The 52,524-nt window shown below is 34.7% G+C and overlaps 2 protein-coding genes across 3 annotated transcripts; one reads left to right on the top strand and one right to left on the bottom strand.

The window, feature by feature from the left end:
• Positions 1 to 9,987: 9,987 nt before the first annotated feature.
• fxn (frataxin) lies at positions 9,988 to 14,764 on the bottom strand. Its single transcript, XM_026245048.1, has 6 exons — positions 14,587 to 14,764; positions 14,094 to 14,174; positions 13,906 to 13,982; positions 13,221 to 13,341; positions 11,304 to 11,401; positions 9,988 to 11,054 (listed from the first exon to the last, which is right to left on the bottom strand). Exons 1-6 carry the CDS (start codon positions 14,689 to 14,691, stop codon positions 10,916 to 10,918), a joined length of 621 nt encoding a protein of 206 aa, XP_026100833.1. The 5' UTR covers positions 14,692 to 14,764; the 3' UTR covers positions 9,988 to 10,915.
• A 450-nt stretch (positions 14,765 to 15,214) lies between these two features.
• On the top strand, positions 15,215 to 50,013 carry LOC113071756 (phosphatidylinositol 4-phosphate 5-kinase type-1 beta-like). Of its 2 annotated transcripts, none has more exons than XM_026245047.1 (15): positions 15,215 to 15,391; positions 26,906 to 27,064; positions 27,278 to 27,346; positions 28,332 to 28,462; positions 30,740 to 30,857; positions 34,268 to 34,420; positions 35,024 to 35,320; positions 41,829 to 42,022; positions 42,795 to 42,878; positions 43,019 to 43,067; positions 43,178 to 43,262; positions 44,266 to 44,421; positions 45,790 to 45,925; positions 48,343 to 48,451; positions 49,018 to 50,013. In XM_026245047.1, exons 3-15 carry the CDS (start codon positions 27,278 to 27,280, stop codon positions 49,018 to 49,020), a joined length of 1,584 nt encoding a protein of 527 aa, XP_026100832.1. In that variant the 5' UTR covers positions 15,215 to 15,391; positions 26,906 to 27,064; the 3' UTR covers positions 49,021 to 50,013. The 2 variants fall into 2 exon arrangements, with proteins under 2 accessions (XP_026100832.1, XP_026100831.1); XM_026245046.1 differs by having other exon boundaries at positions 15,215 to 15,429.
• The last annotated feature ends 2,511 nt before the right edge of the window (positions 50,014 to 52,524 follow it).

Here is a 52,524-nt window from a genome sequence, read left to right as displayed (position 1 = left end):
AGTGGAAAAAAAGTGTGGGACGAGTAATCACTTGTCAGGGTTGTAGGCACTGTGCCAACGTGAGCTTTGGAAATGAAATTACTCGGCGGCGGTCTGTGCGGGCGGATTATGTTCACGTTGGTTACGAGCACAAAGTGGGATTTCGCTGTTTAAGAGCTTGAGGTGAGATGGGGAGAGAATGCCATGAATTAAATCTATGAATAGGTCTGCTTTGGAAGCACAGATGTATCGCAATGAGCCGGTGGCAATGAAAGGATTTGACAGCATTTTCTCACGGCACATACAAACCCATAAAAGCTTATGATGTTACGGCAGTAATAGGCTATATGATTTAATAATCATAAGATGTTATCCTTTATGCACGGATTAGTAGCATTAGGTGCTACTGTAGATGCTGACCAAGCAAACAACATCATTGTATTTGTTCAATATTATGAGTGATACTTGCTAAGGGAAAGCATTATATACTCATATAAAGTATAATACCTATATGTATGTAGGCCTGTAACTTGTAGGCCTGGATTAGTATTATTTTCAGGAAGACTGAATTATATTTAGTTGCTTGTTCTTGTTCTGGACAGTTGGTGCAAAGGATGAATGAAAGCCTAACTAAGGGCTCGTCCAAGCAATAGGAATTCTGTAATTCTGTCATCATTTACTCACACTGATGTCCTTCAAACCTGTATGACTTTCTGTATTTTGGGAATCATTAAAGATGAAACCTGTATGTTTTAGATTTTTCAAAGTTTTTTTTTTTTTTAAGATTTACAGTGTTCTATCACAGATACTTGGTTTCTTTTGAATTGGGACAGTAAGCACACTTAGCAACACCCTAGCAACCACCCAGATTAACCCCTAGCAATGACAGTGTAAAAAAAGTTATTTTTGGACCTCACTGACTTTCATTGTATATTTACAAATGCACACTGAACAATACTACATGATGATGAGAAAATTATTACAGAAGTTATGTTTTTAGGTGAACAATCCTTTAACTTGAAGTTTGATGTACATATGAGCAAAAGTGTTAGCAAACAACAATAATTATCAGAAACACACAATGAAAACATCCATAAAACCCAACAATTCTCCTGAAAAGACAGGTTGAATGACTTCAATAGCCCAAAAAATAATTCAGATCGATAATTAACGTGCATGATATGGATATGGACAAGGTCAATCTCATTCACAGCACAGACAACACCAAGGAGACAAAGGCAGAGACGAAAGAGGTAGTGTGTGTTTTTGTGTGTGTGTGTGTTGGTGTGGGGATCATCCTCATTTGATTACAAGTCATGATCCTCTTGCTGGGAGTCAGCTGGTCTGGAGTCAGCAGTATTCTCGCACATGTGCAACTCTGCTTCTGCTAAATCAATCAATGCCGACTTGGAAATATTAAGCACTTGCATTTACATGCAATACAATGCTCAAGCAATATGCCCTTAAGCAGATACCCTGCTGTGTAACATTGAAGACCTTCATGCATCAGACTCATTTCTCCACATGCACTAACTTTGATTAAAGTGAACTGAAATATAAAGCATGAACTCACATTGAGATTGAGAATTTGCAGGCAATTTGAGTGTTTCATCTTGGTAATAAAATCTGCCCTTTTAACATCCAGGCATTGACTTTTGCATGGCATCTTACACAAAAAAGGTGTATTCATAGACCTTAGTCAGAGTAGACACCATACTGGATGAAAATGAGGCTGTGAGAGATTGAATTACAGTCAATGTCATGCATTGTTTAAAGGTAGATAATTCTATAACTCAACTTTCAAAATTGTCTAAAAGTATTTCTATTATCAGCTGGTCATGTGATCTTAACATGGCCGCTAACAGGAGGATTTTTAATTCATGTTATGGGAGTTATTTTTAAATATATATTTGTGAAAAGTACTATGCATTTCTTCAGGTGTAATATTTATATATTATATATAAATACACACACATACATGTATATATTTAAGAAATTATCACATGTATGTGTGTGTCTGTGTGTGAATGATTTAGATTAGATTAGATTCAGCTTTATTGTCACTGTGCAAGTACAGAGCCAATGAAATGCAATTAGCATCTAACCAGAAGAGCAAATAACAAAGTATATAAATATAGAATGTGTGTCAAGCTTATATAACGCAAGTTATGAGGTAAAAGGGCAGAGATAAGCTCAATGCAAATGACTGTTCAACATAGCTTGCAAAGGAAGTATAAACAGAAGGTGCATTATACAGTGAGGTACGTAAAACAGCATATGTTCATAATGGCAAGTGGAAATGTGCAAAGGAATGTCCAAAATAACAGAGGGAATAATAAGAACATTGTGATTGAGGAGTGCAAACAGGTTATTGTACAGTGCAGTTTACAATGTATATTATAAATAAATATAGTACATATATTTTTTAAATATATACATGTATGTGTATTTATATATGCATATAAATAAACACAGTACAGACATACACAAACTATTATTTTGGATATGATTAATCAATTTGACAGCACTAATATATATATATATATATATATATATATATATATATATATATATATATATATATATATATATATATATAGTACTATTGACAATTATATTACATTTGATAAAAGGATTTTCAAATCATGTCCTGTATGCTATGGATAAAACATTGTATGGGTTTGGAATGACATTTTGACAAATGACAAATTTTGGGAAAACTATTAATACAGCTCAATCAAAAAGCAACGAAAGTAATACAGAAATAGAGCACAGTACATGATGACAGAGCTACTGTGCGTTTCATGACAGAAGTCACAGGAGTGAACTGTATTTGTTTGGGCTCAGTGCCAGTAACAGAGGTGACCCTGTCACAACACTTTGCCTCTTAAATTAGTGTGAGCACCCTGAGGACGTGCTGATTACTCCTTTCATTACAACCGCTAAGAGCTAAATAGCAAATGGGTGACAATTATCTGCTTGTGCTGGTGTCAGGCTGTGAACTAATAATCACTGCTAAAATCAACTGGTACAGCATAATGGCCAAAAATATGCTAAATATGCAAGTATTTGTCTGTAAAATGCTGATTGTGATTTATTCAAGCGAATCATGTTCTTGAATCAACATCTCAGCTAATGGCATTACTATCAGCCAGTGTTAGGTTCAGAATGTCTTTTTTAGCTGGTTAGCATGGGCTAATTAATTGCTATTGGTAAATGCAACCAAAAACAAAACTTTTCTCCACTGACAGCAATTCAGAAATGACATTATTGCCAAAAAAAAAAAAAAAAATGTTTTCAAAATTGATAAATAGCAAGAAATGTTTCTTGAGCATCAAATCATGATTTCTGAAGGATCATGTGACACTGAAGACTTGAGTAAAGGACCATTCACACCAAGAACGATAACTATAAAGGTAACGATAAAGATATAGTTCTAACAATCATTCAAAAATATTAAATAATAGCAGAGTCCACACCACAACTATAACTATAAAGGCACAGAGAAACGATATCATTGGAATCACTTTCAGAACGATTTTTTTTCCAGCTGATGAGTGATACAAACATTGACAGCTGGAGAATTTAAAGCGGCAGACGAGTGCGCAGACGATGTTGTTCAATGGTGTGGATGCTAATATCGTTATAGTTATTGGTGTGAATGGGGCTTAATGGGGCTGAAAATTCAATGTTGCATCACAGAAGTAAATTATATTTTAAAATATATTAAAATAGAAATAGGTTATTTTCAGGTATTCTTTAACAGCGCTCAAAATGCTAGCATTTTAAAACAATTCAGAACTGACTAATACTGACATCTTAGTTTTGACAACACTACTTTTTAATGTACAATTGATCAAACAAATGCAGCCTTGATAAGATTTAAAAGACTTCTATCAATATATCTTTAAATTCTTACTGATTTCAAATGTTTAAATGGGAATGTAAATCACAAATATTCCATATAATGATATTTTAACAAATGTTTGCTAGTGACTGACTTTTGAAAGTTCTTGCATCATTGCTGCTCTTGCATTATAAAAACTTGCATGAAGCCCAACAAACAATAAGTGAGTAGATGCTTCACAACAGCCAGTAATGCAAAAGATGTTATTTCAGGGCCGATAAAAGCTGTCGATCCAAGTATTGGCTACATGATCTACAGGAGCAAGACACAAGAGTGCACAAGAGCACTAAACGTGAGGCACAACCTTCAGATATGTGAACAAGACTAACACATCAGCTGGCTCCTCAGTGAGCAGTGGTGGACAGTAACGGAGTAGCTTTACTTCGTTACTGTACTTAAGTACATTTTTCAAGTATCTGTACTTTACTGAAGTAGTTTTATTTTGAGTAACTTTTACTTTTACTTCACTACATTCCAAAGCATAAGATCGTTCTTTTAACTTCACTACATTTCATAAAACATATCGTTACTCCCTATAATATATCACGTGCTCCGACACGCAGAAGCGGTGTCTGATTCATCATGAAGGAACTGAGTCTTTTCAAAATAAACCTTTAAATCGGATCGCGAATCGCACCAAACGATTCGTTTACGAATTAGAATGATCCGATTGCAGCTGTTCTGGAGTCGACCACTCACTGATTCAAATGAACCGTTTAGTGTGAGTCTACAGAAGTAAGAACTGTGAGATATTGTGAGCGCGTGCGTCTGATGTTGCTAAAAGTAAGTTATTAATGTCGGAATTTAGGATTAATTATTGTAACTGAAAATCATATTTTTTATTATTTATTTTATATATTTTATTTTCATAATTTAGAATTATTACTGAAATACAACCTTTTTTTTGTTTCAAACAGTTCATTGAACAATAATAAATGAAGTACCTGAAGCTGACAATGAAGTAAATGCATAATAATTAGCAAAGATGATTAATTTAGCGCTGTAAACGCGCGTGTGAGGGGCGGAGACGCGCCGCGGAGCGTCAGACGCGCTTGAGGACCAAACACAGCAGAGCGGTAGGAAACTTCACTCCTCTCTCTTTTACTATAGCGATTTATTTTTAGATACGTGTTCTGAGTCTTTCATAGAGCTGTAGAGTTAGAGTTATTAGAGAAATAGAATTATTTTTTACATTCTTTGGTCGAAGTTTTCAGATCGGCAATTCGGAGCCTGTTCGCGACTCTGTTGATTCAGATCGGGACTTCACAGCCTGTTCGCGACTCGGTTGATTCAGATCGGGACTTCACAGCCTGTTTCGCGACTCGGTTGATTCAGATCGGGACTTCTGGACTTCGGAGCATTTTCGCGACTCCGTTGATTCAGATCGGCACTTCGGAGCCTGTTCGCGACTCGGTTGATTCAGATCGGGACTTCACAGCCTGTTCGCGACTCGGTTGATTCAGATCGGGACTTCTGGACTTCGGAGCATTTTCGAGACTCCGTTGATTCAGATCGGCACTTCGGAGCATGTTCGCGACTCGGTTGATTCAGATCGGCACCTCGGAGCCTGTTCGCGACTCGGTTGATTCAGATCAGGACTTCGGAGCCTGTTCGCGACTTGGTTGATTCAGATCGGCACTTCGGAGCCTGTTCCCGACTCGGTTGATTCAGATCGGCACTTCGGAGCATGTTCGCGACTCGGTTGATACCGATCGGCACTTCGGAGCCTGTTCGCGACTCGGTTGATTCAGATCAGGACTTCGGAGCCTGTTCGCGACTCGGTTGATTCAGATCGGCACTTCGGAGCATGTTCGCGACTCGGTTGATACCGATCGGCACTTCGGAGCATGTTCGCGACTCCGTTGATTCAGATCGGCACTTCGGAGCCTGTTCGCGACTCGGTTGATTCAGATCAGGACTTCGGAGCCTGTTCGCGACTCGGTTGATTCAGATCGGCACTTCGGAGCCTGTTGGCGACTCGGTTGATTCAGATTGGGATTTCGGAGCATGTTTGAGATTTTTTTTAAATTCAGATCTCGAAGCAGGAAGTGTTTGTCAAACAGTTAATTGGTGATAAATGAATATTTGAACTTGAGGCTTTTTTTTTTTTAGACGAGTAACATTAGACATGAATGTTTATTCAGAACGGTACTGAAAATAAGTAAATATTGTAGCTGATGCTAAATGTCTAGCAGGCTTGCTGGTGCTAACTTGAGGTAATTTTTATAAATAATGTCCAAATATTTTTATTCAACCACCTATATTTATATATAGATAGATAGATAGATAGATATAGATATATAGATATATAGATTACATCTGGGGAGAAAAGAAAGGATGTGATGTTCAGATCATGGTAACTACAGTAATTATCAAAGAGGGGAAGAGATGCACCCCGTTTGGCCAGGGGTGTTTTTACACCGCAGACAAGGTTTGAGAAGGAAAAAAATCATTAAGAAAATATAATTATATTTTCCTTAAGATGTTCTTCCTAACTTCAGGCCTTATTATCTTGTCATATATAACTGTGGTGTTCTGTAAAACCACAAACTTTAAAATACTTTTTTCTTACTGGTGAAGATCAGATTATCATCTCTGTTTTCTCTCAGGTACATCACAGTGTAAGCTTCACAGTGAACATTACTCTAATAAGCGTAGTCCATATCAACAACAAAAATATATCTTGACTCCATATAGTGGTTATTTTGGAAAAAATCCCAGGTATTTTGAGCAGTAGGATTATAAAAAAAAAAAAAATTTGCTAATATAAAATTAAATTAGCCAATATAAAATTGCAAACATCTATCTTTCAGTACTTTTTTACTTAAGTACATACAAAATTGAGTACTTTTGTACTTTCACTTGAGTAAAATTGAAAAAGGAGTACTTTTACTGGAGTAATATTTTATTATTCGTATCTGTACTTTTACTCAAGTACTTGATTTGTGTACTTCGTCCACCACTGTCAGTGAGGGGGAGGAGTGTCAAGGACAAAATCTCCTGGAGGAAAATAAATAAATAAATAAATCTATCGCTCCAACCATTTTTGGTCAATTAAAGCAGTGCTTTGGCTTTACTCCACGTCTCCACCACGGCTTACTGTACACTGCTGCTGTGAGCATTAGAGCGTGGAAAGTGCATAAGGGTCATTTTGATGATGAATTATGGAATTCTTGGATTTAGGGGAACAGATTACCTCTTATAAGTGTTGTACTGGCCGAATGGACACCATCTCACTAGGAAGGGCACCGATCATATAAAATCAGCGTATACAATATGCTACACATGCACTTTCAGCAGAACACATATGTAAGCACAGTCATGACTTCAAAGGTGCAATAGGAGATCTTGGAAAATCCTAACATTAGCCTGATAGCACTGAAAGGGAATATGCAATCACTGTCCAAAGCTACCTCTTCCGGTTCCCAACAGTCAGCAGAAGTGAAAACAAAAAGGGTTTATTACGTTTGAAATCTGGATATTTATCTTACAAAAATGCATGGATTCGCTTCGGGGAGCTTTTTTCACCCCCCGGAGTCATGTGAGGGAAATTTTATTACAGATGCGTGCACTTCATTTCACATCTTCTGAACAGTTGACAACAAACACCCGCTTACCCCCATTGAAAGGCTTGGAACAGCAAGGACAATTTTTAATATAACTTCGAATGGATTATTTTTAAAGAGGAAATACACCTAGGATGCTTCGAGGGTGAGTAGAAAATGGAATTGTCATTCTCAGGTGAACTAACCATTTAGTGAATCACTAGCCAATTATTTGTAATAACTTCTTCTCAAATCAGTGTTAATAAATTCCAATTGTGACAACTTACACCATATAGTGAGACAACATGCCCCACTACCATTGGGCTTTATTCAGGAAACATGAGTCGAATGAATCCGTGTTAATTGTTTATAAAACTATTCTTACATAGTGTCAAGTGTCACTTTCAATTAAGTTCAACTATTTTTGCAATTGTTGCAATTTTATAATCCTTTATTTTCTAAATCAGTGATCTTCAAATCTGGCTCGCGAGATCCACTTTCCTGCAGAGATTAGCTTTACTTTTTAAAAATGGTTCATGCCATCAGACCATTGAAATGAATGAATTCAAAAAGTTAATTTAAAAAGGTGAAAAACAGGAAATGATGACGAGTTAAAGCACTTACAGTACCTGCACACTTCCTCCATATACATATTTTAAACATATCAATTATGTGGTGATATGCACTAAGTATGTAAATAACCATTGAACTTGGTTTATCCCAAGGTTTTTTTCCCTCCATTTCTGTCACCAGTGGAGTTTTGGCTCCTTGCCTGTCACCTTTGGCTTGCTTATGCTTTATTTCTGGCAATATCATTGGCTTATTTGCATAGACACTATTGGAAGAGAGTTGAACTGGATGATGACATCACTGAATCATCAATGAACTGAATTTAACTAAAAAATTGACATTTGTTATTGTCCTCTTGCATTATTGACTAATTATTTTCCCGTTTGACAGTGTCAAGCTGCTTTGACAATCTCTATTGTTTAAAGCGCCATATAAATAAAAGTGACTTGACTTGGCTCTTTCTTATAATTCTGACCATACCTTAACTGAAATTCTCAAATGCAAACTATAGAACAGTTTCCATTTGGATATTGTAGAAATCACTTTGATAACTAGCATAATCATGGGTTGCAACAACAAAGAAATGAAATTTACAGATTTTGAGCTGGAGCTCAAACAACGTGTGCTGATTAACATTCAACAAATTCTAATTACGCAGTTTCTTTTGATGAGGAATAAATTCCAAACAGCCCACATGATGATCTCTATACAGTACAGTTGAGTCATCTGAAGTGCTTCAGGCCTTTAGTTCATTCATTGCATTGTTGTATCTGAGTGAAATAACAAGAAAAGACAAGACTCACCTGATTTGAAGAACAGTTCCTTTTTCTTCTGTACAACATTGAATCCTCAATACAAAAAACTCATTATTGCATTATTGCACAAGTGTTTTGGGCCTCTTATGTTGTCTGACATAACAGGTCATTTGGGTACATTTTTCCAAGTCGCTTTGTATTTTTAGCTCAATGTTTTCATGATATTCCTGAATGGTTACATTAGACTACATTCTTCTGAGAAATGCTCTGCCGAGGGTGATGTTTGATGTCCAGGAACGGCGCCGAGATGACAGCAAAACATGCGTGAGCTCAGGGAATCTTTCACACTTCCTTTGCTTGTTTGGAGCAAAACCACTCAATTGACATCAGAGTTCAGTGATAAATCCATGTTCCCATGGAAACTTCATTCTATTTTTGGGCCTGCAAGTCCAGCTCTATAATAGATATTTGCATATTCATGTCTGGTAGACAAGATGCTTAAGGGACACTTTAGCTCAAAGACAGAGAGTGTTAAGGCTTTTACAAAAATGTAAAAGCAGCTAGTGCAGTTACTATAAAAAAAACTTCTCAAAGTAAAATCTCAGAGTAATTGGTCTTGAATCTTTATATCAAAGTGTAACACTGAAATCACTCAAACACCTTCCAAAATAAAACTTACAACTAAAAATCTGCTTAGAGATACTAGTCTAAAACATTTTCTTAAAAAGAAAAAAAAACTATATATAATAACAATAGTATAACATAACTAAAATAAAGTATTATTATTGTACATGTATTTATGATAATACATTATTATTATTAATACATAATGTAATATAAAATTATAAATTATTAAACTTTAAACTTAAGTAAAAATGTAAATTAAACAAATCATAAATCAAAATATGAAATCTATTTAACTATAATATTAATGATAATGTAAATGTTTTAATAAATATGAACAAATATGATTTACTATACTAGATAAAAAATATTAACTATATTAGGATTAAATATTATTATTTGTAGTAATACTAATAACCATTAAGATGGATTATTTAGATTTATTATTTATGAATTAAGTTTGCATTTTTTATTAAGAACTATATTATGCTTTATGTGTATAGGTTATATTATTTTATTATTTTATGATTATTATTACTACTAACTGATACAATTAACCATGAACCACAATGTATATACAATCAAAATAAAACAACATTCTAATTTATTTAATATTTTATTCACATAGGCATCAACGGTTAAATACATCAGACATCAGAACTGTGGTGCATTCCATTAATGCAACCCCAATTAAGACAACAAACATATCAGAGCAATCCATCTCATATTTCAACATTTGCATGGACGGCGTGTCAAGTTAACGTTGTGATATATGGGCTATTATGTTAAGAGGCGTCTAAGGAGTAATAAATTAACTATGTTCTATCACCAGTTAATGACACAGCGGATAGATGCTACATTACTGGTAAAGCTCTGAGGAATATGATCAGATGTGATGCCGTTATTCACAGAAAACTCTTGAATAAAGGCTCTGGCTGGGGGCTTTTAAAGCAAAAACTTCTCCATCTGTCGGTCATAATCCCCTTCTTTTCCCGCATCTAGCCAGCAGCCTCTAGTTCAAGCAGGGCCAGACGTGCAGATAAATCCAGCCTCCAAAAAACTATCTGTGTCCATTTGTCTTCTTCAACTGGTTTAAGAGCCATTAAATGTGATCTCTTTAATCTGTTTTTAATCTAACCAGGTACAGTTTTACAGGGATTTGAGTATGAGAGCACTTTCTGCTGTTCTGAGTGCATTTAAAGCTTATAATTACACACAGGTTTGATGTAGACAAATAAATCTTCTCTACGGTTTATTCAAGGTCTATACTTGTTTGGGACTTGTACTTGTTTAATATAATACTTAATACTTTAACTTCATAATCAAATCTGCACATCTGGTCCTGCCTTTGGGAATTTGTAGGGGGTTGATTTGTAGGTCTTCATGCAAAAAGAGGCAAAAAAGGTGTTCTTTTTGGACATTAGCTAGAGTTTTGAATTCTTACACTTATTGTTTAACCCAAAAGATCACGCGAGTCACAAGAGAACTGGTGTGGAGAGAATCTATAACGGTGTCTGTTCTTCACATTGGTCTCATCATGAATGGATGAGATGTGACAGGTCTATATTTGATTTGAAGATGACAGACAACTCTTCGGAGAGCAGATTATGCAATGCCATGCCATCGTGAGCGTACACCCATCGCTCTCCCGTCCAATCATAGCGCTTTGGACCGCTGAGAAAAGAAACATTCAGAAATGTCTGATACAGCTGAAAACTGAATATACAGTAATTGCTCTAATTATGTTACACTGTAAATACATAATGCAAGAAATACCATTTCTAAAGCCAAATAATAATATTGTTACTTTGAGTAAATAAAGTATGTTAGCAAGAAATGTGATGATTCAGTTCTAACTCTTTTAAATAAATTTGATTGAACTGTTAAGGATAGCATATGAACATTCACAAATGAGTGTCTAACCTTATCGGCGAGGACAGCCAAATCTGTCGGTTGGGTGTCTGTTTGTTGATAACGTATGTACCGAGGTCAGAGCCCACTTTCATTGTCAGCACTCCATTCTGTTAACATACATGTAATCATATAATGGCTTCAACACTAAAATGTCACCACTAACAGGAATAACAACCTTGAATGGATGAAAGATTATTTTTAAATAATACTTATATTTATAACTTATATTTATAATTCATAATTACTACTGTTAAAATTACAATATTTTAAAATAAATTTATTTATTTATAATGAATTTTATTTTTAAAGAATCCCAAATTTTCTTTAAATATTTTTTAGATGATATTTATAGTACATATACACAAACACATACAGTGAGATCAAAATTAGAGAACAATCTACAAATACTTGATTTTTTTTCTCAAATATTGTTTGTCTTCATTGCAAGTTTGAAGGAATAATAGCATTTTTCCAAACATTTCATATATGTATGTTAAAAAAGTAAACCATTCATTTTAAAACATTATTTATGCATTTTCAGTTTTACTTTGTAAATGCATTTATGGAGCCTCTGATCGTCATTAAACCGTCTGAGTAAGTACATCTAAATGGCACTTTTGATGCAGCTTCTGTGTTTCCTCTGCAGTGGAAAGATGGAGTTTGTTGATACTGATTTCATTTGAATGGTAACAACCACAGTGTCTTACTGTTCTAACTGAATGTACTGATACAATTTAAGAATTTGACAAATGATTACACATACATTAATAAGGTTATATAAAGGTATTGCCCTTCATAAAGTTAAAAATGTTTAAAGCAAATATCACAAATATCCTGATTAAAAGGAAGACCTGGAAGAGCACTGATGAGACTATTGCTTTGGAATGAATTACATTTATGGCAAAAAATTAACGGGATGCCTGCAGCTGTCTGTGTTTGCTGGTTGCACGTGAGGCTATAGAGAGGTGTAAAAACTGGCTGCTAAGAGTAAGTAGCTGACAGGAAAATCACTGTGAATGACCAATCAATCTGTCACCAGGGCCTGCTGGCCACCCACCAGACAATTACATTTAACTGAAATGAGTTCATGGACTTAATCGTCCACTGAGTTTGAGTTGATGTTAAATAAATAAACAAAAATCTGTGTTTATGTGTTTATGTGTGTGTGTGTGTGTGTGTGTGTGTGTGTGTGTGTGAGAGGGAAAAGATTGAAAGTGGCATTAGTCCAATCTAACAATAACATGCTAAAAGCGGTTTAAAGCCTTCATAAATCCTGCAGGAGATGTGCATTTTCTCTGTATGGTACTGCAACAAAGGCTGCTTCACAAATAGCTTTTTTTGCAGTAAACTCTTAACAGAAGTCATGCAGGAGCACTCAACAATAACACTCAAAAAAAAAAAAAAAAACTATTTTCATATAAAAGAAGAAGAGAATAGACACCATCATAAAAGTTTTAGGACTCCTTTTTCACAATAAAGAGCAACAATTTAATTGCAGTGTTACACAAAAAGGCTGGGGATATAAAGCTCAGAAAAATGGGTTACATGACAGGTGAAGTGTACAACTTTAAGTAAAGATGAGAAATGACAACTCCAAATCATGCCAAAAATATTTTTAATTAAAAGAGAAATTGCAATTTTATAAACTTGCTCATTTTAACTCTACTTTAGTAACGACACTGGTCTATATCAATTGATCAAAGCATAATAACTATAATATCATACATCTGAAATCAATTTACACCTCCAAATAGCTTACTGAAGAACCTGGTTCATCCAAAGAAATGGGTTGCAAACAGCCTAATGTAGACCAACATTGACCCCTACTGGACATCTAGGCACAAAATCTTTTCAAAGGGTTGAGATGTAAAAGCACCACAGGGACATATCCTGTAAGGATGTGAGAATATGGGCATTTGTACTTACAGAGAAGACAATGTCATAGTCCATTCCAGTGAAGCTCTCATCTGTGAGGTCTTCAAAATAGTCAGCCAATGCGTCCAGTGTCTCTTCTGCCAGTCTCTCATATTCTGTCTCTGTTAGTTCTCTATACAAAACAATCACTGTGCATGTTAAAAAGATAATGGTTTTCAATAACTGCAAAAATACAAGTGAAATTGATGCTAACGTGTAAATAATAAATGAGAAAAAGAAGTGGTTTATTAATAGTTGTCTGTATTAACAATATTTGTTTAATTTGTATGGTATGCTTTCTGTGCTAAAAACTTTGCATTGAATATTATTTGAATGTGAGCAATAAAAAGATTATGAGGTTGACATTGCTGGGACTTTTGGTATATAAACAAATAACTTTTTTTTAACACCCTAACAAAATACAATCTAGACAATTGCAATTATTTGAACAACAATCTTACAATGAACGAACCCTGACCAATGCAATGATAAATCATAAACAGTAAATCTTATTGCATGATAAAAATACAAGCAATATTGTAAATATTATTCTCTGTAACGATAATGGTAAATCACAACTTGTATATCATATTGTATTATAAATTTAAAAGGAATATTGCAAATATTGTGTTTGTGCTTTTTCACTGATAAGTACAAGACTAAACTTTAACCTGAGAATTTAGTAAACACTATTTACCTGAAGTGAAGTGCATTTTTTTCTCCAAGCGGTGCGCTTAAATGGAGTTCTCTTTTCTTCAGAATCCAATCAAACCACTTGAAAAGATTTAAAAACCAGATAATACGGGGAAAATAGGTTAATTTAAACTTTTACACATTTTGAGACTTGATTTAGAAATATAAAAAGGCACAAAAGCTCTGTGTTACCTGTGAATGTCCTCCACATACACTGGTCCTTGTAACGGTCTTTGGTGAAGAAATACTCCTAAATCTGCCACCACATATCAACTAAAACAAATGAATCACAAATAAAACAGACTTTCAAAACAATACTCTGACAACTAAAACACAAGCAGTTGCACTAATTAAAGTTATCAAAATTGGAATACAATTCAGCATAAAATATTACAATCAAGTAATTATATTGCAAACATCCTGAAACATCCTAGGGTTTGTTTAACAGGCAAAGTTTTTTTGTTTTTATTTGCACCTAAATAAAATATATCGAGCCAGTAAAGTTGTCTGTGTCATGTCTGTCCAGATCTCATATAATCATATCCAGTTCTTATATAATAGATTTGTCTATTTAAAATACAAAAGTAAGAGACAAAAAAAGATTCTATGATAAGAGACATGCATATATCTCATCATAATTCAGTCATGCTAACCAGCAACAATCGTTTGTTTACAGCTCACTCACATAAAGTCCACTTCTCATTGTTGACAGTCTGGAGGCTTGTTGGTGACATTTCCATGTGGAGCTCAAGCTAAGCAGATGACAATAACATTTAGTTAACCTTGACATAGCTTCTAAAAGGATGCAAGTCTCCGGCTAATCAGTCCGATTGCATATGCCGCTTTGACAGACCTCATGACATTTCAAAATACAGGTCCCAACAAAATAAAAGTTTTATTAAGATTTTCGTTGTTGCTTTTTTGTTATTTTTTAAAAGTGAAATTATTATTTATTTATTTGTAAAATATATATATATTATATTATATTTAAATGTATTTTTATTTTAAATTTAAATAAATACACTTTTTTTTTTATTTCATTCAGAAAAATCTTAAACAGTTTTTAAGACAGACAGACAGACAGACAGACAGACAGACAGACAGACAGACAGACAGATAGACAGACAGATAGACAGATAGACAGATAGATAGATAGATAGATAGATAGATAGATAGATAGATAGATAGATAGATAGATAGATAGATAGATAGATAGATAGATAGATAGATAGATAGATAGATGGCACTTCAAACCAGTAGGTGGCGTCAAAGACAGCGTGTCGGCATTATTGGAATGGACAATAATATTGAATATTTCTCTGAAGTGGAGGATGAGGGCGGAGTCTCGCTGCCGTATGTCTTCAGTCCCTTCATTACCGATTCCACAAACTAAAGGAGCACTGAGTACGCTCACCTCACCTCTAGTGAGCGAAACACTACAAGTCCCGGAATATCAGTGTGTACTCAAGTCAATCTCTCTATCTCTGAAGGTAAGGCAGACCCCCCGCGCAAAAAGACATACATGCAGGTAAGATTTATTTATTTTTTTTTAAATCATGTTTATTGCGATGTAACCTGTCTGAACCTGTCAGATGGATGTACACCTGTACCAGTTCAGCGGTGTGTTCCGGTTTCATATTGGCCAGACGTCATATTTGACATGTTCATGTGCTTAATTATTGAATTTTTTTAATGCATAGCTCCATAAGTACGCATGTAGTAGGACAAAAAACAAAAAACAAAAAAAACAATAGTAGTCAATTAAAACATAATAATAATGTCACTCAAATTGTATCGTTGTATTTGTTCATTGCAAAATCATAACATAGACTGTTTTTAACTTTTAAGAGGCTACTCTCTAAGTAGCAAAATTACGTAATATTGCAGGGAAGTGTTTTCTCAGAAATATTACGAGGTCTTGTAGATGTGTTGACAACTGAAAATCTAGTGTGCAGGCTATACATTTTACAATCTAAGCCGTTTATACATTTACTCTATTTAAACGTGTCCGATTTATAAATCCTCTACAAACACATTAAAGTAGGGACTAGAGAAAGGGTCTAGTTGTCACGTGGTAAGTTGGCAGAAGGGTCCTACATCTCAGTAACTATACTGGCACAAAAGGTTAATCTGAGTTCAGGGAATTGTATCATGTGTCTCTGAACAATAACAGTGGAAATGTTAACTAGCTGTTTTTTGTAGTCAGTATGTGCATATACTGTACAAACTGAGAAATGCTCACTAAAAAGTGTGACAGTTAGCCCCCGTTTACCCTTTATTGATTAAACTTGAATGATGTCAGTGGAATAGAGCACAAGAACTACATTTCTGTCATATTGTCAATGTTTTCTTTGGTTGTATTCTTATTACTGTAGGAAACGTTTGTTTAGAAAAGTCATAAAAAAACATTTTACATGTTCATAGATGTTGTTTGCAATTTAGTAGATCTAATGAGGATAAAAGTCTCATAACTTATACACAGCCCTGACTGGAATGTTTTTTTGGACAAGTTTTGCACCTGGAGCCATGAAACCGCATGACAGCAAAGAACAATATGAGGAAGAAGAATTATTCCTCCAGTTTTTGTGGTTGCAGTCTCTTTAATCGAAGCTCAGTGTCTCTTGCGCAGATCCTTTTCCGTGTGGCTGTTCCCAAAAACCTTCTGCAACAGTACTGAACTGCATGATTCTGTATCAGAAGTTTTTCTAATTCTGAATCTTTTGTGCATTTAGTAAAATATACCGGCAAAAATATGAGGTATTTTCAGAATTAAATATTAAAATAACTTTCTACTATTTTTGCAGTTTTTTTTGGTAATATTTAATTGTATTTTAGCAGATATATCTGTAATATATCTGACTTACTAAGGATTTCTTTACAGAAAATTGAATTTAAAATTAAAAAGTTGATTACTGCGGCCACTCACATGCAATCTGATGAGGCTGTGTTTCTAAATTTATGCAAAAAGTGCTTCATGTTCTTTTTTCAGACAAGTTTCATCTGTGCCCCAGTCCTCTGTCAGTATCAGATCAATAAGCAACATCATTTCATTTCATTTTTAATCTTTCTGGAGCCTTTCAAAGCTACAGCTGAATGATGAACAGCAGTCGTGACCAGTGGTCTCACTCCCATGCACATTTTTTTTATTGCTACCACAGTGGCATGCTACATTCTTCCCTAGTATTCAGACTGCGGACAGCCAATATACAGTGGCTGACCCATACCAGATTTACCACCTCTTGGAGCATAAGATAAAAGACCACAGTTAACTAAGCTGATCTTAGATCAGTACAGAAGAGCTGGGAATGGGATGGGTGTGACATTCTCTTTTCAGCTTGATGTGTAATATACCATCTCTCTGGCTGGATTATGCCACCATAATCATTATTACACCTATACTGGGGGATTTGATGGTGACCTTTACACTAATAGAACTACTTTTGGGACAGAAAATATTAAATAGAACACACTTATTCTTGATTCTTGTGTTATTTAAGGCTCCTTTACAGAGCCTAGTTAAGACTGGTATGGTCAGGCTCTGTGCCTATACAAGATTCTGCACAATTATGCATAGCAGAATAAAAGTCATACTAAAACATGCAGCTTTGACCTACTTCAGCTCCCCTAGTATAAGTGGCAGCTCTGATGCTGCATTGGCTATTGTCATGACTTATTTCTTTTTAAAATTTTATTTCGATAAATGCTTTTATTTATTTTATTTTATTTTTAAATTTTTGTTGTTTTAATGCACATGATTTCATGTTTAAAATTATCTAAAATATTTTCATTGTAATTTTTTATTTTTTTATTTTTACAATTACATTTAACATTTATTTAACATAATTTCTGCACTTTTAATTTTTATGTAAATGTATTTATACTGCTTCTGTGCAACATACACACATTACAAATAGTGTAAACGCACTTTATTATGACAAATATGCTACTTCAGATGCAGCTTTTGTGCTAAGTTGGCATTAGTGGATCATTCTGCAGCAAAGCAAGCTGTGTTATTTTATTCACTAGTGAAGGTTATATTATTTAATATTGAGAGAGCTGAAAGACCATGTTTAGCATAGGATTTCACGTTCCCTGGTTCCCTGGTCTTTCATGCAGCGCTCACTGCTGAAGGTTATCAAGCCAGTGCTTTTGAATGGGAAATAAGCAGATGCAAATAAGAAATGTCTGCAAAAAGACATCCACTGCATCACTGTCATCTTTCCTTCCACGCCTGTGTAAAAGTCTTACTTAAAAAATAACATAACGAGCCTGTGACGATGGCATGAGCCAAAGGTTGACGAGACAAGAACCTCTTTAGTCACAGGTCAATCAGTGTCACAGTGTTCCTGAATATAAACTCAGATGATTCAATTAATTGTGACTCTAATACTAGCTTGCATCAGTAAAAGGCAAAGGACATTTCTCCCATTGACCCATAGAAAAATCATTTGACACCTTACATAACCATGCTCCCTGAGGTTGTTTCAGCCTGTAGGCTATTTAGCAGGCGGTCATGATCACTTGTGTCTTGTGACATTTGTAAAAGCATAATGAAATGCATTCTTGAACGTTGCTGATCCTGAAAATGTCTTTTTTTATTTAGAATGTGACAAGAATAGCTTGTTTGGAAATTGTTTTATGTTTTAATACCGCTGTCAACACAATATGTAGATACTTCACTTACTGGAAATAATAAAATGGGTGTGCCAAATAGTTCTTGATCCACTACTGGCAAGTTCAGAGAAAAGTACTGCCTAAATCAGATAACTCTTTCCATTGAAAGCCATACAGTATATTTAAAACTTGCAGTCAGAATAGTACACACAGTAGTGAACACACACACACACACAGTAGTGAACACACACACACACACACACACCAGTGAACAGCCAATTATGCTAGCAGTTGGGGGTTTGGTGCCTTGCTTTAGTGCACCTCAGTCATGGTATTACCAGCCTGAGATGCAAACCCACAACCTTAGGGTTAGGAGTCAAACTCGCTAACCACTAGCCCACGACTTCCTAATGTCGTGATTTTATAGGAAGAATATGTTTAAAGTTTGTAGAATCATGGTTATTGTAGTTTTCATGTTGAATTCCACTGTCTAGCAAGATAAAAATATGCAAAAAGGCTTGGCTTGCTGTTTGGCTATAAATCTGACATTACTTTTCAGTGGCAGCATTTTTTAATTGAACAGAAATATGGATGATATTTGGAAGAAGAGAAAATAATAAGTGAAAAACTTTAAAGGTGAAATTCTTTCTCTGTTTAAAACTTTTACCCATTAAATTTCGCAATTCTGTTTAGTCATGCTAATTGCTAATTTGACGTTAATTTAGTGATGCTACATTTCCATAGTTTTTCTATGTAAACACACGTATTGAACATTGCATTTGCGTCTTTTTGTGTCAGCATCTCATGCGTGACACACTGTTCTAAAAATGTGGTGCTCGAGATAAAGTAAGATTGACACTTAAAAAAACGTGAGACCATTGCCAGGGTCTTGTGTGTGTATGTGTGTGAGAGCAATCCCTCTTTCCATTTGCAATCACCACTATGTCTCAGTTAAAAGTGCAAAGCGATTACTCAGACTAGAGTGGGAGAGCAGTCCCACCCTGCACTTGTAGGCCTGTCAATGAGCTTGTTGTTGTGATTGACTGCTTTATGTGTAGGACTGAACAAACATTCTCACATTTAGTGTTAAATGTCAGAGAGCAATGCATGTTAACTGTTAGGAGGAATTGCAGGATAGTGATGAACGGAACTGCAGGCGATGTAGTTGATCTCACTGGAACAACAATGCAGTCTATACATGCATATCGTGTTCATTTGATTTTCCCCCCAAAAAAAGAAGCATCAATAGCTTCCAATGGCAACATGTCCCCAGCGGGCAACAACAGGCTCCTGGAAAGGCTCTTATTATCAAATACATTCAGAAGGAGTTATACTGTATGTCCCCTGGACAGGGCTTGGTCACGAGGCCTTTTGTTTTAGTAACCATGCAATGAGTCTTATGATCAGGTTTAAACATTTCATATGCCATATCCCTTTCTATAATCAAATGCCCCCACAACAACCTGAGAGAACTTGGAAATATTTTCCATATGTCATCAGCAGATGGATTATGACCAACATTATTTACTTGAAATCCCTCCCAATGTTGACCTTTCAGGAAACATAATGAAATTCACTACATCTTGACATATTGTTTTAACAAAATACAAAACAACAATAAATGTAATCCGTTTTATTCATTGTTATTTTATTATTATCAAAGTAAGTGTTCTATTCTGATTGATTGAAACGTTTATTATTGTTGTGAATATTGAAAAAAAGTTCTGCTGCTTAAATCTTTTTGTGGAAACCATGATTCATTTTTTAAAGACTCTTTGATTAATAAAAAACTGTATTTATTTGAAACAGAATATTTTATAACATTGTAATGCATTTACTGTCACTTCTGATCAGTATGTTTTTGCTGAATACAAGTATTCCTTTCTCTCAAAAAATAAAATGCTGACCACAATATTTTGAAAGGGAGTGTACTGACAACTCCTGAAGATTTCATTGAATAGTAATGTTATGTGCTGATTCAACCCAAAATATTACAGAGGTCATTTAATTCCTTGGCTACTTCACAACTTCCTGTCTGCAGCATGCAATGACTTAACAGACACAGTAAAGGGAAGTGCATAATGGTTTTCTTATCACAGGGCTGGACCTCGGCCAAAGTAAGAGTGGAACAGCGGGTCCAACTCAATCCTGGGTACACCATTATCAGATAGCAGTGTGATAAAAGTACATAAAGAGGCTTATTATGTGCCTGTGGTAGACATGTACCTTTCATATCTTTCAGTTATGGCTCAATGGTTTTCAAAATATTATTTATTTATTTATTTTCAGAAATGAGGATAATTGTTGTGTTTGTATTTCTGCAGAGGAATTTGATATTTTTCTTGTATATCAGTCAGAAACATAGGCCTACTGTATGCAAGTACATAAAGCATACAAAATAATGCTTCTAGATTCAAGGAGTGTATTCAAAAATGTTAGATAAAATCATAACACACAAGTATGTGTTGCTGCTAGGAGCTCTTTATAGCTGTGTAATTGTCTTTAAAGGAAAGTTGTAGGTTGTGTGTGTATTTAATTCACCAAAAAGAATGGAATCATAAGAATCATTTGTTCTGGAATCAAAGTAAACCAGATGTAATGAATGTATTTGATTCACTTAAAAGAACCAGTTTATATGATTAACTCATTCATGAATCAGTGATGCACAGTGTGTTTGATTCACTAAAAGTTGAAGACTAAATAGAACCGGTTGATAAGAGTTATTTGTTTTAGAATCCGACTTCACTGAATACACTGCGTGTGACTGGATCACTAAAACGAACAAGCTCATAGGATTCATTCGCCCTGGGTCGGACTACGCATGATACACTTTATGTGTTTGATTCACTAAAAAGAGCCAACTCATAAGAGTCATTTGTATTAGAAACAGACGAAACCGAATACATTGCATGTGATTTATTCACTAAAAAGGACAAGTTCATAAGATTCATTCGTCTTGGAGTGGGATTACATAGGATGCGATGTACTGTATGTCTTTCATTCACTTAAAAGCACTGGCTCATTAGAGTCATTCGAAGGAGAATCTGACTATACTGGTTGTGCTGTGTGTTTTTGATTCACTAGAAACAACTGTTGTATGAGTCAGTAGCTCGGTGATTTCACTAAAGTGGTTGTGCTGCGGATACATTTCAGAAAATACAAAGCTGTTGCAGGAAACCCTTTCAGAGTATTTTACTATTGTGCGCATCGGCTGAAGGGCTGTTAAAAAATTTAAAATTATTATTTGTTCCCAAACTTACTTAGAGCACAGTGTACCACTTTTGGTTGGATGACACAGATAAAGTAACTCAATTGCCCCCCGAAGTACTGCGACCCTTTCATAAATACCAACCTGTCCTCCAACCAATACGCTCGTATAGATCGTTTGTCCAAATCCATGAAATACGACCCATCAGAGCGTATACTACAATTGCGCCCCTATCAGCAAAAGGTCATTTTCATATTAATGTAGATTATTGCGTTATACGTTGATATGTAATCATGCTAGCATGGGTTCGATCCCAAGGATCGGACGTCCACGAAAATGTAAATATGCTCAATAAATCATAATTTAGCATGATTTCTGTGAGGGTTAGGTTTAGGGGTGGGGTTAGGTGTGGTCATTCGAACGAATAAGCCACCTAGTTAAATATGTAGGAAATACTGAGATCGGTGTGAAAAGCCCACACGTTGCATTTAAATAAACGTGCATTTTGATTGGTAATGATGTTATACCTCATTTCATGATGACAGACGCAATGCGATACTGTCATTATTTTTACTTAACTTTAAAACGTAAAAATAGGTCTTAATAAATGGTCCTATATGACCTATATGGTCGTTTTTTTGTTGGAGGACAGGCTCATAAATACTTGCTTAAAGTATGTTTATGGCCCCTTTCCTAAGCTGTTTCACCTCTCTGCCTTTCTTTTTTCTTCTCTTCTCTCGTTTGACTTCCACAGCGAATCGAGTTTTTCAGCAGTTGGTGTGCTTGATCACCTGGCTCCATGCATCGCTGCACTCATGTTGAGTTGAACTCGCTCGGAATAGTAAACAGAACTGTAGCCTGAATGTCATCCCTTTTTGTCCACTTCCCTGCTGCTCCTCCGAGGACTTAGATAAACTTCACAACACCGCAGAATAAAAATGTTAGACTAGAAATTACGGAAAGAGGATCCCCTAATGCAGGGGTTTTTAGTCCTGCTTCTGGAGGGCCACAATATGCTGCAGAGTTTAGCTCTAACCTGCCCCAAACGCACCTGCGTGTGTGTCTACTAATCATGTACACCTTGATTAACTATTTCAGATGAGTTTATTTTGGATTTTATAGCTTTGGTTTTTATCTGGATTTCCTGTATCTTGTTTGATCTATTTTAGGGGTTAAAAACTAGACTTTTTGTAAAAATAGGATACTTCTCTTCATTTCCTACACTTGGTACCCAGGATTTGATTAGCCCAATGGTTGGGCTGTGCCTTCTCACTCTGTCTCTGGACAGCAGTAATTAGTTTTTACAGTTTCATTGTATTCATGTTAAGCGTTGCATGTTGTCCAACAGTTCAGCTAATTCTTCTAAAATGCCTTTAATAACATCACATCCAATTACAGCTTTTAGAGCGAAACCTTCACACAGCACACTAAGCCAGTTATGTAATGACTTTCACCCTATCCAATTAGTGAACTGAAGAAAGATCCTCCAGTCAGAACAAAGGGTGCATCTGTGAGGCCCGTGCCGTGTTGGATACACTTCTAATCCTGTTCTCTACATTTAAGCCCTCAATTAAAAGGAACGAACATGGAATTTTGTCCATCTCACTCATACATAGTTCTTTTAAAAAGTTAAAAGTGTTCGCTTCAAAATAACAGAATTGGCATATAACTGCCCAGTGTACAACATTGTAATATTGAGAATAAACATGCATTTAAAGGCTAAACATTTTTTTGTAATGTGTACATAGTAAATGTTTGTGAACTATTATTATTTTTCACTTGGGTAACATTGTTAATCTAAAAATCTGAAACAATATAGGAATTATAGTTTCAAAAGCCATTTCACTCAGATATGCAGTACATCACAGTGTAAGAGAAATGCAAGAAGAAAAAAAAAACATAAATTTTATGCTGACTTTAAAGGAAGATTTGATCCAAAAATGTATATTTGCTCACCTTCAGGGCATCCAAAATGTAGATGAGTTTGTTTTTTCATTGGAACAAATTTGGGGAAGATTTTCATCAGTTGCTCACCAATGAATTCTCTGCAGTGAATGGGTGCCGTCAGAATGAGAGTCCAAACAGCTGATAAAAACATTACAGTAATTCACGTGCCTGAGTGTTTGTAATGAATTAATCTATCATTAAGATGTTTATAACTTCAAGGTGTTGCTTCTGGCTAAAATATGTCCATAATCCATAATATTGGTTTCACCACTGAAAAGTCGTCCTGTCTGCATCAAGAGAGAAATATGCACAGACAAGTACAATTTACAACTGGAAACAAAGATTATGTCGGTGGATTTTGATGTGAGAGGACAACAGGGGATGAACTTTTTCGCTGGAGGAAGCATTAAAAATGCATTATGATGGAATGCTATTTAGGTAAACTCTTTTGAGAATGTCCTGAATATTATTTTACCCACTAAAAAGAATCAAGAATAAAGGAGGAACGAATTATTAGAGTTTCTTTTTAGTATTATGTTTGCCATTCAATTAAAAATCTGTAAGCTAAAATATACTTGGACATGTCAGCGGTTGATGTTGAGATCGCCCCCAATTAGTTTGCTAAATTAACTGGGTTTATTAATTGTACTGGTCAAACCCATTGGAATAATCAGGGGTACGTGTGCCCCTTATTGCCTCATTGGATGCTGACACTGTTTACAAGCACTGAACATGTGCTCCTAGCAACCTCAAAGTGAAGAGAGAGCAAGAAGAAGAGATAGATAGAGAGAGAGAGAAAGTGAGGACAGGTTTTTAAAGTGTTATGGTGATAGAAACATAAGTGTTTTTTTTTCTCTGTTCTGGCACATGATCACAAATCTTTAATAGCTTCAAAGGGCACTTGCCTCTTCTGTGAACACTTCACGATCCATGTCTTTTCCACTGTCAGTGCAACATAATTTGTTTGTGCTTCTTACAATGGGACTATTGTTCTTAACTGGATCGTAGAAGAATGTCATATGCATTATGTTAAACTTTAGGTTTTATGTTACAAGGGAATATGATCAGGGCCTACAGTTCAGGCAGACAACTGGAACTTGCCAAAGCTGTTTTGCTATCTAAAACTGAAACTGTTTGTTTAGCCATTTCTCAGACAGTTAAATATTGACTCATAAATCATCTTGTAGATGGACACTATTTATATAATGCTTGGCTTTATCATAAAAGCAGTTATTTATGTGTATTTGTAACAATGCACTACCATTCAAGTGTTTGGGTTCTGTAAGATACCTTTTTAAAATCTTAAAAAGAATACTTTTATTTAGCAAGGGCGCATTAAATTGATCAAAGACATTTATTTCAATAGTTACAAAAAAATTATGTTTAAAAAAATGTTTATTAAGCAGCATATCATCATATTAGACAGATTTCTGAATGATCATGTGACACTAAAGACTTGAGTAATGACTGCTGAAAAATTCAGTTTTGCAATCACAGGAATAAATTACAAGATATATTTAGATAAAAAATATTATATATATATATATATATATATATATATATATATATATATATATATATGTATATATATATATGTATGTATATGTTTTTACTCTTAACTTATTTTTGTCAAATCAAGGCAGCCTTGATAAGCAGTAAAACATTTGAATGTCAGTTAACCCACAATGTGTATTACGTATTTATATTAATTATAAAGATACAATTATACATCAAATACTATTGACTCTATACTATGGTAATTTAAAAAATATTATTTTATATACCAATATGCTTGCTTAGCAATTGTAAACATTAAAATTATTTAACTTTTTTTTTATCAAATATTGGTGACTTAGCATTTGCCAAAGTTTATAAATTCAAAAATCCACAAAAGGCATCAAAAGCGTCTTTTTACAGCCCTAACTATGTTAAAATTACTCTAATGCATGGCCTCTTATGTTATATCGCATTATTTTATCTTAATCTTCCATTATGTACTTGGCTAGCGATCAAGCATAAATTTAAACACTGATCCTTGAGTACATTTTGAATACATTTTGTGACGTATGATGTGCCCTGTCCTAAGTGTACTGTTTCTTTGTTTTGATTGTTCTTCAGTGCTGACTTGTAATTAATGACAGAATTGTGGTAAATGACTTAAGATGAAAACTAGTTTTGCTCAGTGAATTGTGTAATAGATCTGGATAGCAGGTGAACTGACAGGTGTGAGACGCTCCTCAGACAGCAGCTGGTTATCAGGAGAAAACATCCACACTTTCTCTGTGTCTCTGCAGGCCCAACGATATCAATGTGCTGGCACAGAGCGAATGGCACAGACGCTTTAGGCTGCTATTGACTCTGAATAAGGGCTCCATCTTGCAGTTTGTTTATGCAGTTAGTCTGATAGGCCATTATTCCTCTTTTACACAGACTGTGAGGCCCTGCAAACTATCTGCTGACTTTACCACGAACCATTTTTTCAGTGCCGTGCATGCAAAACACTTAGGTGGTCACAAGATCAACTTAAAATAATTCTGCATTGTCTCAATGAGAACAGTTGAAATCATTCTTTCATTAAAGGTGAAGTTTAGTTTCTGCGCCACTAGCTTTACAAACAAAACTGAAAAAAGTTTGATCTCTCTCTTGTGTCACTTGAGCTTCATCAACAAAAAGAAATGTTTATTTAAAAAAAAAATTTGAATTCAAAAACATTTTAAATATTTGAAAATTATTATCTTAATATTTTAAAGAAAATATTGTAATATAAAAAACTTGAAAATACACTACTGTTCAAAAGGCTGGAGTCGGTAAGATTATGAAATAAGTAACTTTTACTAACCAAGGAAACATTTATTTGAACAAAAATACAGCAGTAACAGTAATAATATACAATGTTACTACAATAACCGTTACAATACAATAACACAGTAACAAAAATACAATACAATAGCACAATAACAAAATAACTGTTTGTAATATATTGTAAAAAAAAAAAATTGAAATGTAATGTATTCCTTTAATAATATTAATAAAAGTATGCATTGATATTACTCAATAAAATAACTAAATGCAAATTGACATAAAAAAATCAATCAATAAAAATTAATAAAAGAACTAAAAAAGTATTCAACAGTACAAAAAAAGATTTTGAGCTGAAATATGACCTTGACATTTTCTTGACAGGTTTTCGCGCATTACATCTTGTTGTTTGCTATTAACCTGTTTGGTTTTTCAGACACTGCCACACTAACTAGGACATACTCTTTCCTATCCTCTGATTGACTGGAAGAACATCCATTCTGAGCCGACCTCTGCTCTCCATCCAGTCCACATGACTGAGCCACGCAGCAGCGCTGAACGACAGACCAACACCTGTGTTCTCAGTTAAAACAAGGTAAGCCCTAATTACTTCATATTTTATTAGCAGAGCCACACATTTTCTGCATTTACAAGCCACTCAATTACTCTGGCAGGAAATCCTGTGACCCGTGTCGGGCTCCTTTGCAAATCTGATGGTTTACAGCTCGATAGGGCCTGAGGGTGTTATTTACATATGCTCAGCTTATGGTTGTGAACGAAACTTTTTATTCTTTATTGCTCCATATAGATGTCATCAGCCAATGAGAATGGAGTCAGCGGGTCTAGCACTAACAGTAGGGAGAAAACATATAAAAAGGTAAATTAATATTTTCTTTATATCTACCATAGCATCATTATAAAATATGACCTTTTTTTTTAAACAGTTTTTAAGTTATCTATTGTGTTTTATGTGCATATGTGTATACATTTTTACACATTTACTTTTTATAATAGTATATCTAGATCTAATACATTGCCATTCAAATGAGCAATATATATATACTGTACAGACCAAAAGTTTGGAAACATTACTATTTTTAATGGTTTTGAAATAAGTTTCTTCTGCTCATCAAGCCTGCATTTATTTGATCAAAAATACAGAAAAAAATGTAATATTGTGAAATATTATTACAATTTAAAATAATTGTTTTTAAATTTATTATACTTTAAATTATCATTTATTTCTGTGATGCAAAGCTGAATTTTTAGGATGGAAATCTAGACCGTAAATATAAAATAATTACAAAAAAAATTATAGCACAACTTTAAAAAAAGTATTTACATGGAAATACACAAATAACAAAAATAAAAATACCATGCTCACTTTCCAAGGTAGGACCTCATGATGATGTACAGCAGTTATTACATCAGTGTGTTGCTGCATGTTGATAGAAACACACAAAAATAAACATCAGGAAATTGTCCGCCAACACTTCTGTTCAATGAAGAATGAGCTACTTTTTTCCAGTCACCTTATTATGTTGATAATGTCCACCCTCCTAAATGTTGGTATCAACAGACGCCTCTCATTGAACTTTTCAAATTTCTAGAATTTTACTGTGTCGGTAGACATTATACACTTCTAACCTTTTCATGTTATGACTGATCTAGTATTTCCAGTGAACCTCGCTCAAGAGTTTTGACCCACAAATGTAATTTGTTTAACCAAAGGAGATTTAGGAGGCGAGTTTAGTCTTGTGCATCTAACATCTAATGAACAGAATAAACCCACATAAAAGCGAGTTTTAAAATTACTCAAGTTTACTAAATTGTATTGCTTTTTATTACCGATATTGTTACAGACTACTTCATCTGCCCTAAAAGGAGCTATTCAGCTTGGCATTGGTTACACCGTGGGGAATCTGACCTCAAAACCTGACCGAGATGTGCTCATGCAGGACTTCTATGTGGTGGAGAGTGTGTTTTTACCCAGGTATGAACAGAGAACAATGTTGCAAACATTAGCTGCCTACGCATGTTATTATCAAAGTGGTCTGGAATGAGGAAATTCTTTCATAATTTATCACCCATTGCATTTAGTTTGGGTCATCTGCTGTTCATTTCTTCTTAAACAAGGAAATCTTAACATCAGGGTATCTCGCAGTGTTTAATCACACACAAGACAGTCTATCATAAGAGCTAGAAACTTGAGCTTATTCTACTTCCTGCACAGATGATTCCCAAAAGCTCTTTAGAGTGAGCAGAGTGTTGATACAAGATTCAAAGAGACGACACTGATCCACTGGCCTGACTTCCTTATATATACAGTCAGGTTCTCTAGGCATTTGTTCGCCCTCAGTTTGAACCAGTATGACAGTCTATGGCTGTGTTTGAGATGGGATACTAGTATCCTACTTACTGTATCTTATGTATACTTTGTGATGCTTGCTATTTAAAAAAAAAAAAAAAACAAGCATGCTAGGGATGTGCAGCAAAGCCATTATCTGTATTTACAGTAGGAGTGATTATGGGAAATTATTTGTATCCGTATTTGCATTTGGCCAGAAGTGAAAGTGGGCAGGACTTACTGTAAGATGGTTAAAACTAATCAAAGAAGTACATTACCGGTAACTGTTTCCTTAAAGCACATACTTCCTACCCAGTTCTTACACTACCGTTCAAAAGTTTGGGGTTGGTAAGATTTCATGTTTTTTTATGTTTTTTTAAAATCACAATAACAGTAAAACAGTACAACTGTGAAAAATTATTACAGTTGAAAAGAATGGTTTTCTATTTTAAGATGTCATTTATTCCTGTGATCAAAGCTGGATTTTCAGCATCATTACTCCAGTCTTCAGTGTCACACAAGACTTTAGAAATCAACCTGTTATGCTGATGTGATGCTCATGAGACATTTATTATTATTGTCAATGATGGAAAAAGTTGTGCTGCTTTGTGTTTTTGTGGAAACCAGAATACATTTTTTAGGATTCTTTTTATTAATAGAAAGTTCGAAAGAACGTGTAACATTATAAATTTCTTTACTGTCACTTAATGCATTTTAATTTAATGCATGCTTGCTGAATAAAAGTATTCATTTCTTTAAAAATTATTGTACTGACCCTAAGTTATTAAATTGTAGAGTAAATTAAGTATAAAAAATAGTATTAGTGATTATGCATAATAGATTCTTACATGCTTTATAAGCACTTGACAATAAAATTAAGTTAAATGAAGAGTGCATAGTTCACATTACAACAATTATATGTGTATGTGTATGTATATATATATAAAAATCTAAAAATAGGGTACCACAGGGATTTTTCATAGAGAATAGATGATTATTAAACAGAGGACACTCCGACTTTTATTATTGAACTTATAGGTATAGAATCAAATAAAATTTTTACATGTGTTGATTAAAATATCAGACTACACTTACTTTGTAGAAAAATTACACACATTTGCACATGCGAAAGCCCCATTTTTCATAATTAGGTCTTTCGTCTGCCCGTCATCAGTCTGCTATTGTTTTAGTTCATAGAAAAAAAACTCACATACAGAAGTCAGTTGTAAATTTTGGATTGGGTTACACAATGGTTATGGATTGGGGTTTTATAGTGAGACATAGTCTGAAACAGCTAATGCCTAGAACTCATTCAATTGCCCTGAAACACAGCAACCCTCTAACCTACTTCTGAGGGATCACTGGCACTTGTTGTTGATTATGACATCATCTGGTCCTTTCAAATCACACTTTCAGGAATTATTAAAATGGGGTTAATCCAAATACTAATGCCCTGCCTTGTAATAGTGAAATGTAGGTTACCAGATTTTTATTTAATTTTTTTCTGTCAGGGCATGCTTACATTTTATCATGTGTAACTGATGTGACTGACCCTGGTCTTTAGTTTGTGTAACCGTTAATAGAGAAAGACTAGGACCTCCTTGTCCTGAGGCATTGGTTGCTGTTGTGTGTCTCTGGAAAAGATTACCTCTGGTGTTTACTGCTGTAGACTTACATTGCAACAAGGACACACTCAATGGGACTCAGAAAGATCAGATGTGTCTCTGTTCCTTAGGCATAAAGGAGCATTTAGGTTAGGTAACAGTTTCTTCTCACAGGATTATGTTTACAGACAGACCCCAGATTCTTCCCAGAAGCCTCTTGTGTTGGGGAATGTGATGATCATTAATGCAATGCACAGTTGATTCACTTATTTGCTTGTTTTTTTTGTGAGAAATTAAACAAATACTTTCACTTTTGCAGTGAGGGGAGCAACCTGACTCCAGCGCACCATTATCCAGACTTCCGTTTCAAGACGTACGCACCACTGGCTTTTCGCTACTTCCGGGAACTCTTCGGGATCAAGCCGGATGATTACTTGGTAAAATGTTTTTTTTTTTTTTTCTATTGGTTTTGGCCACATTAAAGGGTACATTAAATTAACCAAAAGTGACAATAAAGACATTTATAAAGTCACAAAAGAAATATTTTCACATAAATGCTGTTCATGATTTTTAAATTCATCAAAGAATCCTGAATATAATGTATCACAGTTTCCAAATCAATATTAAGCACCACAACTGTTTTTAACTTCAGTAATAAAAATAATAATTAATGTTTCTTGAGCACCAAACCTTTTCATTTGCATCACAGAAATAAAATACCTTTTTAAAATAAGTTATTTCAAATTGTAATAGTATTTCACAATATTAATTGTTTTTACTGTATTTTTGATCAAATAAATGCAGCCTCTTTGAGCATAAGAGACTTATTTCAAAACATGCAGGCCTACATATCTTACTTTGCATGATATTTCATCAAGATTTGCTAATGTTTCGCCCTCTACACAACTTTTAGTTGTGTGTGATATCATAAATCCATTTTGCACATTGAGGTGTTGGAGGAGTATGTTTCCCTGCTCCGCAACACTGCTTTGCTCTGATTTGCAGCCACTGCAGTGCCTCTGCAGCATCTCTGCAGCTCTCGTACAGTTTGATCTGCATGTTTGCGTGTGTGTCAGGGTGGATGATGCTGATAAGACGTATGATCTCAGTTGAGATGTTAATTGCCTTCTCTGCTCTTAGACGTCTAATGGCCTTGTAATTAGCCCAGCAGTGCAGGTATCACTCCCAGGTGCCTGATAGTCTGGTCTTCCTGTGTCATTGTGAACCTGCATTATATCATCCCCTGTTATGAATCTATTGTCCACCGCCTTTAGCTTGCATTAGACAAAAATGTTAATTGTAGTGTGTGCAATGCAACGCAGATGCTGGCTTTGTGATTTCTATAATGACAAGGGAACACCTGTTTACATAATACCATTCAGAAGCCAACTTTTTGCATTCTACACTTTGCATAGGTGAATGGGAGTTCCTTTTTATTTGCATTTACTATGGACACACTTAAGTACTCCAGAAAAATTAGCACGAAGGGACTCAAGTGCACAGTAGCAGTGAAACTATTTAAGTTCAGTGTTCTTATAAAAGCATAAAGCACGGCAAATGCCAACTATTCTCAGGCAACATAAATACTACCATTCAAAAGACTTGTTTTGAAATGAATCTCTTATGCTCACCAAGGCTGCATTTATTTGATCAAATAAGTGCAGTAATTTTGTAAAACGTTGTCAGTAGTCTTCACTACATTTAATGTTTATTTCAGAGGGGGGCGATGCAGTTATTATTTCTCTAATACAGTTATTTATGCATTTTTTTAAATCCAATTGTGTTTATAAAAAGTATTTTACATTTCTTACAAACTGAGCAGATGGTCAACATGATATTGCATCATCTGTTGCACTAGAAATGTAAGGTCAAGTCAAGATAATTGCATTGTGCGATACAGTATTCCATGCAAACATCGTATGAAATAGCATTAGACATCCCCTTTAATGTGATTAAGTTTATATTTAACGTGATCACAATTTAATAAAAACTGAGCAAAACTCCGGCGGGATTGCATTCATAAGCTCAATAGAGTTAAGTGTGAATGGTTATAATATGCAATGCTGTTAAACCACGTAAAAAGAGATGAGCAGGTCTAAAATTAATGCTGCAATCAACACCTTTTATTTAATTTTCACTTTCTTTGCGACATCAGTAATAGATCTATTTGTATTGTACTGACGCTCCTCGCAATCGCTCCGAGCGGGGCTCGAACCCGGGTCTTCGGCATGGGAGGCAGACGCACTAACAAGGAGGCTAAATGGCTACGTCTGTAGCTAGTGCGTCTCTAGGGATCGGGGAGTGAGGTTTACCTGCACAGCACTACTCGCTGGCCTCCGTTACACTCACCCCCCTAAACCTCACTCCCGTACGGGTCACGGCACCAATGTAACCCCTCTCACCCGGGTCCTCTCTGATGCTCCTCGCACTCGCTCCGAGCGGGGCTCGAACCCGGGTTTTTCGGCATGGGAGGCGGACGCACTAACAAGGAGGCTAAATGGCTACAGCCACTAGCGTCTGTACAGCACTACTCGGTGGCCTCCGTTACACAAAGAACATTGTGTTTTTTAAAGGGATAGTTCACCCAACAATGAAAATCTGCTGAATATTTACTCACCCTGAGGCCATCCAAGTTGTGGATGAGTTTGTTTCTTCATGCAAACAAATTTGGAGAAATGACAAATGCATCAAGGCGTTGTTAACTTTTGTAACATTTTTAATCCATCACTTCTGGCCAAAATATGTTGTCCTCGATCCATAATTTTGCTTTCTCCAGTGATAAAGGCATCTAGTCTGAATCAGGGGAGAAATATGCGCAGATCAAATGAAAAAATTTACAAACATACTGTAAATGTTGTGGATTTTGATGTGAGAGGGCAACAGGGGATGGACTGTATACAGTATATTTTCAGCATTTTTTACTTTTTTTTTTTAACTATTCCTTTACATCCTTTTGTACAAGGAAATGTTTTGTACTGTAACTGCTAAAAACTAAACATTCAAATGATTGAATAAAGTACAAATGATTACTAAAATGCAGTAGGAAATGATCAGGTTAAGATGAAAGAAAGTGATGTTTCACGCTCTTCTGAGTTTGTTGTCTACATTTTTATAATTATGTAGACAGGGCAGAGGAAGCGCAAGCTAATTAAGAAGCTCCACATATGAAGGATGACACACAGTCCACATGCAAATGTCCATGTGTTTGAGCTGGAAGTACAACGTGACTGTTGACTTTCATTAGGCTCTGAATATGAGTGTCTGGCCTCGGTTCAACACTGTCCTCCTGCTTCCTCCTCCTCAGGGAACCCTGCCAGAAAGGTCTGGCTGACTGCAGCCAGTCAATTTGGTGATGTTTTATAAGTTTTGAGTAGCTCCTTTCTTTAGGGTTAAACCTTTGTTGTCAGTTTAACGTAAATATGAGTGGGTGATTAGGTGTTTTGAAGCATATATTTAAAACACAGGTAAAAATAGATGCCCTTTTGTAAAGGTCCCACAGTACATTATTATAAACTGCATACAACACACTGTTTTCTGAAGTCTTGCTCATTTCAAATGCCCTTGGCTCCCATTCATGTTCTCACATAATTAAACATGGATATAATTATTAATAATAAATAAATAAATAAAAATAGAATCAAATAAAAAAGACTGTACAATTGTATAATAAACTACATATAAAAAAGTGAAAAAAATAAGTAAATTAAAAAAAACAAATATATATATATTATAATATTTTTTATTATAATTTTATTTAATTTTACTTCATGGCCAGTACTGTTCTGCTCTATTTAAACAGTCATAACATGTCATGTTTTAATGGATTGTTTTTGTTGTGATCCTGCAGTACTCCATTTGTAAAGAGCCCCTGATTGAGCTGTCTAATCCGGGCGCCAGCGGCTCCCTCTTCTACCTGACCAGCGATGATGAATTCATCATCAAAACCGTCCAGCACAAGGAGGCAGAATTCCTGCAAAAACTGCTTCCAGGATACTACATGGTAGGTCACAGTAGAGTACAGACTCATTCATCTCCTTAGTAAAACACTGTGACTCAGTAGATATAGATTGTTCTGTCTCATCTGTCTATTTTCAGCTAAACCAGCTAAAGTGTATTTTATATAATTTTATAAAAAAAAGTGTGTGTGTGTTTAAGTATCTTACTGACGTAGAGGACTATTCTTCGTAATCAAGTTATATATATGTCCCCTGTGTCTCTTTTTCCAACCTTTCGTGTTTAGTATTATGTGTAAACATTATTGCTTATAGTCAGGAATAACTGACTACCAAACCTGATTTTTCTGTTGCATAATGTATCCCAGATGAGAAGATTGTTTATGTACAAACTCAACAGTCTGACTTGCTGTTATAGATCAAAATTAAAGGGGAAGTACGAAGCCAGAAAGGTTTCCTGAACTGTATGTCTTTATTTGAACATTTTGGTAGCATTGTTACATTAGCTTGGTCAGGATGTTCGCACAAACAACATTGTTTTTGAGAGCGCCAAAGAACCAAAGTATGTCTTAGAGTTGACTGTAAACACTAACATGGAAGAAAGTATTTAAAGATCAATTCCTTTAATTAAAGCAATTTATTTTCCTTAGAACCTCAACCAGAACCTAAGGACACTGCTTCCCAAGTTCTACGGCCTGTACTGTATTCAGTCTGGAGGAATCAACATTCGTCTCGTGGTTATGAACAACGTTCTGCCTCGGTCTTTAAAGATGCACTACAAATATGACCTGAAGGGCTCCACGTACAAGAGACGGGCGTCACGAAAAGAGCGGGAAAAGGCCTGCCCCACATATAAAGACCTAGATTTCGTGGACATGCACGATGGCTTGTACTTTGACACAGACACATATAATGCCCTGATGAAGACGCTACAGCGGGACTGCCGGGTGAGTGCTGCCCTTATTTTTGAAGCAAAAAATAAGTGGTGTCTGCATGTGCAAAAGTTGTGGGTGGTTTCCAGAGCACTGCTGGGGTTGGTAGCGTGTTTGGAGTTTTGTGTAGCGTGTGTGCAATAGAATAAAAAGCTATTTTGAAGTAAAACATCAACAAAAAGTTCATGATTCAAGCCAATCTTGATTTGATCAAACCTGAAGTGTTTTATTACAAGGTGTCTTGTCAAATCATGCACTTAAGTGTATCATATGGCTCATGTCTCACTAGAATAAGTGAAGGTAAGAAAAACAGGGCAATCAAAAATTATGCATCATCGTACACTTCTATTTTAAACTTGATGTTGCCCAACATTACAGATTCTGCCAAGTTGCTATCACTTAAAATCTGCTATCATTTTAACAATTCTCTTAAAGGATTTTCCATGCCAATCTTTCTCTTATTTCACAATGATTTTAAATATTATGTGCTCTATCTCATTAACATTTCAATAAGCAATGTACACTACTGTCCAAAAGTTTTATTTTATACATTTATTTATTTTTACAAAATGACACTTTGCAGCAACAGCACATTAAATTGATCAAAATAGACTGTAAAGACATGTATTATGTTATAAAAAATATATGTTCTTTTGACCTTTCTATTCATCAATGATTTCTGAAGAATCATGTGACACTGAAGACTGGAGTGATGATGCTAAAAATTCAGCTTCACATTACAGAAATAAATTACATTTAAAATTGTATTAAAACAGAAAACAGTTCTTTTAAATTGTATAACAAGAGCCTTCTTTTTAAAACATAATTAAATCTTACCAACCCTAAACATTTGAACAGTAGTGTACATGGAGAGCAAATTGCCCGTTGTCTTAAACGGTTGACAACATCACAAAAACACTCATTATATGAACTCATGAGAAAAAAAACATGAATTGGACACCTTGAAAATGCCACAGATAGACCTCAAGCCTCAGTACCTGAATCACAACAAGGGTAACAATCAGCTAACTAATCTGTTTGAGGATCATTCTTACATTACAAGACATTGCATTACTAAACCTGAGAAGAAAATCAACAGCATGAGTGTACTGAAAAATAGAACTGGAGAAGGTCAAATGATACAATTATATGAAGTATGAAAGAGAATTGAACAGAACCACAAAACCACCAGCTATGCTTGCTGTGTTGAGTATAGCATTATAGAAAGGGTGGATTGAGGTGTGTGTGTGTTTTTTTTTTAAATGCATCTGTTGTCGTGTTTTGTGTTTTAAAACATAAAATGGCTTTCTAAAATGGCACTTAGATTCCCCAAGATTTAATATAAATCTCATGATAGAGTTCATGATTGTTTTCAGCTCCACAGTAGTTTATTAACAGACTCAAACCTCTCCGTTCAGCTGGGAAACAAACTGCATAAATCCAGTTTGGCATTCCTTTCTTTTTCAGCAGATCAGGCTGTTGACATGGTCTGGTAAATATTGTTGTTTTGCACATAATTGGTTTTTCCACTGATTTGTGCATTATTAAAGGGTATTTTCCGTCCTAGACAATTTCCATTACAGCTTGAATATTAGGACTTTGTTGGTAAGATTTGCCCTACAATATTGGACAACTATTGAAGAGCTCCATATATTTGTTCTCCAGGTAAACCATTGGTGTTGTAAGTGCTTGTAGTGACAATGCTGTGTGGTTGTTAAGATGTTCTGAGTGATCTTAAGGGCATTGCTAGGTAGTTGAAGAATCACCACTAGTGAAATTAATGTACTGTAGATAGCATAACTCAAATACAGTACTGTTCAAAATTTTGGGGTCAGTTTTTATTTTTAGAAAATGTATACATGTATTCAGAACTGGTCCATAATTTGATAGTAAAGACATGCATGTTATTTAATGTTACAAAAGATTTCTATATCAAATAAATGCTGTTCTTTTAGAACGTTCTACTCATCAAAGAATCTTGAAAAAAAATGCATCATGGTTTCCTCAAAAATATTAAGCAGCACAACTGTTTTCAACATTGATGATAATAAGAAATGTAATTTGTGTCTGTCCAGGAAAAACCATTAATATTAAAATGATCACATTATTCATTTTTGTTTCTCATTTGCACACTGCAGTGTTTTTCAAGGAAAATGACACTTTGTAGGTTCCTCCAAAATCAAGCTGCAAGTAAACAGCCCAGTAACTGAATTACCCAAATGATTGTGCCATGATGTTGAAGTGTACCAGTGCTGCATTAGGTAACCGGCCCTCTTTGGTTGCCTTGTGCTTCTTGAGTTCTTGAGCAGACTTGGCACTACACCACGGCACGCTGCATTTCGGACTGTTATTTGTTTACCAACAAACAAGCTTCACAACGGTGCCATTGTGATGCCATTCTAGACATGACCTGTTGTTAAAAACAATTTGAGACAGAATGTTCCCTATATATAACAGTCCGTTTTTTTTTTGGCACCTTAAGTATACTGGCTGGCCGGCCCCATGTGAGCGCTGAACTAAAAGGATCAGCTGTAATGCGAGTCATAAGAGCGCCAAGGGAAAAATGAGAACACGAGTTTCACACAATAATGACCATACTTGGGGACATTCGGCCCGCTGTAGCCCTCCCTTGCGACTAGCTTCAGCATTCAGCAACCTAGTCTTCTATGGATTGAAATTGTTGATATGAAATTCTTAAAACTGATTTTTTTTTCCTGTCATCTTTTTATGAAAGAAGAAATGTTCATGATGCAAGGAAACACAAACTGCAGTCCAAACACATTTACACGAGTGCTGTAAGGTTTTATAGTTAGCTTTTCCTTCTGGCTATGTCCTGTGCAGAAACTAAAATGAACACTAAGCAGAAAGTTTCTCCGGAGTAAGCAACACACCTTGGGTCTCAACTGCAGAGCACAACAGAACCAAATCTATAAAATGCAACTGATGATCCTACTAATAAATTTAAGTGCTTATAACTTATTTTGAAAAAGTTTTACTTTACTTTACTTTTACCTTACTGAGTTTAGCTAGGTAATGACTACTTTTTAGCATAGAAATTTATTCAACTCAATAGATTCAAGTAGCATCTACTTTAAAATAACGAGTATTTATGAAATTATTAAGTGAATATGGGCAGCTCTATCTGTAGGAGGAGTCAATTTGCGATTGCAATGTATTCTAAGGGGAGAAGCACATGAAAAGTGAGTTGGTGCTTGCTTGTCAATGTCTTACATTTCTGAATTGTTTAAAGCGATAGTTCACCCAAAATTGAAAATTTGATATTTATCTGCTTACCCCCAAAGCATCTAAGATATAGGTGACTTTGTTTCTTCAGCGGAACACAAACCAAGGTTTTTAACTGAAACCGTCTGTCAGTCTGTCTTATAATGTATGTCAGTCAGTCATCTTATAATGTAAATTATCTGTCAGACAGTCTTATAATGTAAGTTGATGGGAATCACAGCTTTGAGAGTCAAAAAACGTATACAAACAAAACCAAATTAAACCCTGCGGCTAGACACACAGATGTGTAAAGACAACAACGATTGGTCTGTGCAAGAAACTGAACAGTATTTATATCGTTTTTTACCTCTGATTTTCACTGCAATGTCCAAACTGTCCTGGCACGTCTTCTTCTTCTTCTTGCTTTACGGCGGATCGCAGACTTATGAGTGCATTACTGCCACCTATCTCTCAAATGGACCATTGACACTCTATCTACAATCTCATTTAGGAGTGTCTAAGTTTGGAACATCATGAACATCATTCATCAAGTTTTAGAAAGCTGGTATACCTATTTTTGTTAAACATATTTTTAAATGGCTAAACTTAAGTTAATGTTTAATTTTTGTTTTGTTTTTATTCAGTCACAATTTGTTTTCATAATATTACATTAATGAAAAATGGTTAGAATTTAGGGGTGCTATAGTGGCACAATGTGTTTTGTACTGAAGAAAATTAATTAGTAATAAATAATTTTTTAACTAAGATCTATTTCTGCTTTTCGTATTAACTTTGATTTTAAGTTCACCGTACTTTAAAATTTTAAGGCAATTGGTTTCATTTTAATGACCTGATTTTGACAATAAAGAACATTTTCATTAAACTGTCTCTGAAACATGAAAAATAATGACGCAGGTCTTTTTGGAGAGCTCATAAATGGTCTTCCAGCAACTTCTTTCTGCTAACAAGAAGAAAAAAAAAAAATATATATATATATATATTTAATAATAACAAAATAAATGCTGTTAGTTTATATGAAGATTTCTCGGAAGTCTCAAATTTTTTTTAGATTAAACGCCTATTAAATAAAGGCACTGCTAATGTATTTTCAGTGCACATCACAGAATATTTTATAAAAATCAGCATTGTATAATATCAGCATTGCATGAGGAACTTTATAGACAATGATTTGCACAAAATTTGAAAATTAAGAACTTTTATATAACATATAGTATATTTTAGTATATTTTATTTAGTATAGTATATTTTTATGTGAAAACAGTATTTGAATAAAACCTAATGAGAAGCACTTTTTGGGTCATAGAAGGTCACATACCTAATGTTTACATACAATATGGACAGAGGTGACACGACAAGTGACAGATTTTTTTTTACTGAACTCTTCACCTGATGTTAATGAATGACCGGTGACTGTGAAGAGAGCCGACATTCTCATTTCATCTGACTCGACTGATGGCATCACACCAAGCTGCAAAACAGGTGGTTTTAGTGGTGTAACAGCATGTCATTGTGGACTGCTGCCCTGAAGCCCAGGATGTTTTCAGTGGAAAATCGAAAATAATGTACTTTACATAAGTATCTCAAAACAGGAAGAGCTTTCATTTGACACCAACCATTCACATTTGTTTCCTTTTTTTATTAGTGATTGAACTAATTGTCATATTTAGCTCATATTTGTTCTTGTTATATTTTGTAAAGGGTTCATGAAGAATCAAACGACCTTGATGTAATATCCTTTCCAGTTCACAAAAGGCGAATACAGCTTGTTTTGAATGTCTGCAACTTTCTGATTTCAGACAAATGAAAACATTTGAGTACGTGATCATTCACAGACAGTTACACATCAACAATGAGTATTCAGTCTAAAACCTCATGTAAACTATTATGTTTTTTTTTGTGTGTGTGTGTGTGTGTGTCTATACAAATTCAATTTCACAAATAATTTCAAAGAATGGCAAGCAGCACATTGAATTAAACATGGCATTTTGAAACATGAAACAGGACATTTGTATACATATGAATAGCTGAAATAGTATTTTCTTGTAGAATGTGCTGCAAAAATCTTCAAAAAAACAACTTAATCTTAACAAGAGTCTTTCACAATGGAAATATCTAGTAAAACTAGTTTTTAAAAGAGAGGCTTGCCTTTTGCCACCCACATTTATTGTGCTCAGTCCAGCCTAAGGAGCTCAAAAAAGGTGTAAATTCCTTTCGTCACAAGTAACCTTTGACCCTATGTCTCCATGTGCCAAAATCCTCTGTCGCCTTTGTTGGGTATTACTACTGTGACCTAGTTGAGGGCCCATTTGGAGGTTTTTAGACATTCGTGATGGGATGCAAACAAGGATGCTTTGTGTCCCTATTCAAATATTAATCATTTGAATATGGAGGATATGAGGGGAACAAGAGTGTCATGCAAAAGTGAAATCACTTAGACCCATTATTGGTTCACGGCTACCATTGCTCTCTATGGTTTGTTTCTTGGGTATTTTTAACAAGTTATCATTGCTGAGATCTTTTTTCTGGAGATCTATTGATGACTAATGTCTGTTTAAAATGGTTTCTTACTACTGATAAACAAATCACTTATCTTCTGACTCATTTCATTAATAACTCACCCTCATGTCGTTCCAAACCCGAAAGACCTCCGTTCATCTTCGGAACAGAGTTTAAGATATTTTAGATTTAGTCTGAGAGCTCTCAGTCCCTTCATTGAAGCTGTGTGTACGGTATACTGTCCATGTCCAGAAAGGTAAGAAAAACATCATCAAAGTAGTCCATGTGACATCCGAGGGTCAGTTAGAATTTTTTGAAGCATCGAAAATAAATTTTGGTCCAAAAATAGCAAAAACTACGACTTTATTCAGCATTGTCTTCTCTTCCATGTCTGTTGTGAGCACGTTCACTGCAGTGTAGTGATATCCGGTTCACGAACAAATTATTCGATTTAAATCATTCGGTTATTCTTGAACCAGTTCACCAAATCGAACTGAATCGTTTGAAACGGTTCGCGTCTCCAATAAGCATTAATCCGCAAATGACTTAAACTGTTAACTTTTTTAATGTGTCTGACACTCCCTCTGAGTTCAAACAAACCAATATCCCGGAGTAATTCATTTACTCAAACACTACACTGACTGAACTGCTGTGAAGAGAGAACTGAAGATGAACATAGAGCCGAGCCAGATAACGAACAAACGATTGACTCATTTTGACAGTGATCCTTGTCATATTGTGTGAGATTCATGGTGAGTTAAATGTTGTGTTGTATATCATGCAGGTGCTGGAGAGTTTTAAGATCATGGACTACAGTCTTCTGTTGGGGGTGCATGTTCTGGACCAGAGTCACAGAGAAGGAGACGTCAACGTTATGGATGGGAAGAAGAACGTGGGACAGAAAGTTCTTTATTCCACTGCCATGGAGTCTATTCAGGGAGACGGAAAGGCGGCAGAGGCTTTGACCAATGATGACACGTGAGTCGCTGACATTAAAACCAGCGTTTGTCCTGTTCGTGTATATTCAAAATGGGTGCATTGCAAAAACATTTTTTTTATTGTGGGTTTTAGAAAAAAATATTTTGTTTTTAGCCGGTGAATGTCACAAAAGGGCTATTATATTCCACTAAAAAATCTAAAGAAAGAAATGTAAATGATATTTTACCTGAATAAATTTTTTATTTATATACATTATTAATAGTATTATTTATATATCTATATGTATTCTAAAATAATGTATTATTAACTGTGGTATTTTTAAGCTGCCTTTAATTTATGATTTTTTATTTATTTATAATACTAATAAATTTAATAAATTAATAACTAATAAATTAAATATAAATTAAATTTAGTTAATGAAAATTGTATTTTATTAATTCATTTATGTATTACATTTATTATTAATTAATTTATCAATTATAATTAGTTTATATAATTTATATATCAAACTCTATATATATAATGTGTGTGTGTGTGTAATTATGTCTTTAAAAATTAAAAAAATAAATTACAATAATAAGTTAAAATAAAAACATGAATATAAACTTGTTGCATTATAGCTATTAGAATTTGTCACGGTGCAAAAAAAATATCTTATTGCCACTAAAAATAAGATTTATGTTCTTTATGGATTATTTATTTACTTATTTAGTGGTGAAATGGCTTGACTTGACCTTATGTTTTTTGTGAGATTTCTCAGCCACAAATAACTTATTAATATAATGTAAACACAATGTTTCTTTTTACACAGAATGGGAGGCATTCCTGCAAAAACACACAGGGATGAGAAACTACTCATTTTTCTAGGCATTATTGACATCTTGCAGTCTTACAGGTAAGCCTGGTGTCAGTTTTCAACAAACCCAAGAGCCCAAATGTCATGTTACACACCAGCTTACAGCATATTCCCTCAATTAATCTTTAAATGAACTCCCTCATCCCTGACGAGATCTCTCACTCACATTTCCCACCAAGATTCATGAAGAAGCTGGAGCACTCCTGGAAGGCACTCGTCTATGATGGTGTAAGTCTATATATCTCTCTGCTCTCTTGCTTTATGATCAGACATCTCATATCACTGGGGGAATTAAAGACGCTTCCTGGTTTAATTGTCTTGTATTCTCTTTCTCCTAGGATACGGTGTCTGTGCACAGACCGAGTTTCTATGCAAACAGATTTCTCAAGTTCATGGGCTCCAGAGTATTCAGAAAGATTCAGCGTAAGTCAACAACACAAGCAAATTGATTCAGTATGCAAGTATTCCATAATCACCATGGGTTACATTTTGAATGTTAAAGGTTATTGGTGCAACTTGCAAAATGTGATAACGCTGCACAAAAATGTGTTATTGGTTGTCATTTGTTAACATGAATTAATGCATTAGTTAAAGGTCCCGTTTTATGCGCTTTTTTGAAGCTTTGGTTGTGTTTACAATGTGCAATATAACATATGTTCATATTTCGCGTGTAAAAAAAAAAAAGTATTTTTCACACAATTCACCTATCTGTATACCGCTATTTTCACTTTCATAAAAACGGGCTGATGACTTCCTTGTTCTATATAGTCCCTCCTTCAGAAATACGTAACGAGTTCTGATTGGGCCAGCAGTTCCTGTGTTGTGATTCGACAGCAGCTGAGCACGCACTGCCCTCCTGGTAACGTGATTGGGCTAGAACGCACGTGCTGAAGATGTATCGTGATCGGAGCACCCCTAGTGTTTTGTATGTTATTCTGGCCTCTAGATTAAAAATGATCTAGCAATGGAATTAAAATTAAAAATAGAATTAATCTAATTAATAGTTGGAAAAAGATCATGATCATAATTAAAACTTCCTGTCATCGGCAATACATAGAACAGAAGTTGAATCAATCTTCCAGCTCGACTGTTATTCTTTTTGAACTTGAATTTCATTACTAAGAACATTTTGAAACAACATTACATCAGTGCACACACAACAGCAGAACTTCTCCTTCCTCTCTTTCTACAGCTTTTCAAGAATCAGGAACTGTAATACACCCCATTAATCTGATTTTTAGACGTCAAATTAAAACAGCAGGATGTAGATTTATTTTTATCCTTTCTAATAAAGTTAAACAGCAGACTAAGATTTCATTTCACGGTCTAATTGTCTGCTGCCAGGTAACAGTTAGGGGAGAGTTACATCATATTTTCAGTTCAATTAGGACAATGTCCACAGTTAATCTCTTTGTCTCACATCCAGCAAATCGTTTCTCCCCGAGCAAGAGGGCACGGAACTCCGTTTCAGCGCTGAAGTGCTCTTCTCAAGAAGTGCTGTCCTCACAGAAGGAGGAGAGGGCCGAGGAGAGGACGGACAGACTCGGAGGAGCCCATAGTCTTGCCAGTCTGGATGGACAAGGTGGGCAGCACTGACTATGAAAACTGCAGATTTTAGGGCTAGAGGGCTTTTCACATGTGAAAATATTACAATTTTGACATTTTCAACTCTGGATTGACATAATCATGGGTTATCATGTTTAATATTTTAATCTGGATTTGATTAAATATCAAGTTTTCAGATTGTACATCTGCAAGGCCGGGGTTAAAGGGATAGTTCACCTAAACACAAATTTTTTTTTGTCATGATATACTCACTCTTCACTTTGTTCCAAAGCTGTATTAATTTCTATCTTCTGTTGAACACAAAAGAAGATATTTTGAATAAGTTGACAGTAGCCATTGACTTCCATAGTATGGAAAATGAATACTATTGAAGTCAATGGCTGTTTGGTTACCAACATTCTTTTAAATATCATCTTTTGTGTTTTGGAACAAGTGGATGGTAAGTAAATGATGACGGCACTTTCATTTTAATGTTCATATTTGTTTATTTATGAGGTCAACAACATTGGCCAGGGTTAAACATGGCATTAGTCTGGGGTTGAACTGATACCCTGGGTTAAATGCAGTGTATAAAGCCCTAGATTTGCATCCTATTCCATCACTAAAGACAAATGTTCATCAGTTCTTTCACCATTTGCATACACAAACAAGAAGTGTCTGCTTTTTTATTTCATGCAATATCTTTTGGAAAAACCCTGAAAACTGAGCTGCCATCTGAGACATTTTTTCCAGACAGTCATGTCTTCCTCATTCAGTTCATATTTACTACTTGAACACAAACCTTAGTGCTGAGCAGCAGAAGTTACCCAATGTCTTCGCATTGACTTTTTACACTGCTGTATTAGTCATTGGCTCGGAGCAGCTGCTGGGTGTGAATTATAATAAAAAATGTGCTATCTTCCTGTTCAAAAGTTTGGGGTCAGAAGATTTTTTTCATACTTTTATTTGGCGGGGATATATTAAATTGATCAAAAGTTAGAGTAGAGACAATTTAGAATGTTACAAACTTTCTGTTTTAAATCAATTCTGTTCTATTGAATGTTACTCATCAAAGAATCCTTAAAAATTTATCAGTTTTCACGAAAATATTAAACGCTGTTTTCACCATTGACAATAATAATAAATGTTCTTCAGCACCAAAGCAGCATATTAGAATGATTTCTGAAGGACCGTGTAACACTGAAGATCGGAGTAATAAAGCTGAAAATTCAATGTTGACACCACAGGAACATAAGAAACTTCTTTCAAACATGTTAATATCTTGCCGACTCTAAACTTTTGAACAGTACTTTAGTTACTTTTTCATGCACTGTACATTTATTCATCCAATACATGTTTCCTCCCAGTCAGCTCATGTGGTTGTTATTGTCATCTCATACTACAGTTTTCTGGTCCTATAACCGTCCTGACCTGGTCCCTCAGACTCCTTACCCGTATGAAGCCTCTTCCTTGAGCCACACCCTCTCCCCGCCCTCTATTTACGTCACAGATCGGTACCGGGAGGCCAAATCAAATGAAAGGTGATACCTTTCACACACATCTCACAGACCTTCAGACCCATAAACCTGACACACACCTGTTACCCAAACACATTTGACTTTTTTTTCCATGAAACACAAATGGTGAATTTTTTTAGCCACATAGTGACTATACTTAATGACTAAACATTAAATTCAGATTCATCAGTCAGAATGAATTCAATTCAAGTGAAACACAAGTTATGCATGTAAACACAAAGTTGAACTCAAGAACCAGATTAGTTCAATTCATCAGCAAATGAAGTTCTGTGAACTGAATCACTCTGCTTCATTGACAAGATCTGATTCAAAAGATTCCTACACTAATCCAGTTTTGCTACTTCTCTCATTTACACACCAAGGAGAGCTAGATATCATGATTTTAGACATTTGATTTCACTTTCAAGTTGTATAGACTACTTTTATAGTGCTTTTGAATCCTTTTGGAGCCTAACATCTTCACTCATTGTAATTGCATAGAAAAGACCAACAAAGAATTCAAAATAATTTTGTGTTCAGCTAAAGAAAGAATGTGATTTGGGTTAGGAATGACATGAGGTAAATGACATGAGGACATCAAGTAATAATGACAAACCAGATCAGTTCAGTTCATTAATGAATCTTTCAGAGCAGCTGAATCAATTGAAACATTCAAAAGATTCAGTTCAAAAGAATCTTTCCTTCACAAATCAAACTTATCTCATGGAGATTCACACCAAGGAGAGCTAGATATCATAATTTTTGTGATTTGATTTCAGTTTCAACTTTTATAGACTACTTTTATGGTGCGTTTTGAGTCCTTTTTTAAGCCTAAAAAACTAAATTTATTGTAATTGCATGAAAAAGAGCAACAAATACTTCAAAATCCTTTTGTGTTCCACTGAAGAAAGTAGAAATGGGTTAGGAATAACATGACAGTTAAGTAAATAATGACAAACCAGATCAGTTCACTTCATTAATGAATCATTCAGAGCGAACTGACTCAACTGATACATTAAAAAGACTCATTCCTTCACAAATCCAACTTTGCTATATAAATAAACAACCAAGAAGAGCTAGATATCATGATTTTTGTCATTTGATTTGAGTTTCAAGTTGTATAGACTACTTTAATAGGGTATTTGAGTCCTTTTTGAAGCCAAAAAAAAAATCAATTTATTGTAATTGCATAGAAAAGAGCAACAAATACTTCAAAAAGTTATTCTGTTACAATGAAGAAAGAGTTATGCAACAAGAGGATTGGATAAATTACGGCAAATATTTTGTTTTTTAGTGAACTATTCCTGTAACTCACCAGGTCTCCTTTAATATAATCAAACAAAGTCACAGTCACACTTTGAGATCAATTTCTTATATCCAGCTACAGCGTGAGCAGTTGTTACACTTGTTCTGTTACTGGATTCTGTGTGTTTGGTTTTCATTGATCTCCTCACTTTTGACACGCAGCCGTTTTAAGAGGAATTCCTGTGAAAAGACCTCATAAATATTTCACCTGACGAATATAAAAGAGCTATTGTTTTATGACACACAATACCACAAAAGGGGGCATCCTGGGTTCCTCAGCTTGAACAATGGTTACTGAGTTAAAAGAGCTTTGTCAGATGCTATCCTGTTGACTTAATAAACATAATAGGTTAATTAGAGGTGGTTGCTAAGGCAAACACAACTATTGTTATTGCTTAGACTTAATGTTAGGGATTTACAATGTTTCAGATGGTACGTTTGGGCTCACTAAGTTTTTATGCTCACCAAGGCTGCATTTATTCGGTTAAAAATACAGAAAACTGTGTAAAAAATTGAAATGTTATTACAATTTAAAATATCTGTTTTCTGTTCATATATATTGTAAAATGTAATTTATTCCTGTGATGCAATGCTGAATTTTCAGCATCACCTGTCTTTAATGTCACATGATCCTTCAGAAATCATTCTAATATGCTGATTTGCTGCTCAAGAAACATTTATTATTATCATTATTATATAACAGTTGTGCTGCTTAATATTCACAACTGATTAACAATTTGCTTGAATGCCTTCTTGTTGAATTCAAGTATCAATATCTTTCAAAAAATATCTTACTAGCTGAAACGTTTTTGATGAATGAACACCCTTAGCGTCTGAAATGTGTTTGATGTTCATGAGGTGAGGTTGCAGGGGCAGCAGTAACTCAAGATTATTGATTATTGCAGGAAATAAATACATAAGCACATTACAAAGTGGATATATATGACCAGCTCTTATCTGAAATTGTGTCACGGTAATAAGAAATATCACCAGTGAAGTGCTTTCTGTTGTGGTCACAAACACGGCCATCCGCATTCCCTTAGATCAGTTGCGGCACAGGCTTTGTTCAACTGTCATGTTTTGAGGACTCTTAATTTGTAACTTGAGTTTGTTTGTGCTGTTCTTCTGATGTTCAGATGTGCCTGCTCAACTTTTACATTGGAGAACAGTGCCATCTGTCTGACATCGGCGCGAAGCACCATGGACGCAGACAGAGATGATGACTCAGTTCTGGGGGTCTACTTTGTGAGTTTGTATCCTTATATCGTATATATAAACATTATATCCTTATAATGTTTAAATATCATATTACATTCCAAGTTAATATTTATATTATATTCCAGTTTATTTTTATGTATAATAATAATAATATTAACAAATATTTATAAATATCAGATTAAAGTTACTGTATAGGCAATGAAAGGCTAGTCAGTATTACAATTTATTATATTTTTTTAAATAATAAATAAGTATAAATAGCATTTGTAGTATCAATAATAACTTTCTGAATTGAATCTGATATTATAAATATTTACAAATAATAACATAATAATTAAAATATTCATAAATATTTAGAAATATCAGATTATAAAAATTTGTAATATATTGTGAACGTTATTCTGACACTATTAACATGTAACTGCTATAAAAGTTTGACCATGCTGGTAATCTTAAATAATCTTTCAAGCATTTTTTTAATGATAATTTTTTTTTTGTAATAGAATATGAAATAAATGATAAGCTTTAGAATTTAATCTGATATCTGATTGAAGATAGATGTTTATAAAACATGTTGTTGATCTATTTTCCAGTAAGGAGCAAAATGAGATGATGTTTCATCTCTACCCTCCCAATCGCCTGCCTTTGAATCCTCATGTGCAGAGAGCGCCACCTGCTGCCAAACATAGAAAACATTCGCCCATACAACATGAGCAAACTGGATCTGTATCTGTACATGAGATCACAGTGCTAAATATTTCCTTGGACTGGTCGGAGGGATTATGGCTACAAGATTTCAGATTCATGGACATCCATAACCAAATGCTTTTGTAGCCCTTACAATACAGGCAGCTGTGGCATCAGCCTGAAGAGAAATGCCACGTCACGTCATTCATCGTTTTGGAAACATGCAATAATTATGCTCCTTTGATATGCAAAGATGGTTTTTAACAGCTATCTTCGTTACCTCCTAAAGGATCTAGTCTTTAGTGACCTAGAATGCAGTGTTGGCGATTCAAACTCTAGGAAACAGAGATGTTCAGATATTTTTAAATGTGCAATCTTCATACATTATACAAGTGTGTGTTATCGTAGTTCTCCGCACTGGAGTAATAATCCCGATGATGCTTTATTTCCAAACAAACACAGTTTGTAGGAAAAACAGATGTGTGACTTTATTTCTCAGACATCTCTTATGATCACAAATGTGTCATGTACTGTAAATGTAGGAGTGTCTTTGTAACTTCATCAAGCGCAGATTTATGCTGGTACATCAGCTCCTGATAATCAAGAGTGGGATTCCCATCAGTAGTGTCCATTATTTACATATAACCAGATGCCAGAATGTTTTTATGTGCTCAAATGCAGATGAGAAGTCAGTCTTTTATGTGGGGACGGGTGAGTTTCATACACGCTTTTACATTCTCTCAGGAGATCCTTTTCCTAGAAGCGTCCAAATGATTGCTTGATGTTAGATGCTAGTGCACTTCTGATTTTTAAATGCCATGTCAGAAATGTCTTTTGAATAATATTATTGCACCTTTGTTTGTTTTGAGGCCATAATTTATTAAATCATTATTTTAAATTAACTTTGTGTTGGTGTCAATTTCATGTCAGCCAGTATTTTATGGGTTTAGATCTCTGCCACAGTTCTGCACACGAAAAAATATTTTGAGCACACACCAGTGCACTTTGAAAGCGTGTCAAAAAGAACGAAGTATTTGGAGCGCACCAAAATTAAAATCAAGTTTTGGGTTGTGTGCAGACCTTCTCTTTTGTGCATGCAGCGTTTCACTAGCTTGCTCCCTTGATGCTGGCCTTCAGTGCTCTCTGTGCCATAATTACAGCCAATCAGAGAAGAGGCTGCTAAATTCTAAATGGACTGCCCTGAAAACCAATCACAGCATTCCCTGCATTACTGATGACAGCGAAAGAGGTCAAATACGGTGCATGCATAATTATTTTGCAAGTTGATATTCTGATTATATTTTTTCCCAAGTACATTTTACCAATTCCAAACAACATCAATCTTAATAACTACTATTAATATTAATATCACTTATAACCGATATAGAATTGTTCATGAAGGCTGGAAGTAAAAAACACCTTATATTCAGGTGTGCATAATTATTAAGCAGCAAATCTCAAGATGGACTAAAAATTAACTCTCATACTTACTGCCAGATTCAAGATGAATTCTTCAAACAAGTGGTACAAGAGGATGTGATGATGGTTCTTCAAGAGTCACTCTCAACTTATCTGGTCTATATATATATATATATATATATGCAAAATTGATTTTCATGTACTCTAAATACTTTCTTCTTTGTGAGACAAAAATGTTCTCCACAAAACTCAGTTTGCATGCGTGCAAAACACACTTTTGCTCACTTAAAATATGATCCAGCACAATTGTGGCAGAGATTTAATCCCATAGTATTTGGCCATTTTGACATTATTGCGACATGCATTGTTTGTAAATAAATGTCAATATTATTTCGGCAAATTTGTATATATTTGCTCCCATTATGTACATAGAGTATGATTACATTATGTTAGGTACAGTATGTACTGACATTCAAATGTTTGGTGTGTGTTTTTTTTTAAAAGAAGTCTCTTGCACTCACAAAGGCTGCAATAAATTGATCAAAAACTCAATTAAAGCAGTAATATTGTAAAATATTACAAGTTAAAATAACAGTGACAGTATCTATTTTAATATATTTTTAAATGTAATTAATTACGGTGGTGGCACAGCTGAAATTTCAGCATCATTAATGCAGTCTTCAGATACACATGATCCTTCAGAAATCATTCTTATACATTGATTTGATACTCAAGAAACATTAGAAAAATATAAATCTTTTGTAAATATTATAAATGTATTCAATGCAACTTTTGACCCATTCAATGTGTTTTTCCAAAGGAAAAATATTATTTAAATTTTTTTTTTACTTTATTATTTCCTGACCCCAAACAGTATATTAATGTTATACTACCAGCTTGCTTAGATATAATTATCTATATTGCCAGTGAAAACATCTCATCATTCATTCCCTTTTATGTACAGTATACATAAAATGTAGTTGTGAAACAGTTTTCACTCAGAAATTGCTAGTAATTTTCACAAATAATTACAAAGAAATGGCAAGCAAAAGATTAAATATGTATAAATATGAAATAGTATTTATTTGTTAATAATCTTCAATTACAACATGAAAAAATATTTTTACAATAATAGGGATGGCAACAGGGCATGTATAGTGATTTTATATTAATAACTGAATAGATCAGGCTAATAAAAAAATTATTTTAAAACCACAAAATATTTCATATGATATCAATACAATTTTTTTTTTAATAATAAGCAGTAGTAGTAAGCAGTAATCAGTAGTAATAAATCCCGGATGTTTGCAAGATGTTTTGTTTCATTGTAACCAGTGGTGGACAGTAACGGAGTAGCTTCGTTAGTGTACTTAAGTACATTTTTCAGTAGTTTTATTTTGAGTAACTTTTACTTTTACTTAACTACATTCCAAAGCATAAGATCGTACTTTTAACTTCACTACATTTCATAAAACATATCGTTACTACCTATAATATATCACGTGCTCAGACACGCAGAAGGGGTGTCTGATTCATCATGAACGAACTGAGTCTTTTCAAAATAAACCTTTAAATCGGATCGCGAATCGCACCAAACGATTCGTTTACGAATTAGAATGATCCGATTGCAGCTGTTCTGCAGTCGACCACTCACTGATTCAAATGAACCGTTTAGTGTGAGTCTACAGAAGTAAGAACCGTGAGATCTTGTGAGCGCGTGCGTCTGATGTTGCTAAAAGTAAGTTATTAATGTCGGAATTTAGGATTAATTATTGTAACTGAAAATCATATTTTTTATTATTTATTTTATATATTTTATTTTGATAATTATTACTGAAATACAACCTTTTTTTGTTTCAAACAGTTCATTGAACAATAATAAATGAAGTACCTGTAGCTGACAATGAAGTAAATGTATAATAATTAGCAAAGATGATTAATTTAGCGCTGTAAACGCGCGTGTGAGGGGCGGAGACGCGCCGCGGAGCGTCAGA

Source organism: Carassius auratus, unplaced genomic scaffold, assembly GCF_003368295.1.
Source record: "Carassius auratus strain Wakin unplaced genomic scaffold, ASM336829v1 scaf_tig00008058, whole genome shotgun sequence".
NCBI lineage: Eukaryota > Metazoa > Chordata > Actinopteri > Cypriniformes > Cyprinidae > Carassius > Carassius auratus.
The sequence above is the reverse complement of the archived record's forward strand: the minus strand, read 5'-3'. Positions and strand labels throughout refer to the sequence as shown.

Excerpts from the sequence above, each read along its gene's own strand:
- fxn (XM_026245048.1), bottom strand. The coding sequence starts at position 14,691 with ATGTCAAGGTTAACTAAATGTTATTGTCATCTGCTTAGCTTGAGCTCC. Across the intron at positions 11,402-13,220 it reads ACTATGACATTGTCTTCTCT|AATGGAGTGCTGACAATGAA; the intron begins GTAAGTACAAAT and ends GTATGTTAACAG. Across the intron at positions 11,055-11,303 it reads TGGCTGTCCTCGCCGATAAG|CGGTCCAAAGCGCTATGATT; the intron begins GTTAGACACTCA and ends TTCTTTTCTCAG.
- LOC113071756 (XM_026245047.1), top strand. The coding sequence starts at position 27,278 with ATGTCATCAGCCAATGAGAATGGAGTCAGCGGGTCTAGCACTAACAGT. Across the intron at positions 43,068-43,177 it reads AGGCACTCGTCTATGATGGT|GATACGGTGTCTGTGCACAG; the intron begins GTAAGTCTATAT and ends TCTTTCTCCTAG. Across the intron at positions 43,263-44,265 it reads AGTATTCAGAAAGATTCAGC|CAAATCGTTTCTCCCCGAGC; the intron begins GTAAGTCAACAA and ends TCTCACATCCAG.